Below are 72,089 nucleotides of genomic sequence, written 5' to 3'. Positions count from 1 at the left end.
TAGCTAGATCATTTGCTTTTTCATTGCCTACTATCCCTTGGTGAGCAGGCACCCAGAGTAGGAGGACTTTATTTTCTTTGCCTAATTTGTTGAGCTTCTCTAGGCATTCTTTGACCAACTTCCAATTAATGGTTACTGAGTTGATCGCGTTAAGTGCTGCTTGATTATCGGATAGGATGGCAATTTCCTGTTTTCGATAGTTCCTATCTAAGTTAAATTGTACGCATCTTTCGATAGCGCAAATTTCTGCCTGAAGGATACTGGGGTAGGTGCCCATTGGTTCGGAGTATTCAGTTTTTGGCCCAAATACTCCTATCCCTGTCCCTGCTTTGGTTTTGGAAGCATCAGTATACCACGTGATGGTATGGTCTTTTATATGCTGAGTAAGCGTTTCTTTCTTCCCAATCCTTTTTATTACTCGAGACTACAGTGAGGTGTTTCTCAAAGTTATAAATTCTTGGTATGTCATCCACTGGGAGTTGGAGAAGTGGAATTTTCTTTTTGAGGGTGTTCCAAGCCCCTGACCTGAAAATTCTCCCAGTACTGTTTCCGTCAGTGACCATTCTAATCATTGTCGCATATATAGGGTTAGTTTTAAATATATTTATTTTTTATATTAATTTTTTTTTGGAAAATTTGGAATTTTTTGGAAATTTTTTTAGCTTTTAGTTCAAATTCAAAACCATAATTTCTTGATAATATGGCAACATGGGTAATAGCTTAAATTTACAAGAAAGGAAACCCTGCAGAAAAGATACAGTGGTTCTGAAAATATAAGCAAAAAATAATTTTTTTGGAAAATTTCAAAATAAAATAACTTGGTTATTTTGGACTTGAAAAATGGCATAGAGAAAACGTGTTTCTTTTATCGAAAAGACATTTTTAAGATTCACCCTGTATATGTACCCGGTGCGTCTCAAAAGTGGCTCACCCATATAACTTTTTTATTTTTTTAGATAAAAAAACGATATTTTTTATGTTAGTATATGACATAAATTAAGATTGATTGACGTATTCAATTGTTTTTGGTCACTTCCTGTTTCACCGGAAATGACAACAACTTCTGATTTTGAAACGGCACCCTTGGTATATTTCTACTTTATTCGATAGAAAATGACACTCTCAATAGAATGACATATCATATGTCAACTTTTGACATTTTCGCATATGGTTTATTTGAAATTGTAATATGCGATTCATAACGACAATTTGACTCGAAATACCAAGTGTGTGATATCAAATTATTCGTAAAAAAATTCTACAAATATGCTAATGAGTCACGTACCCTTGTTCCATTTGAAAAAAAAATGCGATATGATTAAAAATAAAATTTGGGAATCTTTTAACCGGCCAGGACAAGATATTAGACGATCAAAACTTTTTTTCCAAGGCTCCTTGATTAACAATTGTGTTTTTAACACAGCCATTGCCTTTTTATTTTATTTCTTGACAAAAAGGCGAAGGCGATTTTATTATCTTAAATTCCATTCTAATATCTAAAATCAATACGGCATTTCCATAATATTATAATAACAATAAAAATAGCTATATTAATGTGATTTTTTACTGATACTCGATAAGTTAATTTTTAAATCTCGTTAAACAAGTCTAGCATAGAAGACATACCTGTAATCATGTACTATTTATAGAATGTATAATAAATTTGTCATAAATAATAATAAACGTGATGAAAAAAATATACTGAATAAAACATGAAATACATTTTTTGCAGGGGGAAAATTTTGGGATTACGTATATTTAAATAAAATATAAATAAAATGAATAACATTTTAGGTAATAATCAATAAATTCTTAATACATTTAATCTAGGCGTACACCTAACTATTAATAGATGTACCATACGAACGAAAAAAAAACGGCGTCATAGAAGGCTGGAGAATGAAGATCGATGATAATTTTAGCGAGGTCAAGCCCTAGACGTCATTTCCTTGATATTGCTCTCCTTTATTTTTTAATAGCGCTTTACTGCGAGTTGGCCTTAAGAATTACAATCTTCTTTTTTTTTATATTGAGTAAAAATTATTTTTAAATGGTGTAGTTAAAAATTCAAGGAATTTTTTTTTCCAAATAGATTTGTGTGTTATTATGTGTGTTATCTTAAAGCTTCATTCAGAACCTCGCAATTAGTGGAAATAATTAGTGGTTTCAATTACACTTTATACTTTTTAGTTTACGATCATGTTTAAAAAAACACAATTAAAATTAATAGAATATCCTAGCAACAGCTTGCGTTAGCCAGTTCAATCCATAGAGGAAGCCTAATGTTTAGCTTATAAAACAATCAACTTTTGATTTCTAACCACAATTTCTCTTGACGGAAGATAATCAAAGGCCAAAACGACATTTCTGGCAAATTTTGAAGTATAATTAGTGGAAAATTAAAACTTTGATAACTTTTTCTGCTAATTGAAAATGTCTACCACCAATTTTGACGTTCTGAATGCTTATATTGAAATTAAAGGAACAAATTTCTACGCTAATTGAAACCACTAATTTATTCCACTAATTGCAAGCTACTGATTGAAGCTTAAAACTACTGCAGTCTCTAGATAATTAAAACTGCTGGTCAATAGAAATCTATTTTATGGTACCCGTCCTTGTATGTTAGATAAAGTCTCTTACGTACGGATTTTGACTTATAGATTGTTGCGCGATTGTGGTAGAAGTTGGAACCTGTTCCAGTACGTTTAATACATGCCCGACGATCGTTTTAAGAAGTTATTAACAACCACCGACAGGTCCTGTTAGAAATAACGAACCCTGTGTTACAAATGGTACGTGCTTATCAACTAAACGACCAAACAATCGATTATGTTTATTAATTAAAACGTATTGATTTTAGTTTGTGAAATTTAAACCATCAGATATAATTTGTTATGATTATTACTGTAATATGTGATTTAAAAGGTGTTTGTGTGATAAAACGGTGTTAAGAGTTATTTTTTATACAAGACGATAAAATGGTATAAAACAATATTTTTTTCCATAGCGAATTACGTTTTAAAAAATAGAATTAATTCAGAAATTATTATTTCAAGGAATTTATTACGAGTAGAAAAAATATTGTGCTGGGTTGGCGTTGGTTTCTATGTAATTTGACAAGTAAATAAAGCTGTATCTTTAGTTGTCAGTTTTGAGTCAATATTTTTTAATTCTCTTTCGTGTCGATTGCTGATTGAATTGGGGCCAGAAATGGCTCAAAACGAAATAAATAAATTATCTACAGATATTTAGGCTGAGGCCACAAACGCCATATTCAAACTACTACCATTTAAATCCCGAATAACTTATGAAAAGGAATACAAAAAGTTTCAAAAATGGAAGCAATTAAAAAACGTGCGAGAAGAAATAAAGTTTTTAACCTATCCTCTCCAGTATTATTTAATCTACTCTTGCGGTTTGGGTTAAAGTACTATTTTATCTACTATTTTTGATAGATATAAGGCAATTTTAACAGTTGCTATGGAAAAAAATATATTATTAAACTGATATAAAGTGTCAAATTCAACGAGCGCAACCATAGTTTCTCGATATATAATTACATACAAGGTATTATTTTTAAATCTTTTCATATTATTTGGAATGTTTGAAATTGTTTAAAAAAATATTTGTGGCGTTTGAAAAAAATGGCAGGTTCTATTCGGTGTAAAAATGACTTGCCTATTATGTCAACGTCAAACGTACAGCCTCGCCACACAAAAAGTATCATTTTTCCTCCTAATAAAACATTATACTATTATTAGTTTGCACACCTTGTACAAAGGACGAATAGTTATTAAACCGTAAAATCTATAAATAACTGAAATCTGTTAGGTGTAACTAGCACCTTGAAATCGGTTGATATTGTACGATTGTCCATTCCGGCAATATATCTTGTTTAAAGCTCAATCAATGTCACGGGTACAAATAGGAGTAAGCAAATATAACTGGGGAGTTATGGCTATTAAATTATGCCTAGATGCGTTAAAACGGTCCATAGTTAAATAGATACAAGTTTAGAGTAATAGGAAACGGAATATTTAATTTTATTAAATAATATAGGTTGTGCACGACTACTCATTCTTACATTTTACTGATATTTAATTTTTGCACTTTTTCTATAAATAACATTTGCACTATTTTAGTCCTGTAAAACATCGTTATTAAACGAGACACAAAAATTAAAACTTACTTTTTCTTTACAAAAAATAAAATGTCTCAAATAAATTAAATAGACAAGATTTTTAAATATATGCTACTCTTGAGGGTATATATACCTATGTATTATCCGCAGCTGAAAGATAGAGAGTAGAAAAGACTTTTTAACACTCTCGAGTTTGTAACCAGATGGTGTTTAATTCATTATTTTTGCCAAAAAATGACTCAAACAAGTTAAACAGACGATATTTTTGACTCTGTGCTACTCATAATATCATCAACAGCACCAATGGAGGTAATTCTAGACCTAACACCACTGCACATTGTCATCTGTAAATATGCCAATGCGACAATGATTAGAATGGTCTTGCCTGAAACAGTACTGGGAGAATTGTTAGCTCAAGAGCTTTGAACACCCTCAAAAGAAACATTTCACTCCACATAATATACATGTACTGATTTCTTTCGAACAACGACAACAACTATGAAACTATGAACCCTTCCTGGACACAAACGGTACATTGTGAGACAGGAAATTGTAGAGAGAATCAAGCCCTATAACATAGAATACAACATTTTAATGAACAGTGCTTTCCATAAAATCAGTAAAATGAAAAATATACGAAATAATATACATGTACTGATTTCTTTCGAAAATCGACAACTATGAAACTATGATCCCTTCCCCGACACAAACGGTACATTGTGAGACAGGAAATTGTAGAGAGAAAGAATCCCTATAACATAGGATACAACATTTTAATGAACAGTGCTTTCCATAAAATCAGTAAAATGAAAAATATACGAAATAATATACATGTACTGATTTCTTTCGAAAATCGACAACTATGAAACTATGATCCCTTCCCCGACACAAACGGTACATTGTGAGACAGGAAATTGTAGAGAGAAACAAGCCCTATAACATAGGATACAACCTTTTAATGAACAGTGCTTTCCATAAAATCAATAAAATGAAAAATATACGAAATAATATACATGTTTCCTTAGCAACATTACCAGAATTGACTATTCTCCTATTATAATAAAGGTCCTTAGCGGCTCTTATAGTCTTATGATAAATTTTTCTGTATAGTTTTACGTAATTGTGGAAGAAGAGACTGTCTGAGAATTTTTTTAAGTGAGATAATGAACGCATGTTTTTAGAAGATATGCGTAGACCTTTATTAAAATGGTTTGTTTAAGATACTCATTGGCGCAACTACAGGGGGCCCGAGGGTTAGGTTAGGTTAACAAACGATGCAAAGTAATGATCGTTTGTTAATTATTCTTAATTTTTTAAAAAACAAAAGCCCTAGGCCCCCCCTGGACTCAATCCTAGGATCCCTCCTAGGGTAAATTGCTACTTACGCTAATATATACCGTATTATCAAAAAAAAACGGCGTCCAATTGGCTTAGAAATGACGATTGATGACATTCCCCATATAATTTTACATATAAAATGACAGCGATCTTCATTTCATTGCTATCGCTGACGCTGTTTTTTTTTTCGTTCAAAACAGCGTCAGACAAATAGCTTGGAAATAAAGATCACTGGCAATTTATATATAAATATGAACAGTGCTTTCCATAAAATCAATAAAATGAAAAATATACGAAATAATATACATGTACTGGAGGTGTTCTGTTCTCTTAGAAACGTCGTGACAATCCGAAGATCGTTTTTACTTAAATCTTACTAAAATCTTTGATTTTTCTCTGTCGTAAGTTCTGGGGAATTTTTTTGAATGTCTTGGACCGTTGGAGGATTCCCATTCCAGGTTACGGATTGAGCCTTCCAGGTACTTCAGTTCCGCTTTAAGCTGGACAGGGTGTTTAAGTATGAACGAATTCTACTTGATTCTTGATTAGATGAAATGATGTTATTTTTATTATATTCATAACTTTTAGGACAAATGACAATAGTATCATAAAAATAACTTCAATGGAAGCGATTCGTTATTTTTAACCTGTACCTTTAACCCAAAAACTTTCACAATTCAGTAATTTTTGAAGAAAATGGGCGTAATATCTTTTCCAGTTAGACTAAAGAAAAATTTCGGAAAAAAAATAATTGCCCTATTTCCCAAGCATTCCATTTTGTTTCATGTCGATATCACGTTCACTGCGATAAGAGATTTTTTAAGGCTTCGTTAAAAATATAGCATACATATACATAAAGGAGATGTAACGACACGAAGATACGGCAGCCTCATCTCAAAATAGACCATTTGTATTCTAATTAGATTTTGTGCAATACCAGTTACGTGGAGATAAAATACGTATGGAAAAAGGAAAACGTCAAAACGCAGATAGATTTAAACGCGCCAAACAATATATCGACGATAAAAATATCGTAAATTAACTAGTAGAATGCTTGCTAACTGCCTTATAATAATTCTGCATCTCTAAATGATAATAATGAGTTATGTAATGTAGTCATAAAATAAACATTTTCTAAGTTATAAAGAAAATAAATAGAGAGAATTATACAAGGTATATTAACATTATTGCGTAAAAATTTTAATGTACTTCCTGTAAGCGACACTCTTATATGTATGAGATAATATAAATAAAAAGAATGACAGAAAAAATAGATGTTATTTTATATGATTACTAGCGGAACTTGGAATGATTTAGACTCTATATTTTTGTTTATATTTGCATTCAAGTATTTTCAATATACCTACAGGGTAGGAGGGTAGGTATTATATTGAAAATATATTGGTCCCAACTGTTTTTCGGAAACTTCAGCAACATATTCTGTAGATAAAAATAAGTAAAAAAGTTCGTATAAATGTATGTCCTAAAATGCTTAGTTTCGAAGATATAGGGTGTAGAAGTTTCATTTTTATATCGATTTTTTCTAAATAATTTCTGAAGTAACGTAAATATTTGGATGAAAATCGGTGTCTGGGAGTTTTTTGACATGAGAAATTTTATTTTGATGTCAATATGACTCCTACTTGTAGAGGGCGCCTTCTGCATATTGTTTAACTGGTTTGAAGAGTAATAACTTTTCGTCCGTATCTGTATAAAACTACCGAGTAAAAAAATACACATTTACGACGTTTTATACGTAAAAAAGGTCTCTTGGTAAAAATCGTTACGAGTAATGGTTCTCGAGATATTTTGAATCGAAATTATCAATACCTGTCATCATTGACATTAATTAAACATGTTGACCAAATAGTTATTAGACTGTGCTACTAAAAAAACAAGACGTTTCCAAATTTATCATTTATTTTTTGTATATATATATATTAGTCGGTTTAGAACGTTTTTCTACGTTGTCCGATACCCAATTTCCAGCCTGTTCTATTCGTACAATCCTCTGTTGACAGGTTTCTTTCACTCATCGCTTTGTGTACGCTTTTTTGCCATTCCAGTTTTGGTCTTCCCTGTTTTCTTCTGCCCTTTGGCTGCCAATTGATTATTTTCTTGGGCCATCTAGTGTCCTTCATTCGCTCTACATGTCCGTACCAGATCAGCTGCTTTTTCTCTATATCCTGTGTTATCGTACCTTCTATACCCATTTGTTGTTTTATGGTTTTATTTCTTATTCGTTGTTGTCTTGAAATTCCCATTGATCTTCGAATGACATCCATTTCTACGGCCTCTATCCTCTTCTTGTATCTCTCAGTTATTCTCCATGTTTCTGCTCCATACAGGAGGTTGCTCTTTATCATGGTTTCATATATATTGAATTTTCTTCGCTTTGTTATTGATTTGCTCCATAAGATTCCATTTAGACATCCGATTATTTTTTTCGCGTTGATAATCCTTTTCTCTATTTCTCTGCCGTCAGTTCCAGTGTTATCAAATGTAATTTCCAGGTACTCATACTCTTGACACTGCTTAATTTCGTGACCGTTGTCCAAGTTCAAGTTTCCTTCTTGTGCGCCTATACATAGATATTTTGTTTTGGCTATGTTAACTGTCAAGCCCCATTCTCCGTATTCTTCAATAAGTTTTCTTAGCATATATTGCATATCGTCTTTGTCATTGGCAACTATTATTTGATCGTCTGCGAAATGAAGTGTGAACAAACATTCATTGTCAATCTCTATGCCCATACTACGGATCTTTCTTTAATGTAAAAATTACGAAAAAATGTCCCATATAGCACGTCCAAATGAAATTACGTTTCTACAAGGGAGACACATGAGAAACAACATATGTTAAAGTGACCCTAAGTGTTCATCTACTTCTAACATATACATATGAGATACACGCAGGTTTATATTGATAGAATTGTGTGATACAGTGTTTACTAGTGCATACGGTATTGCACTCAAGATTCTAAACAGTTTTTTGTAACGTAACAAATAATTATTAAAATGATGAAATCTGACGTCGGTATATGAGACATACAATGTATAAGTCATATGTATGTGTGATACTTCGTATCATAGTTGTGCCTATAGTACACACCTTGTAAAAATGTGACGTATACACATAATATAAATATCTATATAGTTTGTAATAGTGTACTGTTGTGTCTACATTTTAGCATGAAATGAAGGTGTGCGCATGCGCGGATAGCCTCAGCGTAGATACACCGACCAAGTGTATCTTATGTGTCCTCTCTCCTTTCTCCTTTCTAGGAGTGGTATGTGTTAGCAGCCATTATTGTTTTATCATTCGGAAGCTCTATATAAATGTTCTGTTTGTGTGTAGTTTAAGAGAGATTTTAAGGTAAGTACAAGTTTTTAATTAACTTGTTACACCTTCCTAAGAGTATTATTAATATTATAGCAGCGATTCTTCCCTTACTCGATACCCAATTTACCAAATTTTGACTCCAATGAATGAAAACTCCAAATATCCTCGTACAATGATAAAGAAGTTAGCTGAGTTAGCTCTGCAATATATTTTTTTTTAATTTGGAAATAATACAAATCTAAATGGACCATAGAAAGAAAGATTTAAATACTTCAAAGAACTTTTTAAACTGATATTCGGTAAGTTATTGATGGATCAATATACAGATATGTTCAATATTCAATAATCAGTTTCATATAAAATTTAAGGGTGAGATTGTTAATCTGGAAATAAAATACAACAAAGTCCAACAAAGTGCTCGATGAATGAGTATGCTAATAAACCAACTGCTGGGAGGAAAAAGAGGAGAAAAAAATTACTAAACGAGGTCCACCAAATCGTGGCGATATACCATCAGTGTTTACCATTTTAGTATGTTGTTATACTAGGTACTTATATTTTTAATACATTTTGATACAAATTCTGTTCTTTTACAGTGTTTTCTTACTTCTGGTTTCTGCAGTGTAAATAATTATTATTATTGTGTTATTTGTGCTATTGCGTTCCATGATATAAAGAAATATAAGAATTTTATTTTTTAACCACTTAATCCATTTTATGGAAGAAAAATGGTACATTTAATACAAAACAAAAATGGAACAATTTTAAGGCTACTTCTCTTGAACTTACGATCGAGATACTTTTGGAAAATACAAAGTTTTGCCTTCCTAATTTTCGTTCTAAAAAGATATAATTGGTATCATTGAATAAATATTTCTTAAAAAGAACGAAAAGTTAGACATCAAAACTTATATTATTATTATATTATTTCCTAAATTCGTTCATAAGAAGTAGTTTTATCTAGCACAAGATGTATATACGAAGCAAAATACATACGTATACACGTGGTAGTCACAACTGCAATGTGTAAACATAGTTTAAACGTAATACACAAGCACTGTGTATCCTACGGCACACTGTGTATCCCTTACTTTGTGTATACGTAAATGCTATACTGTGCATACGTGTTGAGCTACAATGTGTAAACGTAGCATATTTACATTGGGGGAATTGTGTCACCCTGTGTCTACATCTAATAATGTAAACACATCGTAAATGTGATTTGATGTGCTGTATGGGGTGTGTCTTCTTCAAAACCGAATATATCCAAAAAAAAGCTATTGAGATGAACCAAAAAGATGATAAAATTATTTTTAGATTCCTTGCTTTGTTAACATACTCCACAGGGCGTTTCAACCTTTCATTGTGTTTTCCCTCGTATAATTGACAGATGGGAACTTCTTAAAATATTTTTTTAGAATTTTAAAAACTCTTACAAATCTTGCACTTTTTAACAGCTTTTTAATAGAGCATATTGACTACATAGAATTTATGTTGAGTAACTTATATTAACAAAATATCCACATCTGCGTTGATAGTAAACCGCTAAACAATCAACGAATTCCAACGAATTCTAGCGAGACCTATGTATGAATGAAATCCGTACGCGTAGAGAACCACGAAAAGAATTTAAATAAAAGTTTAAAAGAACAGCCCGTTAAACAAATAAAAACTGTTGTAATCAAGCGTTCAGTCAACAGTTATAAAAGGCAAGAAGGCAAACACGGCAGATGCACTTGACGCAGGAGATAAAAATCACCGTAGAGAGAGGCTGAGAATAGACACAACCGTCAGTCTGGCAGGTTCTTTTATATTTTTTATATTTCATTGCATTAGGTGAATATGTAAGTTAGTAAATATATCTAAAATAAATATATCCCGCTTAACTCAACAATCTGTCTTGGATAGATATTTAGTTGTTTCTTTGTCAGTAGAACCAAAAATTATGGTACGAATGGTTGACGTTTTGGTGCACTCAGTGATGAGGTGTTCTGGTGTTTCCCCATTTTCCCCAAAGAATCGCATTCGTTGTTATTTTTTAGCTTGAATCTAATGAAGCGTTCATTGAGGAGCCAGTGTCCGGTTTCAGTAGCGTAATTTGAAATGTGAGCCCCCCCCCGCAAGATTTTTTTGGGGCCCTTATATTAAGATAAAAAAACACACTAAAAACATAATATAGCTTTATGTAAGTATATCCAGTCATTTAAAATATAAAAACAAAAAATAAACTTATTCCACATAAGAAAAATAATAATAAAGGAACATAAAAAATAAAAATGTTAGTCAAATTTAATAATGCACGATTAAATTAACTTGGTTAAAAAATATGTGTTTAAAATTAAAATATACTACATTAACAATGTAGCTTAAAAATTAAAAAGTCAAAATTTAAATATTAGTTAAATATTTTTCATTTTATTCCCTTTTAATTTTGGAAATTGTAGGGGACGCTGTTCATATACCGGGTGCGTCTCAAAAGTGGCTGACCCCCTATAACTTTTTTATTTTTTCAGATATTAAAACGAGATTTGGTATGTTAGTATATGACATAAATTAGGATTGATTGACGTATTAAGTTGTTTTCGGTCACTTCCTGTTTCACCGGAAATGACTACAACTTTTGATTTTTAAATGGCACCCTCGGTATTTTTTTACTTTATTCGATAGAAAATGACATTCTGAATAGAATGACATATCATATGTCAACTTTTGACATTCTCGCTTGCTTGCTATAAAAAATTGAATTTTAAAATTCAATCTAGAGTGCCATGGCTATGTTAAAAACACTAATTCTACATCAAGGAGCCTTGGAAAAATTGATATGTTCGTCTAATGTTTTTAGTGTTTTGTCCTGGCCAGTTAGAAAATGCGCAAATCGTATTTTTAATCATATCTCAATTTTTTCAAATGGATCGAGGGTGGCTCATTAGCATATATGGAAGAAGCATTTTTTACGAATAATTTGATACCACACACTTGGTATTTCGAGTCAAATTTTCGTTACAAACCGCAAGTTATAATTTCAAATAAACAATATGCAAAAATGTGAAAAGTTGACATATGATATGTTATTCTATTCAGAGTGACATTTTCTATCGAATAGAGTAAAAAAATACCGGGGTGTCATTTAAAAATCAAAAGTTGTAGTCATTTCCGGTGAAACCGGAAGTGACCAAAAACAATTGAATACGTCAATCAATCCTAATTTATGTCATATACTATCATACGAAATCTCGTTTTTTTAACTAAAAAAATAAAAAAGTTATAGGGGTGAGCCACTTTTGAGACTCACCCGGTATATAAATGTATTTAGTAAATAAAATTGGAGGACCCTGCGGGGCCCCCAAAATCACGGGCCTACGCTACGCTACTGTCCTGTTTCCGTTACACTCCGAAGATTGCTTTTACTTAAATCAAGAAAAATCTTTGATTCTTCTCGGTCGTAAGTCCTGAGAAAATTCTTCGATTGTCTTAGACCGTTGGAAGATTTCTATTCCAGGGTACAGATGGAGTCTTCCAGATTTTTATGCTCTGTTTTAAGTTGGTTTCCACTCGGAAAGCAGAACGGTTCGGGTCCAGTTAATGGAGTGTTCGCTTCTTTTCTGTCTCTTGGTGGGCTGGTACCCAGAGTAGGAAGATTTTATTTTCTTTGCCTCATTTGTTCAGTTTCTCTAATCATTCTTTGACCCACTTCGAATTGATGATTACTGAGTTGATCGTTTTTAATGGACTTTCGGATAAGATGGCTATTTATTTTTTCCGGTAGTTCCTATCTAAGATAAGTGTCTAATATAATAAGTTAATAATAATAAGTCTTTCGATAGCGTAGATTTTTGCCTGGAGGTACCCATTGGTGCGGGGTATTTAGTTTTCGGCCCAAATACTCCTATCTCGGTTCTTGCTGCGACGTAGTTATAAGCAGACCTCATCAGCTATTCGACCGGTCAAGAAAAAAAGGCGTTATTTATTTATTTATTTATCCCAAATACACAAATCGTATAATTACATGAGATATACACACAATATAACAATGTAATTAAAAAAAAAAGAAATATAAGAATACCATTAACTAAGATTGAAGAAAAAAAAAAAGTTGTTTCAGATATCTATATAGGGAACTGTAAATAAAAATATGTACAAAAGTTCGTACAAATGTATGCTCTAAAATACTTAATGTCGGAGATACAGGGTGTAGAAGTTTTATTTTTATTTCGATTTTTTCCAAATAATTTCTGAATTAATTAATCCTAATTTTTTTTCGAAAAATTGAAGGTAAAGCAATTTCTGTTGAACATTTGAGTCAACATTTGAAATTTATGATTTGAATCTAATAACTATTTAGTCAGCATGTTTAGAACCATTACTCGTAACGATTTTTACCGAGAAACCTTTTTTACGTAAAAAACCTCGTAAATGTATTTTTTCTTTACTCAGTAGTTTTATACAGGTACGGACGAAAAGTTATTAATCTTCAAACCAGTTAAAAATATGTAGAATGTAGATGGCGCCCTCTACAAGTAAGAGTCATATTGATATCAAAATCAAATTTTACATGTTAAAAAACTCCCATATAACAATTTTCATCAAAATATTGATGTTAATTCAGAAATTATTTCGAAAAATTCGAAATAAAAATGAAACTTCTACACCCAGTATCTCCGAAACTAAGCATTTTAGGACATACACTTATACGAACTGTTTTACTTATTTTTATCTGCAGATTATGCTGCTTAAGTTTCCGGAATACAGTTCGGACCACCCTGTATAACTGTTTTAAGAAATTCTTGAAAAAATCTAACAAACTTATTCTCATTAAATTTTCATACATCTAAAAGCGTGTTTTATTAAAATACTAATACTTTTTATGAGGTATCTTGTACTTCTCTGTTCGATAGCTATTCCATAGGTCAAGAAAAACGACGTGTTATCCGCAAATCTCGAGAACGAGCCAGTATAATCTGGCCAGTCGCGCGTACCGAAAAAACGCCAACTACCGGCCAGCATACAGTATCAAAAACACTTACTTTGCCGACTTTCCCATATAGGAAAAACCTTAAAATCGCCGAAATAAAGTATCGAGTGGCGCCAAGAGCTGTCCGTTATTTCGTCACGAGCGCCGACTCTTCCTCCGTGCTGCGTTTATGTGCATGTGATAAACGCCAAAGCTATCGTTTCGCCTACGCAAGAGGCGGTCTTCGCCTTCGAAAACATCGCCCGTCCGTAATTATTGTTATTAATCCTGGTTAGCGATCGTGCGAATGACGACGGCGGTACGAATCCGCTCCAAACCTATAGGTACTTTCGTCCAGTTTAATTAACTGTGAAAAAAGTAAAAAAGATCGATTCAGATTTATAGAATCATAAAACGCATCGTTTTCGTTATAGGTTATATAAATTGAGGTTTAGCAAAAAATGACAGTAAATCCAATTTACCTTTGAACTAAAATGACAGACGACCACTGTAACTATCAATTGTTATGCATCCCCTCGTTTGACAAAAAAAATTCTATGCCAAACTTTACAAAATATAAAATAATTTTTCTTGTTTTTTTTTAATGGAACACCCTGTATATTATTTTTTAATAGATGGAGAATTAAAAAATGAACATTTTTTTATTTAGAGTATTTCATAAATTTTAACGGTTTCGCAGATATTTGCGGTTTTATATTTCATATGGCATTTTCCACAGTAAATTTTTATGAAAGCCACCCAATGATTTTTTCTCATATTTTACCGTTGATAGAGCAATATGAAATAATACTGTCTGTATTTGCGAAACCATTAAAAATTTTGAAATTTTAAATACAAAAAATGTTGCTTTTTTAATTCTCCATCTATTGAAAAAATAATATACAGGGTGTTTCATTTATAAAAACGAAGAAAAATTATTTTATATTTTGGAAAGTTTAGCGTAAAATTTTGAACACCCTGTATGATTTAAGATCACAATATTTATAGCAAAGTAAGCATAGACCATCTAAAATAAATACCTATTATAGTTTTGATTTCAGGACAGTTTTTGTATTTTTAATATTATTTTTAAAAAAGGCTGAAAAATATATATTATTTATTTATTTATTAATATCTCTGAAACTATCCAAAATATATTTACTCATATCTTAGGATTATGGAAAGGGATCTAAAAGGAAGCCAAGAATGCAATAATATACACAGTGTTCCATTTAAAAAAAATCATCTCGATCCACTCACACATTTTTGAGCCACCCTATAGAAGTTAAATAATTTCCTAAATACATCCTCGTTTAGGTCTACACTTAAACAAAATTCTCAAGATTTTATTCTAGGAGATACAGATGCCCAAATTGCCCGACGCACTATTGAAGGATCCTTGTATATTTTATGTTAAATAAAAGTAGCTACAAATTTCCTTGAAATTTAATAACAGTTTTGTTATTTAAAGGCCAACATACTTAGTAAAAAAGGCGAAATATTGATTCTCGTATTTGTATGTGAAAAATGCAAATTTGTAGTGACCTTTGCGCAACAATCATTGACCTACAGATTTCAATAAAAATTGCCAAAAATTAATAAGTTCATCAAAATTTGATATTCTTAAAAACACCATTTGCCTTTTTCTTAATAGATTTTTGCAAAAAAACCTGTTATTTTAGATATATTTATTAAATTAATATTGTGATAGTATTTACTTAACATGTTCTTTTAATATATTTCAGTCTTTTATCCCCCTCTTGAACAAATTTTGGTAACCCCAACTCCCTGTTCGATCCAGATAAGACATTAGAAAAGACATATTTCTCCACTTATGTCAAATCCTAAGTTTTATAGATATTTCCACCCTGCAGCATTGCCGTCTATATCGTCAACTGTGTCTGAAGTTTTTATCATCCCCTTTATAGGGGAGGTAATATATGTCTCAATACGTTACACTTCATACTTCAGAGAAGTACTTCGGTATAAATCAGGAAAAGAACTACAGAAAGAGCAGACAAAAATATAAAAATGCATAGAGACACATATAGATACATAAAGAAAATACGTTTAAAGAGAAAAAAAAAATAAACCTATATTCCATACCAATTAAACTTTTAGTTACGTAATCGAGGACGCGATTTTTAAATTCATTGTTGCCAACCTTTAACGTATTCGGCGCCGGGCTGACTAACTGGAATTTAAATTTCCAGCTGGGGATTCAGGTGGTAGCTCTGCTGTAAAACATGTCAAGTTGCCACATTTATTTATTTATTTTCTGACATTGTCATTCGTTTTGTCAACTGTGTTGTGATATTTTAAGGTTATTTTTTTTACTAGCAGACCTTGCAGTCGAACATTGTTCTTTTTATAACCTCTTTTAATGTGAAGTGTACAAGATAGCATAATAGCCGTAAAAAACTCATCGCAACTTTATTAGAATGTTTTGAACGAAAAAGCGGTAGCAATGGCCGTTTATGTCCTTTTAGTGCTATTAAGAGTTTTGTTGATGTAAATAATAACTGTTTATATATTTATAATAAATTTATTTTTATTTCCTAAAATATTTTAATTAAAAGAAAATATGTAAAAGTGGGCAACGCTGTGCCGGTCAAGCTTAATCACGTGACTAAATGTTTATTTGATATGAACTATATATATATATATTTTATAATTATTTTGTATGATAGTTTATTATTTTAATATTTAAAGTTTTATTGAATTACTAGTGTGTACCAGCGACTTCGTTCGCGTCGAATTAATCATTTGTAATGGTGATGATAAAGCAAAGCAAGAATTTCCATTAACATACAAACTGGATAAAATTTTCTCATATTTATGTCAGCATGAGAAAAAACAATATGGCGATATTATTATATAACTTGGTAATATTTGAAGGGTAGTTTCATCTCGTTGGAATTTGACTTTCGAAAAATCCGTTTGCCAAAAATAAACTTTTTACGTCAAGCAGTTTAAGCAGAATCGTGGTTAAGAAATTACCCAACTTTTTGGAACACCCTGTATGATTTTTTAAAAAATTTTAAAATACGTAAAAAAACCCAATAAATTATGCTTGTCCAATCGTTTTCCCGAAAGACTAACCGTTTTTTAAATAACAAATATTGTAATATTTGAGTGACGTTTTCACCCTCTTGGAATTTGAGATTCGAGAAACCCCTCCTTATCGAACCTCTACACCCCACAGTCAATCCGTTTGCCAAAAATTAGCTTTAAACGTCAAGCAGTTTAAGCAGAATCGTGATTACTCAATGGTCATATTTTATGAAACACCCTGTATAAATTTATAAAAAATCTTAAAATATGTAAAACAACAAAATAAAATATACGTGTTTAAGAGTTTTTCCAAAAAATCCCTTCTTATCGAACCTCTACATCCTAAAGTCAATCTCTTTTCCAAAAATCAGCTTTCTACGTCAAACGCTTTAAGCAGGATCGTGATTAATCAATGACCAGATATTTCGAAACACCCTGTATACATTTTTAAAAAATCTTAAAATATGTAAAAAAACAAAATAAAATATACGTGTTTAAGCGTTTTTTCGGAAACTTGACCGTTTTTTAAATAAAAATATTGTAATATTTGAGGGGTGGTTTCACCCCCTTGGAACTGGAATTTCGAAAAATCCCTTCTTATCGAACCTCTACACCCTAGAATCAACCTGTATGCTAAAATTGAGCTTCTTACGTTGAGTGGTTTGAGCAGGATCGTGATTAATCAGTATGTCTTATACAGGATGTTTCAAAACAAATGCGAAAAACTTTAGGGGGTGATTCCTTGTTCAAAATAAAGGGTAGTTTGCTTTATAAATGTTGGGTCAAAAGTCAACCATTAGGGAGATATCGCGGTACAAAGATGGCGGAAAAATAATGTTTTTATTTTTTATCTTTAAAACGAAAAGAGATAAACTAATGAAATTTTATGGAAGCATTACTGTTATGAAAACACACTTTCAGGTAATTTTTTTACTTTTTTAAAATGAGTGGAAGGGGTTGAAATAAACTACCTCTATCATTCTTGTTAACGAAATTTAAAGAAAAATCTTATCAAACACATGCAAATGCCTTAATTTGGATAGTTTAGTTGGTTTAGAAACTTTTTTACCTCTTGTGTTTTTTTGATAAAAGTCACCGATTGGAAATTAAAAAATAAAATGTAAAGCATTACATGTCAGGACAAAAAACATTTTTAGATTAAGAATCTAGTGATAATAACATTAATAACGATAATAATAATCATCTAGATAATAACGTATTGCAGTAGAGTAATGTCAAATAAAATAATATTAGGAATATCCTAAAAAGTAACAGCGGCCGACTAGATTTTTTCCTAAAAAAATTACGATTTTTCTTTAAATTTCGTTAACAAGAATGATAGGGGTAGTTTATTTCAACCCCTTCCACTCATTTTAAAAAAGTAAAAAAATTACCAGAAAGTGTGTTTTCATAACAGTAATGCTTCCATAAAATTTTATTAGTCTATCTCTTTTCGTTTTCAAGATAAAAAATAAAAACATTATTTTTCCGCCATCTTTGTACCGCAATATCTCCCTAATGGTTGACTTTTGACCCAACGTTTATGAAGCAAACTACCCTTTATTTTGAACAAGGAATCACCCCCTGAAGTTTTTCGCATTTGTTTTGAAACACCCTGTATATTAGTATAGATTGCGTTTTATTAAAGTGTGAAAAATTCATTGTGATAATCAATGATTAATTATATTATGATTACTTATTGTTATCATTTTTATAAAACTTTGAATACAATATTCTGTTATAAATTGTTGTATACTCCAAATTCAGAAATTAAAAATAATAAAAATAAATGCAGAGTGCACTAGACAACCAAAAATAAATCTAGTATCTACACAGACTAAAAAAAAGTACAAAATCGACACACAAACAACTTATCCTAGAATAGAAAAATATGTATACTCGAGATAAATGAAATAAAGAAAAAATTGGGGCTTTGTTCTAAATAAATATTTTCGAAATAACGCGTCAATTTGAAATTAAAAAATCAACTAGTTGATTGACAACAATAATTGAAATTAAACCTTGTGGGGTTATTTTTTTAAGTTTTTTTGTTTTGTCATAATAAGTTATTTCAAACATCTTTCTATGCTCAGACGGTGTCAAGATATTAAAAAATTATTGATAAACTTGTATGCACTGATTGATTGTATACCTATACCATTGTTGTAGATTTATTATTGTAATATAGTTTCGTAATTATTTTGCTAAGTTTATGAATTGAACCTTATATCCAAAAAATCTATACTAATATATAAAATCCTTAAGTGATTGACATACTGATTAATCACGATCCTGCTCAAACCACACAACGTAAGGAGCTCAATTTTGGCGTACAGGTTGATTCTAATGTGTAGAGGTTCGATAAGAAGGGATTTTTCGAAATTCCAGTTCCAAGAGGGTGAAACCACACCGCAAATATTACAATATTTTTTATTTAAAAAACGGTCAAGTTTCCGAAAAAACGATTAAACACGTATATTTTATTTTGTTTTTTACATATTTCAAGATTTTTTAAAAATGTATACAGGGTGTTTCGAAAAATCTGGTCATTGATTAATCACGATCCTGCTTAAAGCGCTTGACGTAAAAAGCTGATTTTTGGAAAACAGATTGACTTTAGGGTGTAGAGGTTCGATAAGAAGGGATTTTTCGAAACTCGAATTCTAAGGGGGTGAAACTATCCCTCAGATATTAAAATATTTTTTATTTAAAAACCGGTGAGTTTTTCGGAAAAACTCTTAAACACGTTTATTTTATATTGTTGTTTTACATATTTTAAGATTTTTTTTATAAATTTATACAGGGTGTTTCATAAAATATGACCATTGAGTAATCACGATTCTGCTTAAACTGCTTGACGTTTAAAGCTGATTTTTGGCAAACGGATTGACTGTGGGGTGTATTGGTTCGATAAGGAGGGGTTTCTCGAATCTTAAATTCCAAGAGGATGAAAACGCCCATCAAATATTACAATATTTGTTATTTAAAAAACGGTTAGTCTTTCGGGAAAACGCTTGGACAAGCATAATTTATTTGGTTTTTTTACATATTTTGAATGTTTTAAAAAAATCATACAAGGTGTTCCAAAAAGTTGGGTAATTTCTGAACCACGATTCTACTTAAATTGCTTGACGTAAAAAGCTTATTTTTGGCAAACGGATTTTTCGAAAGTCAAATTCCAACGAGATGAAACTACCCCTCAAATATTACCAAGTTATATAATAATATCGCCATATTGTTTTTTCTCATGCTGACATAAATGTGAGAAAATTTTATCCAGTTTGTATGTTAATGGAAATTCTTGCTTTGCTTTATCATCACCATTACAAATGATTAATTCGACGCGAACGAAGTCGCTGGTACACGACGCTAGTTAAAAATATTTGTGGTGTGTTGTTGCATAATCGACTAACTTCCAAGCATCGAATGGACGAAGGAAGGAAGCGAAGGGACGAAGGAACGAAGTGAAGTGACGAAGTAACGCGAGGAAGTAACTCGAGGAAGGGACGAAGGAGCGAAGTGTGAGTATGGGGCTTCAGACGCTAAATTGATTTACGTGGTAGATAGAAACTTAGAAAACTACTTCTATTGGTTAGTATGAAATAAATCAACTAATCGAGAAGCACTTCTCACGCTTCGCTTGCGTAGTTCAAAGCTATTGAACGAAAAGGACCGACTTATGCGGATTTTGTAAAGCTCCATCTCAAAAATTTGGTTTCTATTCCTGACTAGCGATATAGTGTAATATGCTTACTATATCGAATACTACTTTTATGGCGTTTTTTTTATGTACACCCGGTATGTGTTTGCAGCGGACCATCAATGGGACAACGTTAAGAGGAAGAGCAAACAGAATGTATTAAGGGAGATGCATATGCAAGGCAACCTCAGAGTTATGTTAATTAATTTTAATGACTGTTTCAGCCAGATGCGCCAAGGCAATGGACAATGGACGACGATGGAAGAGGGATTTATACGAACGGTACCAGCAGTACCAGCGAGTACAAATTTTTGATTAAACATCTAGACGATAAAAATACACACGGAGGAGAATATCTGTATGGAATATCAGTTAGCAAAAGGTATTTATGTAATCAGCTAAAAAATGTAGCTGCTTAATATTTAAGAGGGACATCCCTGATGAAGATCATTTTCAATATGAGTAATCAATAAGTTATACAGTATGTCCCCGGATAATCTTAATATCACATTGTCTTAATATATTCTTCATAAAAACTTTTGTTTGATCTAAAACGGTTAATCCCGTTTATACTTTTCGAAATTTTCATACCGTTTTAGAGAAAATTAAAAAAAGCATGAAAATATGGTTGATTTTTCCTTGATTCCTTGGATGAAGTCCAAAAGCAGACAGACAGACAGACAGACAGACAGACAGACAGACAGACAGACAGACAGACAGACAGACAGACAGACAGACAGACAGACAGACAGACAGACAGACAGACAGACAGACAGACAGACAGACAGACAGACAGACAGACAGACAGACAGACAGACAGACAGACAGACAGACAGACAGACAGACAGACAGACAGACAGACAGACAGACAGACAGACAGACAGACAGACAGACAGACAGACAGACAGACAGACAGACAGACAGACAGACAGACAGACAGACAGACAGACAGACAGACAGACAGACAGACAGACAGACAGACAGACAGACAGACAGACAGACAGACAGACAGACAGACAGACAGACAGACAGACAGACAGACAGACAGACAGACAGACAGACAGACAGACAGACAGACAGACAGACAGACAGACAGACAGACAGACAGACAGACAGACAGACAGACAGACAGACAGACAGACAGACAGACAGACAGACAGACAGACAGACAGACAGACAGACAGACAGACAGACAGACAGACAGACAGACAGACAGACAGACAGACAGACAGACAGACAGACAGACAGACAGACAGACAGACAGACAGACAGACAGACAGACAGACAGACAGACAGACAGACAGACAGACAGACAGACAGACAGACAGACAGACAGACAGACAGACAGACAGACAGACAGACAGACAGACAGACAGACAGACAGACAGACAGACAGACAGACAGACAGACAGACAGACAGACAGACAGACAGACAGACAGACAGACAGACAGACAGACAGACAGACAGACAGACAGACAGACAGACAGACAGACAGACAGACAGACAGACAGACAGACAGACAGACAGACAGACAGACAGACAGACAGACAGACAGACAGACAGGTCATTTATGACCCAAATAACTCATTTTGAGTGAGATTAAAAATAATTTTTGCAATCTTAATAGCCTACCAAAGTTCAATCTAGTGTCAAAACTTGACAGTGGTTTAGATATTGTTTTTGAATTTAACATTAAGTTTTTTGGGTAATAAATACCACAACAAATAAACCTAATTATTTATAAAAACATGCCAAAGGCTGAAATGCAACTTATGGTTTTTATTGCCTGTTTAAACTTTATAATTTATAACCAATTATGATGATATCCAAATTTTATTACCTAAAAGTGTCTTTTTTCAGTTATCTACTTGATTACATCGAAATATCTGTAATATCTTCATTAAAAACCGTAAACTCGGTATAAATTTCATCAACAAAATTATCCAAAATGTTTTCCTAAAATTTAATGGCCTACATAATAAAAACGAATTGTCAAGAAATTTAATATTGGATTTGTGGCGATTAGCCCATATAAAATAATTCAGTTTTAATAGGAAAGTTTCAGGAGTATTATGTAACCTAAAGAAATTATTCTCATATAACCAATTAAATAGAATTCTCTTGGAAATTTAGAAAGGAAATTAAAAGATGAATGTCCTTATTCCTACCTCACGCATCGGTGAAAGAAGAACAAATTTTAGTACACTCAATCTGGCACTTTTAATTATCACCAAATTACTCCCGTTCTCATATTTTGCCAGTCGTAAGTGGTCCACTGGACAAGCTTAAATTTGAAAATTTGTATCCCCCCACCGCACCCCACCGTTTTTGAGAAACCCAAAGGAATTTTTGATTCGTTTTTCTGACTGAACCGTAGGTCCCACAGAAAATTTTATGGAACAGAAAATGAAGAGAATTAAATTCTCTACAGTTTCATTTCTAAAAAACAAACATCTAAAACCTACGGGGGTAAAGTTAGAGGGCGCCAATGTCACTCAACTGCAGTTTTTTGCATTTTTCCGGGTGAAACCATTTTTTTACTGTAGCAAAGTTTTTAAAAATATAAAGAGCATAAAAAAACTATCAAGTTGATGAGTAACTTTTTTTTACATTTTACTGTTTCCGAGATATAACGTTGCCAATGTTGCGGGCTGCTGCGCTTTTGGCGCTATTCTAACGGTCGCTCTCCAAAGTTTTTGATAATTTCGGAGCGGTTCGGCTTTTTCCGGAATTATGTCGCCATATATTATTTATTCAAATTTTTTATTATTTTATTTTAATTTTTTAAATAAAATACATTGTGTTGCAGATAAGAAACTTTATTTTATATAAGGACACGTACGAAATAGCTATGAAACATAGGAAAGCAACGTTATGCCACGATCCACAATGGTTTTTGCAGTTCACAGTTCACACAGCTTTTTAAGGCTGTATTCCGTTGCAAAACCAGGCGAACCAAAAATCGGAAAACTACGGTAAAGAGCGGTTCCTGAAAAACATCGGTTTGATACGGAACGGTTTGATAAAATACTGGAAACGTCAAATGTTGACGTTTTCTAAATTCCAATACCTCTTTTATAAAATTAATCTTTTATGCATTTTTAATGTACCTATTCTCTGCTTTTACGTTTACTTCTTCTTTTCAATGGAGTTTAATATTGAAAAGTACTTTATTAATAAACTGTTAAACTCGTTAGACAGCTCAAGTGAAGATTGTAGGTCCAATATTAAAACAGATCAATAATAAATAAACAAATCTAATCAATATTTATATTTTTATAGCTTACAAAACATTCACGATTACTTGTTGTCTTGTTTTTCATGTTTTCTTTAAACGTTTCTGACTTTAAGAAACAATGGCTGCATGATAAGTTTAAATGGTCCTAAAAAGTCATTTTATTTAGTTAATGAAATTTATTTACCTTTACTGTTTACCTCCATTGCTTTTGGATGTAGATACAAAATATTATTACAAATTTTAGAAATTAAATGAGAATTTCACTCGAACTTCCAATATTTGCCTGATTTCACATAAATGACATTGATTGACAAAGAAAACCAGAAAAACCAGCCTTCTCGCGCTGGTTAGTTTGGTGACAGTTATAACCGAATGTTGTTTCATCTGTGATCAAACGTCATTTCATTATTATATCTATATAGATCAAACTTTCTAAAGGACGAAATTACTTTTTTCCAGAGACGACAAACCTAGAGAAGAGATGGAAGAAGAGGAACATCTCGGCGCAGTCGGTGCAGTTGATATACGACTCCGACGAAATTTTATTGTCTCCGCAAGAGAGCGTATATTTACCGAAGGCCTTAAAACAAACATAATCTTGGAAGTAGTAAACAACAAGCGAAGGAGGCGTAATGGTTTATTAAACAAACAGGCGACCGTCGACGCCCGTGAGCTCGCCGGGTTTTAAGGTGGTTTTTAACCGCCGACCACCGTAAGCTTTTACAAGTCACACACAATTCGGATGTGGCATTGAACAGGATCGAAAAGAAATGTCAGTTTTATGACCGATTACTTTTCTCTTCGAAGAGAGGAGCAACCTTCGAAGATCAAACATATCAGTTAGCCCACTCGTCGCCCGTATCAAAATTCCTCCCGCCGCTCCCCGCCTGTCTTGTAGACTTGGGTCAGTCTACATCCGTTGCTCGACGTGTACACAGCGTTCCAAGTTTATTTTAGTTTTGTTTTCGGTCCGACGCATAGGGTGAACCAAAAACAGTGTTTTAGTTGTTTTGTTCGAATTGTGAATAAAATGTCTACTACAAATATTTGTGCAGTGGATGGTTGTGAAAGTAGAATGACAGACAATATATCGTTCTTTAGGTGCCCAAAAGATGAAGGAAGGTATATGTTTATATAGTATAGGATGCTAGGTATATGATAATTAAAGTATTAGACATATTAAGTATATTATAATTATGGAAACCCAATTATGAATAAAATGTTTTAAAAATATACCTACATATAAATTAAGAAAAGATTTTACTCGAAATATGCACAAAATATTTATTTTTAACAATTAGTTTATTGTTTTAGTAGATATTTTAGAGTAGTAGTAGATACTTTACTATTATGTTTTGGATTTTCCAGTATTTATCGGTTGGCAAAGTGCATATTAAATTATTTTTTAAGATATTTGCATTTTTTTAAATAGCATGTTTTGCTTTTTAGATTTTTGTATTTAACTTTAACTACCTACCTGGAAAGTCCAAGTTTTATCGTCAGGTAATAAAAATACGTGCATACAACTTGTTCTGCTATTGACAAGTTTTTTTAGAGTTTTTACTAAATTTTATGTAACAGTAAATATAACAATTGACGAGCACATGGGAAAAACGACGAGTATCCAGAAACGATAAATGTTCAGGAAAGCGTTTTTTAATTCAAATTACGCATGGACTTTTATATTGTTTTTCCCATTTTTAAATGCTTGTTTCTATGCGGCCGTTGTCGATATTCCCGTTTATTTAGGTACCAAAAGGTGTAGCTCCCTCCCGTTTTTGGTACTTTCATTGTTTTTTCCGTGTGCTCTTCAATTAGTAGTAAATATTGTAATAAATTATATTTGCATATTTCTTAACTTATAGCATGTTTTGCTTTTTAGCTGTTTGCATTTAACTTGAATTATCTACCTTTTTATCAAAAGGTAATAAAAAGTACTTGGATACAACTTGTCTTGCCACTGTCAATTTTTTTCAATTTTTACTAAATTTTATCAAACATTAAAATTTATTACACAATTAACTACTAACAGTCATAATTACTGTTCATGATAATCATAAAATTTAGAAAAAAATTACAAAAAAATTGACAATGGCAACACAAGTTGTATGCAAAGGCACTTTTATTACCTTTCCATAAAATTTGGGCTTTCCAGGTAGGTAATTAAAGTAAAATGCAAACATCTATAAAGCAAAACATGCTATAATTTAAGAAATATGCAAATATATTATTATATATATTAAAAAAATTAACTTATTATATTTATTTAGAATACATTTTTCATATGGTGTTTCCATAATAATTATTAATAATAATTCCCCTATTGACAATTCCATATTCCAAAGAATTAGGATAGAATAATATATCTAATATTTTAATATTAGATAATGTATTCACCATAATATGTATAAGTAAAGTCTGATAAGGAAAATAACTTGTAGGTGTGGAGCCTGGAAATGTGCCTTAGGATTTATAGGATCCCAGATCCCACAGATACGAAAATTATACACCAGAACAATACCATAACCGTATTAGAATTTGCGGTTTATGAGATATGTTATTAAATAATAAGAAGAAAGTAAATAAATATTGATCAATTATTATCGACGCCTAAAACTGTTAATCAATAAAACTAGTACTGTATTTTTATTCTACTTGCTATATTAAAATTCTTTAGTATTTTTAGTTGATCCCTCGTATACGGCCAGCGTTCTGACCTTGTTCTGACTGATAAAATAGCACTTCCGCTGCACCCAGTAAACGTACAATTTTTTTGTCACCTCGAAGGGTCACGGGCCGCCTTTGAAGTCAAAATAACAATAGAATTCCTTAGAGTGAGTCAGCTGTATATGTATATATTCTTTAAACTGTGATCAAACTTTCATAGGAAACTGGAATAAATTGACACACTGAAAAAATTTACAGTCCTTTACAAATAGTGATGAACTAGACTGGTCTTGGTCTTGCTCATCAATATAAAAAAATACCGGATGGTGCATAGTTGTTGGCAACATTGGAAATCGCATATAATTTTTGTGTCGATGCCAACACCGGTATCGGTATCAACACCGGAATACCGGATAGTCCATATTTCGCCACCGGTGTCGGCCCAACACCGGTGTTGAAACGGTGTTCCGGTGTTTGGAACAGGCCTAGGTTAAAGTACTATTTTTGATAGATATAAGGCAATTTTAACAGTTGCTATGAAAAAAATCACTATTATGCCTAAGCGTTAAAATGACATTTTTTGATATTGTCAAGCACATCGCAAAATTTAATTCCTTTGGGACGTTTGAAAAAAATAGTATAATGTTTTCTTAGGAGTAAAAATCATCCTTTTTGTAGTGAGGCTGTACGTTTGACCCTTTAACATACAGGCGAGGCACAAAAAGTCATTTTTACTCCCAATTGCTGTCCTCCATTCGCGAATTTCAAGTTCCAGAGCTTTACGCCCTGGGTTACTCGAGAACGGTTCTGAAAGGAGCTGTACGCGATAGCCTGGTGCCTCCATATGGCGGGGAACAGTTCTGAAATGGTTCTGAATTTTATGACTCAATAGAATGGAGTGAGAGTATCGCGTTCTTGAACAGTTCAGAGCTGCACAACTGCGTGAATGGAGGACAGTAAATAGAATATGCTGTTTATTTTTCAAACGCCCACCAAATAGTGTTTTAAACAGTTTCAAACCTTCCAAATACTATAAAAAGTTTAGTAATATAAACTGCCCGTCAAATTAAATTTTTTTACTCATTTTCAACGAGTTGTAACTTTGAAAAAAATGGGCCAATTTTGTTGATTTTTTTAGCATATTAAAGATCGTTTTTCGTAGATTGATCTGATTTTTCTAAATTTTGTATGAGATTTAGTCTTCTATGATATACAGGGTGTGAAAAAAAGGATTGTAATTTTTGTGTTGCTGCCATTTTGCCAAAAAACAAAATTTAACTAAAATGTTCTGGGTATAGCTAAGACTAATATCTCGGGGCGTATTTGGAATGCTAACAAAACTTTAAAATTGTACAATGTGAAATTAAAAAAAACTACTAAGTTGCAACTAAACGACAGATTTTTATATACAAAAAGAGTTTTTACAAAAATATCAAATACGTGTCGAGCTTTTATATTAACCTTATGGGCTGTTAAGTTCAGAATATTAAAAAAATAATTTTACTTTTTCGCTGGTCGTATTTTTAAGAGATCCTGTATTAAACTGCGTTAGTTAAATCATTTTTTTTTAATTTCACATTGTAAAAGTAACGAATATCCTACAATTTTAAAGTTAATTTCAGTTTTGTTAGCATATATCTTAAGAAAGGTAGAAAAAATACAAGTTAGAGTAAAAATGGATTATCTTTTATTCCCGATGAGTTATCGTAAAAATTCCAAATACGTCCCGACATATTAGTCTTAGCTATACCCAGAACTTATAATTCTAGTTAAATTTTGTTTTTTAGCAAAATGGCAGCAACACAAAAATTACAAAAATTACATTCCTTTTTTTCACACCACGTATATCATAGAAAACTAAATATCATACAAAATTTAGAAAAATCAGATCAATCTACGAAAAACGATCCTTAATATGCTAAAAAAATCAACAAAATTGGTCCATTTTTTTCAAAGTTACAACTCGTTGAAAATGAGTAAAAAAAATCGCTGTGGTATTTAATTTGACTGGCAGTTTATTTAGTTTAGTAATATTATTCAGTTTAATAATATATTTTCGTACCTTTGTGCTTCACTTTTATATCTAGGCGTTAAAATTACTTTTTTATATTATCAATCACGGCAAAAATTAATACTTTTGTCACGTTTGAAAAAAAACTATTTACGACTTCGCATTAAAATCAACCAATAATTAAAAGTTCAAAATTTGCATTTTTGGGATTTGCTGTTTTCAAGGCAGATGCACCACCCGGTAAATTGAAAATAAAAAACTTTCTCAGACAAATCTTCTAATAACTTGTTTCTTTAAAATTTTAATTATATAAAATCACTAAAATTATTTATTTAAAGATTTTCTATGTAAAAGTGCTTCTAGTAAATTTATTTTGAAGTGTTATTTAAAAAATTGTTTTTTCTAATATAGAAAATCATTAATTTCTACATCGCTATTTGCCTCGATCAATATTGATTTATTCTAATAAATACATTGTAACTTTTGTTTGGTGTAGGCGTCCGTCTGGCAGATCCTCGTCGTCGCAAGCTGACGATTTTCAATTTGCAAAAATAAATATTCATAAATTGATATATGCAAATCCGCAGGACTACTGAAAAGTGTTGAAACATATTGTTTATATTGATTCTGTATACTTTGTTTCAATTTAATCGATTAGTCAAATTCTATAATGTAGGTATACATAAACAAATAGACGTGAATTTTGGATTTCTAGTAATTTTATTGCTAGAAATCTTCTATTTTCCTTTAGGTTTTTATTTCAGTTTTGGTTTGGTTTGGCGAATGGACGATAGTTCTTGAAATATTTGACACCAATTAAACTTTTAGTTACGTTTTCTCATATTATCAACTAATTATGTTTTTTAACGTAAAAAATTCAACATTTTTTTTCAAAAAATTCCAAATTTTAAATTTTTTTTTCTACCCTTCAAAATATATACACTTATTCTTTGAATAAGAAGACTAAGGAAGGAGCATAATGCTATCCATGTATTCATGCATGGTGGGCGGAAAAGCCACCATAAAAGCTCTCTAGGGTGGGGATCCTTGACAGTTCTGTTTGACGATTCATTTGACACATTTGAATTTGATTTGAAATTTTGTGGATTTGTCAGTCTTTACGGAGCTTATTTTATGTTATTTATTATTTATTCTACTACTGATAGTTGTATAAAGGTAGTAAATCTAGATGGAAATTGTGGCAGAACATAAATTAACAGTGACACTATCGCGATTTATCGAAAAAGACTCTAAAATAGTTGGTTGTGTAGCGTGCGGTAGATCTCGGCAAAAATTCAGTGAAATAATGGAACAACTTTTCGCTAGTAAGTGACTATATAATATACATACGTGTAGTAAACCGATCATTTATGAAATTCACTTAAATTAACTAAATTATATATTTTTCTTGCATTTTAGCTTTTATTTATTACTTGTCAAAGATTAGATGTCAAAGAATACGATACGTTAATTTGACTTACCTGCTTCAGTAGCGTATCGGATGTTTGTGTTAATAAATACTTATTATAACTTATCTATTTTTATTAGAATTATATATTTTTATAACAATTTTAATAACTACCAACATTTATTCACAACGTAAAATAAAACAACAAATTATTGAGTCTACCCCACGTCTACCCTACATCATAGTTTTACATTTTTTAAATAAAATTAGAACGACACTGATAAACCGGAATTTAAGTCGGCCATATTTGAGGCCCATCGCGGTGTACCTAAGATTTTTGATATGCTCCTTCCTTAGTCTTCTTATTCAAAGCACTTATTTAATACTAGGAGGAAAAATAAAACAAATTTATTTTTTGGTTATTGATTCTTTTATTGTAAACGCACATCAGTATATGGAATGTAAACAATAAGGACACCTTTCTATTACAGATCTTACATCGAATTACATGTACGCGAGGCCATCATATAGAATTACAGAAATAAACAATACTTACACATTATTACTCTCTTGTTATTATTATTTTTACATTGAAAGCGCCTCATATATCATATTAATTTTATTAGTTTTCTGAAATTGCTGCGCAATAATTTAAAATTACATTTTTTCGACGTTTGTCAATTTCAACTGCGCAGTATACAAAACGGGACCATTGCGCAGCACTTTCAGGATTAGTGAGTGTTTTGCAGTAAGTTTTAAATCTACTGAACTGTTTGGTATTCTTAATGCATTTGTACAGGGCGTCTTCAAGAAACGTCTTGGAGTTTAAAGAATATTGGAGTGGGGTAACATTTATTGAGTACGCCATGTATAATAATAATAATTATCCATTAAAACATGGAATCAACAGGGACAGACTAAAAATATTAAAGCTTTTTTCGTCTACATTTTTTTTAAATGGATCTGTCAATCATTGCAATTTTGTAAATATTATTTTATTTATTAGTCATTTTTACTATTATAAAAACCTGGTTATAAATATGATTGACAAATTCATTCGATTTAAATATGCTAAAGTAGGATTACATAGTTTTTGTAATACTTTGCTAGGGTCAAAAATAATACTGGTCAAATAAGAAAAAAATATAAATATGGCAACATTGATTTTTTAGGCTCTCCCCGTTTTATAAGGGGGCCATCCCCAAAAACAAGAAAAACCACAATTTCAAAAATTGTCGCAAAAAAAGTTGTCGTTTTTAGGGAATGGCCCCAACGAATATTTACAAAAATAAATAATAAATATACAAAACCGTTTAGAATGTGTACCTCACAGAGGTAAAAGCAAAACTATACAGTCACATTCTCAACCAACTAATTTCCTGAAACAAAAATTATACAAGGAAAAAAATAGCTTTAACACAAATATATAGAAAAATAAATTAGGTTACGTGATATAAAAGATATTTAATATTAAATTTGTACAATACATAAAAATATACAGTTATGTTGTTCGGCAAAGTTTTGCTTATAAGTTGATAGACGTATAATACCATGAAGACTCCCATAGACGCTTAGTTTTTTTGCACAGACCGGCTGCTGAGTCCATAGTTCAGTCTATTATTAACTTAAAACAAAATTTCAAACTTAAACAATTTTTATGGCGATTTATCGAATTATAAAAAAACTTGCCATGTTTTGAAAAACAAAAGTCATCTCGAGAAGCGATTTTTACTGTAAAAAATATGCTGAGACTATTAGTAGGTGTGTTACTCAGGTCACAGTAGACAAAACTGTGCTCTGTGCTATAAAAATGCGTTTGTGTGTCGCAGGCAGTAGTACAAATTAAACTGCGCAACCTGACCTGCACAGACAGCCTGTGCTAAAAGACTGAGCGTCTGTGGGGACTCTTAAAAATTATAGGCATATAATCCTGTCAAAAATACTCAAGATAAATAAATAAAAAATTTATTCTAACCTGAATAATTTGTGATGGAGTTTTATTAAAAAAAAATAGTTTAAAGTCTGTCCAACTTTTAAACAAGAACTTTGATCCAAAATTTTCATTTTACTATAAATACTGATGCTGTATTAGTATAAATAATCATTTTGATTATTACAATATATATTTTCTAAATGAACGGGTTAATTTAACGTGACAAAATCTACATTTTTTTTATCGAAATGGTCAGATGGATGTATGTGTATCTTGTCATTTTGAATATTTTATTATCTAATAACTTTGTTTTTGAATAAATAGACGAAATAATACAGGTTGACACTGCGGACGTTATAGAAAAATTTAGCGGACTATTAAACGTAATAAGCGTATAAAAATGCTTTTATATACTGTGGTGGGTTAATTTTTTGCATTATTTTTAGTAAATAGATTCAATTTAAATATCTAAATATACCGTTTCTTTTGCTTAGGTATTATTTTAGCATTTCTTCTGAAACGGATCTGCTAGAGAAGTATCATATCATACGATCGAAAAAAAAAACGGCGTCAAAGACAGCTGAGTAATGAAAATCGATGATAATTTTAGGGCGGTCAAACCCTAGGCTATTATATTGAGTAAAAATGATTATTGAATGGTGTAGTTTTTTGAAACTACACTGAAATTTTGTTTTGATTTTCGCCAAAACTATCAGCGATTTTTATTCCCCAGCCGTCTTTGACACCGTTTCTTTTTCGATTATACGGTATAAATCATATCAGTCATATTATATCAAACCAGCTGCACAGTTAAAACTAAAATATTCGATTTTTTTAAAAGATAAAAAGAGGTATAGAAGTGGTTTATAAAACTTTATGAAATACTGGGTGAGTTTCAAATAAGTGCAAATATTTTCAGTGTTTGTAAATCTTTATGAAAGAAACCGTTTTTCAAATTAGTTCAAAACAGTAATTTTATTTTGAAAATTAAAAAAAAAATATTTTTTACTTAAATTTTGAGAACCAGTGGATTTTTTCTGTGGTTCTTCGTCACAGTATCAAGATATGTTTTTTTAAATGAAAATTTAAAAAAAGTCACACCTATTTTCCAAATATACCAACCCTAAAAATATGTGCATTTATTTAGGACTTACCCTGTATATATTAAAGATAAAGAGCTTTAATATATCAAACAAAATCTAGATGAATTATAATTTTTTTAATGGGTTTTCTATACACCTTTAACCTTTATGATTAATAATAGCCAATCTATATAACTTTTCAACAATCTTTTTCATTTTTTCTTTTAAATTTTATGTGGCAGATCCGTTTTAGCGAAAAACTAAAACCACTTTTAATACTTTCCGACTAAAAAAGGAAAAGAACCCTTGCCCTTCATTGTTTATACTAATTTTGTTAAAACTTTACGAAATATACCTAGATAATTGAAAATTTTTATTTAATTTTTAATGATTTTATGGAGGAAATAAAAAAAAATATTAATATTTCGTTGTTTTCATGGTTTTGAAAGTTTCTCATAGTGTGAAAGCTCCAAAAATATAACATATTAATTAAATTGTAAACATGACAATGACAAAAATGTCATTGAAGTTACATACGAAAATAATTTAGTATTGACTAAGAACGCGGTATGTCGCTAGTGGTAGGAAAAATAATTTTTAGAGGTTACGAGTTTATTTGGTTGCATGTAAAATACATATTATATAATGTCTTTTAAATGTATTTGACATAATTGTCAAGTTGTCAATGAGAAATAGTAAAAAAATTGGATCTGCATCAAAAAAATACCGGTTTGTTTTTTGATTGAAAACAGAATTGACATCTATGAATATACAAACTCCTTCAACATCAAAAGGTAAAGTTTTTAAATTGTTTTATTACACTCTCATGAATATTTTTCATATTAGAAGTGTTTACTGTAAAATTATTACGTTTATAAAATAAGTCAATGTAATTTTGCAGTTATTAGTCAAAGAAACATTCTACATACAAGGTGTCCCAGAAATAAGTGCAAGCATGTTAACTGTTAGTACAGTTCAACCCCAGAAACACGTTTATGAGTTTTTTTTCACGAAATTTTTTTTTTGAAAATTCGAAATTTTTTGAAAAGTTTTTCGAAAATTTTTTTAGTTTTTAGTTAAAAAACATAATTTCTTGATAATATGGCAACATAGGTAGTAGATTAAATTTACAAGAAAGGAAATCCAGAAAAGATCCAGTGATTCTCAAAATTTGAGCAAAAAATAATTTTTTTTGGAAATTTTCAAAGTAAAATAACTCCGTTATTTTGGACTTATTTGAAAAACGATAAAGAGAAAATATGTTTCTTTTATCGAGATCTACCACCCCTTAAAATACTTGCACTTATTTCTGGGACACCCTGTATAAAGAAATATCTCATTCTAAATGTTTGTGAATAGCGAAGTGGATAGGCATCAACATCAGTAAGGCAGTTGTATCCATTGCCTGAAAACTTATATCGTGAAATTTTTTTTGATAAAATAATTTAGTGCATACTAAAAACACGGTATGTCGCTAGTGGTAGGAAAAATAAATTTTAGAGGTTACTAATTTATTTGGTTGCCTGTGATATGCATATACAGGGTGTTTCCTAATTAATGTAGAAAATAAAAAATCGTTAAAAAACGGATTAAGGCGGGCTCACAATAAGTATATTTATTTTTTTCTCGGTCAAGAAAAAAATAAATTTTCTTTAAAAAAGCAGTGGTGTACCATTTATGTTAAGCAAAAAAATCGATTTTTTTAAATTTTTAACACCCAGTAGATCAGAAAGGAAGTACTTTAGACCCAATGGTTATATAAAAATTGTTTTAAGAACACATGAGGAATCACACCACAATTTTTTTAGACTAATTAGAAAATACCCTGTATATTGTCAACTTGACAATGATTGCTGATAAATCAAATAAAGCCCGATTTTCGCGGGAAATTTTTTTATTTTTATTGAATTTGGGCCTGCGTCTGCAAATACCGGTTTGTTTTTTAATTTTCTATCTATCTAAATTTTAAATATCATAGTCAGAAATAGTTTTATTGTGTTGTATCCTGCAAAGAAACTAACAAAGACGATAAGGTACGTATCTTAGATAAAAGAAAAATATATGGTATGTATTTGTTTGATTTTTTTATCGTTCGCTTTAAAATCTATAAATCTCGGTCTATTCATTAGACAGCCAGTCGACTTACGATCATTTACATGAAACTCTGTAAAATAAATAAAAAAATAAACTGTAAAATATATATATTCTTATGTTTTATTAAAGTTACTCTGATATACTAATATATCAGTGTAACTTTAAAAATAAATCCTTTGAATTCAAATATAAACATAAAAAACATTTACAGCAGAAAAGGCGAAGGTGCTGGGTTAAACGTAGTCTCTACTAAAAACACGGAGGGGCGCTTTAACCCAAAATTTTACCACGGCATATAAATCACACGGCAGGCTAACTCTCTTTGGCGGGAACGCTACGCGCATACCGTCGCGCACTCCGCCATTAGGGTTTCCATCAACAGAAAGTAACCAGTGTCGTAGTTTCTTTCATCGACTGCGCACACTTTCGGCTGATTCGAGTCAGTAGCGTACGGATTAATTTATTTTGTTTATTTCTTGAGTTATATTTTATAGTTGTTGTTTTATTTTTGTTTATTGTGTTATATATTTGGTTTTTCTAGTTTATTTTCGTTTCTTGTGTTATATAATTTATTTTTGTATTTCTGAACATTTTTAAATCTTTAATTTTTACGTGTTTTTAAAATGCCTGGGCGAAGTTGTGCAGCAAAAAACTGCCCGAGTAGAGGACTAAACTGCAATAAAAGTTTCTTTCTGTTTCCTAGAGATCCGATTAGGTATGTATATACATATGTGATTAATTATTTTAACATATTTTAGTTAAAAAAACGGTAGTATACATATTAGGACATTCAGCTAAATAGGAAGATCTAATTAAAAATCTTAACAAACTTTAATATTAGTAAGATTTAATGTTAAATATTTAGTAAAATAAAATTTAATGTTGTCTCTAGAATCTAGACATTAAAAATTAAATTTAAAAATCATTATATTATTCATTTAAACATAATTATAAAAATAAATAAAATGAGTATATCGAAAATAAGTTAACAATACATTTTTAGGGCAAGAACATGGGCAATTGCAGCTAACGGAGAAGACTTGATTGAAGATATAAATAAGGCCCACAAGTACAGGTTGTGTTCTGTTCACTTTGAATTTAAAATGTTTACCAATTCACTTTGTAACCGTATAAAATACAATGCGGTACCTACTTTGTTTCCTGCCATGAAAAAAATAGAAGTTTCTCAAAAAAAATTGTGGATTTATTAATTTGTGAAATTTGAATATTAATAAAATTTGCTACGCCCATTGATGGGCATAATTTGTACGTAGCCTCTTTATATTGTTCAATAAATATTTTATTGGTATTTTTTTAATTCTTGTTTGTAACTCCTGGCATGTTTTTGTTAGTTGCATGTTTTTTAATTTTAATTGTCTATTTTCTACAGTGAAATGTTTAATTGATTTTTTCATTTTTACTTTTCGAGAAGTATGCGCGGTTAACGATTCATTTGTTTGGACAAAAGTATTGTAAATAGAATTCAGTTTCAGTCAATTACAGTATTTTTTTAATACGACCCTGCCGTATTTTCTGAGAAATTTTCTCAAGGTTCAAATTTTATAGAAATTTTAAACAATGGAATCTGAGTAGAGTTGGCGTGCCGATTGTTTTATGTGCCGTGATTTTACTATTAAGTGTTTCATATCTATCTTAATAGTAGATTATTTTCTTTTATCTATGGTTGTATCCATAGAGAAAACCTAATATTTAGCATATCAACTTTTGACTTCTAACCACGGATAATAAATAATCAATGGCTGAAATGACATTTCTCGCAAATTTTGAAGTATAATTAGTGGAAAAGTTAAAAGTTTGATAACTTTTTCTACTAATTGAAAATGTCTACCACTAATTTTGACGTTTTGAAAGCCTTACATTGAAATTAAAGGAACAAACTTCTACGCTAATTGAAACCACTAATTTATTCCACTAATTGCGAGGTTCTGAATGAAGCTTTATGTTTTATTAAAGTTAGCTTGATATACTAATAAATCAATTTTAAAATATGAATATAAAAAAACATTTAGAGCAGAATTGGCGCTTTGATCCAAAATTTTGCCATTAAGTTTCATATCTATCTTAATAGATGGATATTTTCTTTTATCTATGATTGTAACGCATCAAAATCATTATCGAAGGGCTGAAAAAGTATTCTTTTCCTTTTTTCCATCACACCGTCTATAATACATAAGTCATTCGATTCAGTAATTTACGTCATTACATTTGGATAAATTCCTGTCGTCACACATTCGCGAGAACTCCTTCATTCTTCTGAGGCGCGACTTGCAGAACACGTCGAAAGCCTGCGGACAACACTTCTCCCTGGTTGCCGGATATTTCAAAAATTCGTACACCACGTGCTTGGAGTAGTTCTTGTAGCAGCGCTGTTTCTTCCGCTCTTTGAGATCGAGCAGGAGCATCTTTTTCTTGTTTTGGAATTGATGCAGCGTGATGTAGGCCTGCATGCGGTCGCTCACGCCGTCCTGGAACCGGCACTTGGGCCAGAACTTTTTCCGTTCTATGTGTTTGTACGTCTGGAACAAACAGAGAAGTAAGGTAAATACTTATGACCACTCAACTTTCGTTTAGCTGAAATCTGTTATATAAAAAATGACTTTATATATGCGTTCTAGAAGGCATTAAGAGCCAAAATATACAAAAATTTTCCTGCGGAAATGCGTCATTTTCAAAACTAGTCTTCGGGTGTGTGTTTTAGACATTTCTCTAAACCTAAAAACACAAAAAAGTGTCTGCGGAAATTTTTATTTTTATTTTACATAAAAAATGCTTTGACTTTAGAATAGCCGAAATCAGTTACATGAAAAATGAACTTATATTTGTTTTATGCGAGCCTTCACGAGCAAAGAAATACAAAAAAAATCCTGGGGAAATGTGTCAATGTCATTTTGTGCACTTTGTTTTTCATACATTTTTCAGTTTAGAAGCTTACGGGACTCGGGAGCGAATAGGGGTGCTGGGTGGGGTAAAACATATTTCGGAGGAATAACAATTCTTGTAGAATAGATAATTACTATACTTATTACTAGCACTTATCCTTGTTTTTTATTAAAGCTTTACGTAAATAGGGCTGATTCAAAGCAAAAAATCATTGGATCATGCAGTTTTCTTTTATATTTTAATAATTAACTGTGATTTTGCAAAAATATTATTAGATTGGTTAGGATTTGGGTTGTTTTGGTTAGCTTTTCTTTGTGGAGGGTGTTAAGCTGTGGTTTTGATATTTTAATAATTAATTGTGATTTTGTAAAAATATTATTAGATTGGTTAGCATTTTAGACACTTTTAAATTATTTTTTTTGGTTCAAAAGTAAAGTAATAAAAGCAGTAAAACGCAAAATGTATTTTTTTATAGCAGATTTCAGTTACTCTAAAGTGCGAAATTTGGAAATTACGCATTTCCGCAGGAAAATTTGTTGACATTTCCCTGGTATCTGTTCAGGTTTAATTTAAGAATAGATGGAGTTTTCTTTTAAATTACTTAAAATCGTCTTGTCTAAAATTGTTTAAATATGGCATGTGTATTCAGCAAGAGCGATCAACATTTTGACAGTTCAAAATTTGCATGGGATTTTCTATGTTGCCTATGTTAAAAGATTCAGTTGCTTGAAAAGATCTTAAAATACCTAACTGACTTAAAGAAATTCATTTTATCTGTGTAGGTACTTACCATTGCAATGACGTGATTGTTCCTCCAGCAAATAAATCTTCTTGCGCTGTTGTCGTAGATGTAGAATCCTCCACCAGATGCAGTTATTATGTATAATTCGTGTGGAGCTGAAAAAAACAAGAACTTTGTAAGATCAATATAATTGTCAAAAGGACGAACTTACCTTTGCAAGATAATGTTACATTAGATTTTTGTACTTTCAGATAGCCGCTAGTGTGTTTTTCGACTATGTGCTGTATCGACACTGGTCCAAAACAAGCCTGGCAGTTGTGAACAAATATCTGAAACAAGAGAACGAACAAATTACAACAACAACACATACCCCTATGACTTTATTATTTTTTCAGATAAAAAAACGAGATATGGTATGTTAGTACCTATATGACATAAATTAGAATTGATTGACGTATTCAATTGATTTTGGTCACTTCCTGTTTTACCGGAAATTACTACAACTTTTGATTTTTAAATGGCACGTTCGGTATATTTTTACTTAATTCGATAGAAAATGACAATCTATATATAATAGAGTGACATAACATATGTCAACTTTTGACGTTTTCTCATAATATGGTTTATTCCAAATTGTGACATACGGTTCATAACGACAATTTGACTCGAAATACCAAGTGTGTGGTACCAAATTATTCGTAAAAAAATTCTTTTTCCAAATATGCTAATGAGCCACCCTCGTTCCATTTAAAAAATTGAGATATAATTAAAAATACGATTTGGGCATCTCTTAACCGGCCAGGACAAGACACGAAAAACATTAGACGATCAAATCTATTTTTTCAAGGCTCCTTGATTAAAAATTAGTGTTTTTAACACAGCCATGGCACTCTAGATTGAAATTTAAAATACGATTTTTTAAAGCAAAAATGTCAAAAGTTGACATATGATATGTCATTCTATTCAGAGTGACATTTTCTATCGAATAAAGTAAAAAATACCGAGGTTGCCATTTAAAAATCAAAAGCTGTAGTCAGTTCCGGTGAAACAAGAAAGTGACCAAAAACAATTGAATACGTCAATCAATCCTAATTTATGTCATATACTAACCAGTGGCGTCACAACACACTCACGGGTCTGTGTGCAAACATTTTACCGGGCCCCCTATTACATCTACATATTTCAATACTTATATACTAATCTGAATAATATGCACTCATGTTTTAGGTTAAAAATAACATTATCAAATTAATTTTTATATAGTATTATTTATTACTGCAACGCAGAATATGTAACCCAAAACATACATATAAAATATCAAATAAATAAAAAAAAATAAATAAAAACAAAACGAAAAACAACAACAAAACTAACTAAATTAAAATAAACCATGTAAATAGGTTACGGGTACGCATGGTCAGATGCTACATTTTTTCAGTTCTCCTGTACGGGTGTGAGAGTTGGACTCTTGACATATCGTTAGAAAAAAAACTAGATGCCTTCGAAATGTATATTTACCGCCGTATATTAAGAATATCATGGGTCCAAAGAGTTTCAAATGAAAAGGTTCTTAATCGAATGAGAAAACAGAAAGAACTCATGCTTACCATCAAAGAAAGAAAAACACGCTACATAGGCCACATAATGAGGGGTAAAAAGTATGCACTTCTCAGATTAATAATTGAAGGCAAAGTCCCGGGCAAAAGATCTATCGGCAGACGCCAGAATTCCTGGCTAAAGGACATTCGTAGATGGTTTGGTTGCTCATCAATCGACATATTTCGTATGGCTGTATCTAGAATGACGTTAGCTATTTGGATCGCCAACCTTCGAAAGGAGACGGCGTCGTAAGAAGAAGATGTAAATAGGAACATGAACATTTTAAAATTCTTTTTTCCTTACTTTAGCATGGGCGAAAGTTGACACAATATTACCAATGTCTATTGTACGGGCTACTTCATTTTCTACTGAAATAATTGCCAAAGCTGATAACCGTTTTTCGCCCATAATATTTCTTAAATAATTTTTGACAAGCTTTAATTTGGAAAAAGATCTTTTAGCCGAGGCCACAGAAACAGGTATGGTGAGAAAAATATGACACGCTGTTAAAATCTCGCTGAAACTAGAAGACGATGAAAGGTGTTTAATTCAAATAAATTCAGTGAGTTCAAAAATGCAATTGATTTCATATAAATTATTTCGGTAACATTTCCTGAAGGAGAGTAATTGAGAAGAAATCGTATAGGCAATATCGTCCTCTTGCTGCCAAAAGTCACTGACTAACATTTTTCCGAACAACCAAATTCAATCACTAACTATGTTTTGAATCGGAGTATCGATTGCAAAATTCATTTTTTTTAATACCGAATAGTTACTAACTATAACATCTTTATGCAATGCAATTCATCTTTAGACTCATTTTTCTCGGAAGTAATAAAAAGTAAGTTAGTGACTTTTGGCAGCAATGGAACGATATCATCGGGGTATTTAAGGTATAGAACCTGGCCCATTTCATATATATCCTCATCAGAAACAGAAGGATTCTGCTTGACTCGCGATAGCATGTGACAGATATGGAAATGTGGCCCGGGCCGCCTGAGGGCCACTGATACTAACATACCAAATCTCATTTTTTTGAGCTTGCAATACTCTGTTAGTAAGCCCTCTACAGTCTGAACAATTTGACTACCTTTGCTTATTAGGTAAGCTGTGAATTTTAGCGGGTATTCTACTATGAATTGGTGATTTGTTCACTTGAGATCTTACTTTGTCTTAGGTTTATTTAAACAAATTAATCTTAATAAATGACCTCGTGTCCTGTAAGAAATCCACTTGTTCAATACCTAAATTGGTCGATATTTTCTAACGACTTCATTAATCTTTCAAGGAGAATGTTAAAGACAAATCAATAGGTAAATTCCTAAGTTTTTTCTCCGGTAAGTCAAGGTGAAGAGTCATCATCATTCATAAACTTGTGGAATTCGAATAAAAAATAAAGTCAATATTTTTACTGACACTTAAGTTAATTATATTAAATTGCGTAGAAGTACGGAATGATTGTTTTACGAAATTTATAGATAATATATGCAAATTGCCGCTAATACATAATGATTTTGCTGTAAAAATGAACTAGGTAATCAATCGAGTTAATCAAATAAAACATTATTAAGAGTCCATTTCACTAATTCGGAAAAGTAGCAAAATAAGCGTTCGGTATTTAACGTTTTATGTAAAACTGGCTACGTATTTTCGCACAAATGAAGAAGGAAATTAAAGAAAAAGGATTATACTATATCCGTATTGTAGCACATTTTTAGACAACTTCTTTATTTTTAAGATTTTGATGGTCAAACATCAACGAAATATTCCCTATGTTTGAACTAAATTTTCTCGAAAATAAAGACATAATTTAAAATTCCGTTACAATACGGAAATAGATTGAAGTTTTGTGATTACAGTGATATATAATTTATATGGTTTTGTAACAAATTGCTCGCTATTTTATGGCAAATGCTGAAGCTCTGCAAGCCTTAATCAAAGCACGTGTGTTTGGTATTTTGGGTGTGGTTTAACACGACAGGATCGGGCTAAGCCTTAGGCAGATATCTGAAATATAATATATATTTCCTTCGGCCTCACACCCGCTTTACCCGATCCCTGAGAGCGACCCGAACAATACAGAGTAATTAGCACAGATTAGGTATCCTATAAGTATACAGATAAAAATCTTGTCTCTAATTCGTGGTACGAAAATTGTTTTTTATGACGATGAACAACGAGTAAATTTCCTTGTGCGCAAAAGTAAACTCCCGATTAAACAGCGTAATAACTGGGCCGGACAGGCGGTGTGCACAATTTTAGAGGCCATAAGTGGGCGTGCTTGTGCGCAAGCTAGTAACCTAATTAGTGCGCGACTTCAAAAATTGGAACCACGAAAAACAATGCTTTTGACGATATGTTTATAATCTGTATAATCTGTGGTAATAGACTCTCTCTTAAAGTAAATACTTAATAAACCTTTGTAGGTATTTTAACTTCTCAAATTGCAGTAAAACTGCCATTAAATATTACAAAATAATTATATCGTTAGACGTTCTGATTATGCGCATAAAGAAGTAGAATTCACGACGTGTTTTTCGGTATCGCAGCATTAATGCTCTCTGAGGCCGGTGAGGATTTATACACGAAACGGAGCCATAAATTTATGCACAGTCAAGTAATGCATTTAGTTACTATGTATATTAAGTAATATGAATATGTATGCCAGTGAAATCTAAGCTGCCGGTATTATACCTTTAGTATTCCTTTACATACATATATGCTCTTTTTCATTTCTGTTTCTATCGGTACACGTGTATAAGTCGTAATAGAGATGATTTGAATTAGGTATTTTATCAATATATATAATATAGTATTTATTTAGGAGCTAACATCATTAGTCAGTGCGACCCGAAAAGAGAAATATTTTCAAGAATTGAGCGAGCGAGAAAAATCTTCGTGAGAATGAAATCATTTTTTACAAGACGAGACCTCAGTGCGGACTCAGAACCCGAATGGCCAGATGCTACGTCTTCTCTGTGTTACTCTATGGATGGGAGAGCTGGACACTGGATTCACAGACCGAAAAGAGAATAGAAGCCTTCGAAATGTATGTGTACAGACGGATGCTGCGAATCTCATGGGTACAAAGGATCACCAACGATGAAGTACTCCAGCGCATGCAGAAACAAAAAGAGATACTGAACACCAGCAAGGAAAGAAAAATGCAATACCTGGGTTATGTGATGAGAGGTGGTAGATACGAAATACTGTGCCTCATAATAGAGGGCAAAGTGCAAGGGAAAGATCAGTAGGAAGACGCCAGAACTCATGGCTAAAAGATTTAAGAAGATGGTTTGAACGCTCGTCTGCGGAAATCTTCCGGGCTGCAGTTTCCAGAGTTTTTTTTCCACAGTTTCCATATACATATTCTCCACAGGTCTTGTGGTGTCTCTTTGTTATTACAAAAATATATAGTTTCTTAGTCCTTTGTAGTATCTTGATATTCTTCATGAATTATTGTTTGGTTGGTATCAACTGAGCAAAGGCTCTTCTACAATCCGAGTTGCATTTTAGACTTTTGGACGATTGACACGAGGACAAATGTATTAGGCCTAACCAATAACAAAGATGGAAACAATACAATAAAAATGTAATTGTCGTATAATGTAAGAATTGGTACATAATCCAATAAAATTGTCATTTGAAAAAAAATACGGGCAAGCTGATTTTTTCAGAGTTTGTCAGCGACTGTCTTCTGAGTGTAAAATAAACAAAATCGGAAATTTTCCCCTAGGGGTTTTTGAGCAATAATAGGGGTGTTTTTTTTTAAACTGTAATAATTAGACGCAAATTGTACATAAGAACATTCTCTATAGTTAAGCCTAATTAATTTTTTTTATAAGTTTATTATTTCCGGACTTAGCGGCCGTTTCATGAGCGCTTTGGGGTAGTTTTCAAAAAGTTTGTTTTACAGCAAATTGACCCGTATGAAAGTTGTTCATAATAAATGGACAAGCAACTTTTAACTCATTATTTTTTTTTGTAGCTTCATTATTTTTGGAGATGCGTCCAGTTCATGAACAAATTGGGGTAGGGTCATAATTTTTGTTTAGTTCTACAAATTTACCAACTTAAAGGTGTTCATATTAAAATTACATGCAAACTTTCCTATGATATGATATGTATTTATTTCCCCAAAACGAAACATGGAATTCATCAAGTGAATGAATATTATGGTTTTTTTTTATTTGTAAAGCTACCATCACTTGTTCATGATCTGGGCGCTATCTCCAAAAATAGTTACAAAAAAATCCCATAAGGCAAAGGTATATGTACTCTTATTTTGAACGAGTTTCCTAGGGTGAATTTGCTGAAAAAAGAGTAACATTGAAAACTACCCTAATTTGTTCATGAACTGGACGCTATCTCCAAAAATAATCAAGCTACAAAAAAATTCATGAGGAAAAGTTGCTTGTCCATTTATTATGAACAACTTTCATACGGGTCAATTTGCTGTAAAACAATATTTTTGAAAACCACCCCAAAGGGCTCATGAAACGGCCGCTAAGTCCGGAAATAATAAACTTATAAAACAAGTTAATTAGGCGAACTTATAGAGAATGTTCTTATGTACAATTTGCGTCTAATTATTTTGTTGTAGTACAGTTTTGAAAAAAAAACCCTATTGCTCAAAACCCGCAAGGGGAATATTTCCGATTTTGTTAATTTTACACTCAGAAGACAGTCGCTGACAAACTCTGAAAAAATCAGCTTGCCCGTAACTTTTTTTCACTCTCTATACGTGGCGATACAATTTTACTGGATTAACATGTTTATTCATTCTCTATTTAAGTTAAAAATTCTAAAAGGAAAGAAAAAAAACTTACCATAATAATCAAAACTAGATACCAATTCGCCTTTGTCTTGTGTAGTTTTGATTTCCTGCAACAAAAAACAGCATGTAAATTACTTTATTTAAAACATTCAATATTTACGTGTTACATGCGGTTGAAGCGCGAGTATCATGTCGATGGTGTCCAATTTCAATTTTACAACGAGTAATTTCCACACCACTATCATATTTCATTGAATAAACAACATTATTATTTATTTATTATAATGCATATAACAAAATAATAGACCCGGACAAGTATTCTTTAATTCAAGTATTTAGAATTGAAGATTTTGAAATTATTCGCCGCTAAGATTCGAAGCATGTTTTGATAAAAATATTTTGGTGCAAAATAGCGTAGGCGTGTATTTTTTATGTATCAATAATTATTATTCATAAACATCGCTTTTATCTAGTAACATTACATAAACGCCACTACATAAAATGATAAGGACTCGGGTTCCTTGTAAAATTTTACTGAAGCGTAGCGGTATAAGCGGTATTTTCATTTAAATTTTATAGTTTTATAGTTCTTCTGTAAGCGATAGTGGATTTTTATTGGATATTCAAAGATTTTGCATATTCGAGTATTGGTTATCCTTTGTTTTTATTCCCGCGGATTCCACATTCTTTCTCTGATAACACTTTCAATTTTACTTAAAAGATAAATAAAATCTATAAACTCAATTTGACTTAATGTTAATTATTTTCTCATTTTAAACGATCTCAAGAGGTAACATTAATAACTAACAACTAATTTCTTGAAAAAAAATCTGTTGGATTCCCATTAGTAAATATGTTAAAACATTTTATCTACAACCGTTTAGTTATAACGTTTTTACATCACTATTTTTTTAGTATTTCAGTTACGTTATAAGATTCATAACACAACTAGTTGCTAGAATAATGAAAAACAACTACGAACATCTAAATATATTCACTTTTCCAGCAATAATGATTCCGTGGCACGTACTGCGGCAAGTTCTACATCTGAAGGGAGACTTTCGGAATCGCTCATCGTAATTTTTAAAATGATTTTTCTGGGCAAAAAGTGCTCGCGTTTACTTGACAGGGCAAACTGACTTTTCAGCATAAATGTGACAAATCTCATAGTTAAATGTGTTAAAGGTGGGCGACTAATACAAATACAAATACAAATACTTTATTGCCGACAAAATGATCTTCCCGATCACAAAGCAACGTCACAGAACAGAGTATATTATCCCATTACAGAGTATATTATCTTAGAACATTAAAACATAGTAATAAATACACAAATATAACAATAATAAAAATTCAACAATATTCAGACAAAGGACATAATTAAAATTCAAAGTTAAAGCTATAAAACCGCGTGTGTGTAAAAATTCCAAAAGTGGTAATCGCTACCTACAGCCCTAATATTTGCTGGGAGCATTTCAAAGGCCTTGACCGCCCTGTAGCCTGGGCCCCTCCGAAAAGAAGACGAGCTATGCAGAGGTAATCTGGTAATCCGTTCCATATCTGGACCATAGTGACTCGAGTTCGTAGCAAAAAGGGCGGAATGCTTTTTAACGAACATCACCAGGGACAGAAAATATAAAGAGGGCACAGTCAGGACATGAATTTTTGCAAAATATGGCCTACAAGATGTCCTCGGATGCAAGCCGAACATACACCTGATCATTCTCTTTTGGGCCCTGAAGATCGGCTCGGCTAGAGCCGAAGATCCCCAAAACATAACGCTATACATAATTAAGGATTGTGAAGTGGCGATGTAAAGAGTTCGAATGGTGTCCAGAGACAATTGGTCCCTTAATCTTCGTATTATCGCGCAGTTACTGTTTAATTAAGTCAAAATATCTATGTGTTTTGTCCAGTGAAGCGTAGGATCAATGTAGACACCGAGAAACTTTACATAATCGGCCAGTGGTATAGACTTGTTATCACAGCTGACATACAAGAACTCGTTATCTCTGGTTTTACCAAAAGTAAGAAGTCCGGTCTTGGAAGTGTTCAATTGTAGGCTATTTTTCCTACACCACTCCCGCATCGTCCCCACTGTCTGCGAACAAGCCCCAGAGAGCCCCCGCAAAACTTGGTCTGTCAACACCAGAGAGGTGTCGTCTGCATACTGGCAAACCAGCCCCGAAACAAACTCCCCATGAAGATCATTCACATACAGTAGGAACAAAAGCGGTCCCAATATAGAGCCCTGTGGAACTCCCTGGCTTACTGTGACGGACTGAGAGAAGTATTTTGACTTTTCATGAGTGACACAAATTAGTTGTTGACGATCAGATAAATACGATTCGAGCAACCGCGCGGCAACTCCCCTTATTCCATATATATTCAACTTATTTAACAGGACGCCATGATTCAAGGTGTCGAAAGCCTTGGATAAATCAAAGAATATACCTGCTCCTTCTCACCTCTGTCGACCCTTTCAATAATAAAATTCAGCACATTATATATTGCCAGGTGGCATGACTTTTTAGCCTAAACCCATATTGAGTATATCGGATAATATACTATTTCGATCCAAAAAAGATGCAAGTCTATCACAAAGAGCCCTCTCAAACACTTTTGAAAAAAATGACAGAAGTGACACTGGACGGTAATTGTTCATGAGACAAGCATTACCCCCTTTAAGGATCGGGATAAGTTTAGCAACCTTCAAGGCTGAAGGAAAAACCCCAGATGAGAAGGATACGTTTATGAGTGCTGCAAGAGGTGTACATATGAAGGAGGCAATGCGTTTTAACAGAAATACCGGAATATCATCCAGATCTGCGGAATGCTTGTTTGGAAGATTCATTAGAATGTTAAAAATTTCCTGTGAATTAACAGGATTGAGAAAAATTGTGGGTGTAATAACGAAAATAAAAACAGCATTTTCTTATTTTTCGGTTGTAGATAAAACGTTGTACATGACGCGTGCGTTTAAACATGATTACAATACTCGTGTGATTAGAACATTCACACTCGTTGTTGTAATCATGTTCATAAACACACTTGTACTGTAAATAACTATTATACATTTACACATATTCTGTAGCATTTTGTCGGATGCTGAAGATACTTTGGACGGAGCACATATCAAATGACTCCGTATTACATCACATGAACCGAGAAAGAGGGCTTCTAAGTAGTGTAATAAAGAAAAGGAAATTTGGACATAAAGGAATTACATATTCTCAGAACCGATACAAGTACAAGAAGTATTTTATTATACGATTATTGGTGGTTCGAACTGGATATTCCGGAAATTTCGGCAGCATATTCTGCAGATAAAAATCAGTAAAAAACGTTCGTATAAATGTATATCCGAAAATTAGCTAACGAAAAGTTATTACTCTTAAAAACAGTTAAAACACATTTATGCGGCGCCGCATTTATACGGACTTTTTTATTATTTATTATATTATTTTTATCTGCAGAATATGTTTCCGGAATACAGTTCGGACCACCCTGTATAATATAAAACAATCCAAATCAAATCGAAACGGTAAAAATCCGCCCCGAATATGCAGGACAGTTAATAAAATTCGCTATGAAGCTTCGGGGGGTCCAATTTATGTAGTCGTATACAAACCAGATTGATGTCCAACATAACTATGTGGAAACGACCCATAACATTAAACTGTTGTGGAAAAGCGCTGTTTAATGACAGAACACCCCCACTAGACCTATTAATATTTTAATGTAAGGCATTATTTATGATTTTTAAAACGTCTTCGACGGCTAGGCTGTTGTACGCGTCTGTAAATCTCGATATCTTAAATGGAAACTCAAGTAAAACGTGTTAGTTAATTAAATAAATTATTGACTAGTGCGACCGACGTGAAGAGAGAATTATTCGATAATGACGTTGTTTAACTCTGAGGAATACACTCCTCAAAATATTTCGAAATTTTTTGGTCCACCAAAATGTCGATTTTGAAAATAGCTACTGTCATTAGCAAATTGCCATGGCGACCCCAGCCATCTTGATGGCCATTTTATTGAAGAATTGCTTTTTATTCAAAATCTCAGCCATATAGGTATAGGAAACCATATAGGTTTAAAAAAACACATACTGTTGTATTTGAAATAACGAAGTTTTTATGTAAAATAAATATTTAAAATAGACCAGCAATTTTTGATACCCCTGTATACATTTAAAGAAGCAATTATATTTTTTTAGTAAAGTTTATTTCTCTGGTTTCAAAGCCAGCGCAAGAATTAATTAAATACTGTACAGGGTGTTGACGAACTTTTTTATTATAGCATGCATATTTAAATATCTTTAAATATCTCAAAAACGAAAGCATTTAAACATATTAAACCCTTATAATAAATGCCTTATTTTATGCCAAGGAAAAAAAAATGAAATATAATACCGGGTGTTCCATAAGAAAAAATATAACTTTGCTATGGATCTTAGTTCTGGCACATCCTGTACATTTGAAAATAATTTTAAATTATGCACATTGCCTCTCTACATATACCCGTAAAAAATTATGTTTCTACATCTTTCCGTTTTCGTATAATCAACCGAGGCGAATGAGCTGCGCCACCGTGTATTGTGTAACATTTGTTGCCTTTGAAGCTACACACCGCTCTAATAATTCTGGCTATAAGCTATAAGTCCAGTCATTATTAATTACATTTACAAAATATAAAATTATATATCAAATGGACAGAGAGAATACCAACTTCCCGATAGTGTTAAAAGCTCCAAATTTGTCAACGAAAAAGTTAGGTTAAATTACAGTTGTCAAAACATCCGTTATCGTACGAAAAGTTAAATTTATCTACGTTGACGGACAGAAGATAGGTAGGAAATTTCGGATGAAAAGTGGCGCGAAAACACTATGACCAATCGGGGCGCCGTCGGATGATAGTATCAACGGATGACAGATACGGTTTAGCTCACCTGTGTTGCCTCTTCTTCATCCTGGCACCGATCTTTGCCATTTCTCCAACCGATCACTGCAAACGCGTTGAATCACTGTTAGAGCCGCACGATTATTGATGGCAAAAATCATGATCTTTTCGGTATCATCATCAGATCGGCTCACTTCTGCACGAACATTACTAGACGCCATCGTTGAAAGCAGATACGGTACCGAGACTTGAGAAAAAATTATGTTTCAGTCGCGCCGAGCACCAGTCTGTCTTCAACGATACTTTTAAGTGTCTTTTATATGTCGGCCTGATCTTAATTCGATCACCATGTTGCCAGAGTGGCAAGGGTCTGTCATTAGCAAAACGATTTCCAATTTAAAAACTCGCAATTCCTTAAAGACTATTAAAAAAAGTCCAAGGAAAACAACGAAAAAAATTGAAATGATAATTTAAAAAATCGCCTTAAACTAATCCGCATAAATCGGCAAATAAAATTTTGAGTGAACTACCTGGTGTCAATATAAGTTCTAAAACCATCCAAAGAAGGCTAAAGGAAGCAGGATTATTTAGCAGAAGAGCAGCCAAAAAAACACTCATCAGTAAGAAGAACCAGAAGGCCCGACTTATCTTTGCAAAACAATATTAGCACTGGTCGACGAATGACTGGAAAAAGGTGCTGTTTTCATAAGAAAGGAAATTCAATATATTTGGGTCCGATGGCATATCGTGGATACATCGCCCAGAAGGGAAAAGATTTGATCCAAATTATACCAAGGCCACTGTAAAGCATGTTGGTGGAACTTGCATGGTGTGGGGATGCTTCTCGGGCTTTGGAAGAGCAGCCAAAAAAATACTTATCAGTAAGAAGAATCAGAAGGCCCGACTTACCTTTGCAAAAAATATTTGCTCTGATGGTTGACGAATGACTGGAAAAAGGTCCTGTTTTCAGATGAAAGCAAATTCAATATATTTGGCATATCGATGGCATATCGTGGATACCTCGCCCAGAAGGGAAAAGATTTGATCCAAATTATACCAAGACCACGGTAAAGCATGTGGGGATGCTTCTCGGGCTATGGCATGAGCCGACTGCATGGAATAGAAGGAACAATGGATCGATTTATGTATTTGGACATCTTAAAGAAAGTGATGATTCCGTTTGCTGATGATAATTTACCTTTAACCTGGATATTTCAAGATAATGATCCAAAGCATAAATCGAAAGCCTTACAAGAATGGTTTTTGTCTGAACGAATTAGGGTTATGGACTTTCCTGCCCAAAGTCCAGACCTTAACCCCACTGAAAATCTGTAGGATAAACTAGATCGCCGGGTAAGACGAAGTCGCATTAGCAATAAGAAAGATTTGATAAGAATTTTGAAAAAGGCCTGGAATTCCATTGAACCAGATACCATTAGAAAACTATTGGACTCCATGCCAAAGTGATGTCGTGAAGTTATAGCTAATCACGGTTACTCTACCCATTATTAATTTTATTAGGTTAGGAACAACTATGTACTTGTAATTTCTATATTAATTTTTAGTTTCTCTATTTTTGTCGTTATAGTTTTTTATTTAACTGAATAAAATCTTATGTTTTCGTGAGACATGTGATCATTTCATTTAAATAAGAACTATTTAAGTATCTTTAATTTTGACAATGCATAAAATGTCGCAGTCCCTGCGTTAACAAAAAAGACACAATTTTAAAAAAGTTTCTATACTTTTGTCCGATAGTATGTATTTTTTCTTTCTGTAAAATTTGTAAAGTATGTTATCATTTGATCTTAACACTACAAAATATAGTCTAAAGTTCGAAATAATTTAGCAAATATTTTAGCTACATTTTTCAAGATATGACAACACCGAGCGACGTACTCATCTCAATTACAATTTGCGATATGTGTTCATGGCTCTGCCATAGCGCCGCTTGGTGTGGCGCCTGCCGCTGTCACCTAATAACATAGCATTACGCTCTTTTTTTTTCGATGGTCGTCTGAAAAAAAAGTCACCCGAATAAAATCGTATAGTTAAGTGTTCGGGCTGTAATATAATGTATGTTTTTTATGGCGTCTCGTGGGAGTTTTGTCCTCAGACCAATAAAAAAATCGAGTCTGTATTTTTTCGGAAAATTATGACGAGATGTTGTAAGAATAAAGAAAATATATTTATAGAAAATATATTTTCAGAAACCTAGGGGGACACAATAGATCTCTGAGGGCGCGGTGATTACCCCCCCGCTTGCACATTTAGTGATAATACAACATTATGGCCATAACAACCATTTGCAAACTATTTTTTTCTACGACTGGCCCAGAAAATGCAGTTTGACACACGGAAAACTCGATCTGAAATTGGCGTTTTGCAAACTGTTGTGTACTAAGGATTTAGCGCACGACAGGTGTCATTTTTCATACGACATGTGCCAATTTTAACATTTTTAACTCCCAGTGTTTAGCCGAAACGCCAAACGCAACAAAACAAATTATTTCACAAAACTGGCAAAAACTGAGTGAGCCTGTTGCTAATTTGTAGTCGTAGAAAAAATAGCGTAAAAAACTCGTTCGAAAACTTCTTTGTACACTCGTTCGACTTGTGGCATCACAACAAACTGTCGAACTCGTGTGCAAAACGTCGTTTTCGAAACTCGTTTAATATACTATTTAGGCTAGAATTCTAATTTAGACATATTTAGATGTTGCAAATAAATGACATTTATCTATGGAAGCTAATTCTTTAATTCAACCCTCCACAATTACTCCTATAGTGATATTGGCCGTTGAGATTGGAGTCAGAGCTCCAAAATGCCTTGTATTTATAGTGTTTAATTCACTTTTTTTTTCTTTAGTTTTCAAACATTTCTTTTTACCTTTTAATCTATTCATTATCTTTACAAAATACACTTGTTTTTGTTACTCTGTGCAACTTTATTTGCCTAATTAAAACGATTTTAATTTTAGTATCTTCTGCATATGGGTGAAATAATATGCAAAAGAATGTCGTCTCCGGAAATGCCACTGGCACTGACTGTATGTGAACCGACAAAAATAAACGTGTGGGTGAGGCCTTTAAATATAAAAAAAACCTGCGCAAACTAATTGCTGTGATTTTATTCAGTTAACCTGGTCATTTTAACTTTCATTATTGAATTCTTTGAAAGTTTTTATTTGCGTTAAAGAAATTAAATTAATTTTAGAATTAATTTGTTTTTTTGATTTATATATGTTCATTGTTCATAGGACCTTTTTGTTTTATTTTTGTAGAATTACCCACAATAGTTAGATACACTATTTTCTTGACACCCTGTAGAATAGAAATGAAACGGAAAATAGTATATTCAAATCTATGGAGATATTGAAATATACAGGGTGGTCCGAACTGTATTCCGGTTTTTTATACCAATTTTCATCCAAATATTGACGCTGCTTCAAAAATTATTTGGAAATAATCGAAATAAAAATGAAACTTCTACATCCTGTATTTCAGAAACTAAGCATTTTCGGACATACATTTGTACGAACTTTTTTACTTATTTTTATCTGTAGAATATGCTGCCGAAGTTTTTGAATACAGTTTGGACCACCCTGTATACATAGATCTCTGTTTTCTTCAGTATTTTTATTCAGTAGGTGTTTAAAAAGTTATTAAATAGAATCTCAAGAATTGTACCTTTATTTGCTGTAAGTTTTGTTGAACTTGGTGCAAGTTACAAAAAAAAAATTCAAAGCGGAAAAAAGAAACCAGCGTGCAAGTCAGAAAATCAAAATATGAGGTAAAAGAACTTTAAGTGTAGTACTTTTTTTTCTGTGGGTCTTTTACGAGTTTGGCGTGCCTACGAGAGGCGTCATTACGCGTGATTTTTTTCCAAAAAACCTAATGCCACACAGGTAGGCGTCCGTTTACGCCATGCCGCATGCATAAACAACGTTTCTTATACTTGAAGATCCTGCAACTCTCAGGCTCGTGTACCAAAATTCGATACCTGTATAAATTTTATCGCCTCGGCAACGAGAGCCGTTTGAATTTATATTCTCCGGGCGTCTTTTGTTTCAAATTTATGCGTCCATTTGTACGAAAACAAGAAAAAATCATGTGTGCGCTGAATTAATTCTCGTCAGGACGATTGTTATTATGCGAAGAAACATGAGTTTTACATAGTCTTTAATATCTATTGCGTGGTATTTTTTTGAGTTTTTATTATTATTACACGACAGATGCCATTCTGCAGACTTGTAGGTTCTTAAAGTGGAAGTGAAGAACCTGGAAAACTCCATCCGTGACCTGGAATGGGAATCCCCCAACGGTCTAAGACACTCGAAGAAATTTCTCAGGACTTATGACCGAGAAAAATCAAAGACTTTCCTTGGTTTAAGTAAGAACCTTCGAATTGTCAGGTTTTTTTTAACAGGACACTGTCTCCTCAATGAATATTTCAGTAGATTGAAGCTAAGAAACAACGGCGAATGCAGATTTTGTGAGAAAAATGATATTGGAGATGGAAAACTAACCTCTGTAAAACTGTCTGAGATACTGGTTTTTGTCAAACTCCTGAGACTGTTTGACACAGACAGGTCAAACTGACAGAAGAAAGTATCAGGATGAGTCTAAAGATTAACACCGTCAAGACAAAAACTATGAATTTCAACAGACATCCGCAAGACAATAAAAACACCGACATAATGATAAACGGCGTCCATCTCGAAATCACGCAGAGATATACTTACTTGGGAAGGGAATTAAACAGCTAGCTAGACCACTCTAAGGAAATCAGAAAAAGGATTGAAATAGCCAGAGGGCTGGTTTCCTCAACATGCGGAAGTTCTTATGCCATCCGAAAATAGCTATACCTACGAGGTTAAGAATATTAAAATGTTATATATGGCTCCTGCTTCAATATGGATGAGAAACATGGACGCCAAAACAAGAAGACATCAAACGCCTTAATGCTTTTGAAACGTGGATGTATCGTCGGATGCTGAGGATAAGTTGGACCTCCAGAATAACAAACTGTGAAGTTTTAAACAGAATGAAAACTTGTGCACACCTAACAGGTACAATTAAAATCAAAAAGACTTCCTACCTTGGACAATGATGCGGAATATGAAGAAATACAGCTCATAATAGAAGGAAAAATCGATGGAAACCGTAGCATAGGGAGAAAAAATAAATCATGGCTACGTATCATAAGAGATTGGACCCACACCGATGGAAACACTCTTATTCACCAAGCTCCGGACAGAGAGTCATATGTCATATTAATCATATAAAATAGAAAACAAATTTCTTGCAGTATAGGTATATAATAAAATTATATAAGGATTCTTGCCACTTAACTGCTGATATAGAAATTTAATTCTACGCTGTGTTTGTCATAATGTGGATCAACCTGCTCTCACTACCGGTTTCCGAGCCCTACTCCATCATCAGGTGAGCTTGGGCAGATCCACAAAATGACAACCACAGCGCAGAGATAGTTAATTGCGATTTGTCGGAAAGTGTCGGTTAGATATTAGGGAGATAGCGGCCTGCGTGCATACCTATACTGCAAGAAGCTTGTTTTCTATTTTATAATTTGGCTTACCTGAAAAAAAGCCTTTTACCATTCTTTTACTATTGATAGTGGGCCTCGGTGGTACGAAAGTACTACCACTGCACGCAGGCCGCTATCTCCCGTTCGGGACTTAATATCTAACCGACACTTTCCGAAAAGTCGGAATTAACTATCTCTGCGCTGCTGTTGTCATTTTGTGGATCTGCCCAAGTTCACCTGATGATGGAGTAGGGCTCCGAAACCGGTAGTGAGAGCAGGTTGATCCACATTATGACAAACACAGCGTAGAATTAAATTTCTATATCAGCAGTTAAGTGGCAAGAATACTTATATAATTTTATTAATCATATATACATATACTGCCATTACTCGCTGACGAATATTTGACACGCATCAGAAGGGCACATCACACGCAAGGCGTTTTCTTTCATGAACTTTTCATATTAATCGCCAACCTCAACAGAGAAGGCATCTAGGAGGAGGAGGAGGTAATAGTTTGTAGATAAATTTGTTGGCATTCTTTTTTTATTATTTTGGTGGCTTATATATTATGGCTGGGTGGGTTTATACCGGGGTAAATCAAAACTTCGTTTTTTGCAAGAAATTCAAAACACACTGTGGTAAAAATGGGACGGGTATTTTGGTCAAAAAGACTTTCCTGTAATTTTAGGAGCTTATGAGCTATAGATCAAGAAATAATAACTACCAATTCGATACGACGAAGATCTCGATTATAAAATTATTGTTTTTTCAATAAAAGGATCAATGAAATAAATACTTTACTTAAAAATGTGTAGCTCATAAAATAATAGAGATAATGGGATAATTAAAAAAAAATGAAATGTTAGGAATACATCTCAGATTACAGTGTGTTTATATCCAAAATGTCCGTTTAATTTTTTCCACAGGGTGTTTTGATTTTATTGCAAAAAACAACGTTTTGATTTACCCCGGTATAAACCCACCCAACCGAAGAATATAAGCCATTAAAATCATAAAAAACAATGCCAATAAATTTATCTTCACACTGATACTATAATCGTAAAAATCGGATTACAAAATAAAATGAAACATCAAACTTAGTAAAATTTGTGGGGTGGCGGAATTTTTAGCCGATGCCGGGGAGTATATATTCGATATCGTTCATCACTAGAGTAATATCTTGTGAAACAGTACAAGCAGTACAAACGTTGTAACATACAAGGAAATAATTAATTACATAAATCTTACAGTAGTTTGCTTGGAAAATCGATTAAATGGACACGCACACGTAGATACAATTAAAATTTGAATTGTTAATAGTTCTGCTATTAATATCAAGGCGTATCGAAAAAATTGTCGTTTAATTTTTTTATTTCACATGATTAAGACCAATACCTAAAAGCAGTATTATTTTTATTATTAAAAAATAAGTAGATATACAGGGTGAGTCTTAAACAAGTGCAAATATTTTCAGGGCTGGTAGATCTCGATAAAAGAAACATATTTTCTCTTTACCATTTTCCAGATAAGTCCAAAATATCTGAGTTATATAAGTTTGAAAATTTAAAAAAAAATATTTTTTTTGAAAATATTTTGAGAGCCACCGGATTTTTTCTGTATTTCCATCCTTTTTAGTGCCGTAACCATGGAGTAAAGCCGTAACTATGGTAATATCAGAGATTAAGAAATTATACCGTGGGAAAATTTGCGGTGAACAGGCACACAGTGGGGTATTTGACACAGATAGTTGATCGAAATTTTTTTATGTAGACCTTATACAAATTATTGCTATTTTCAATTAAAGAGGAAATAATATGAACAAAATAAAGGATAATTCGTCGATTCTAAAAAAAAGAAAAAAAAATCACTGTTCCAGTGTTTCCACGGTCAATGCCACTAATGCCAGTAGTAATATCGCAACTAATACTACTAATGCTACGACTGATCCGCGAGCAATACCGATACCACTAAAGTCGCTACTAATGCCAAATTGTGCTATACTGCTAATGGCACTAATCACTGGATCGCTTTGTACACAACAATGCCATCGCGGTTTACACCTCGCATTAGTATATCACTGATTGGCAAATTAGAGGAAACCAAGAATGTTTTTCTCATTTTATCAGCAAAGTCGCAAAAAGTCGCAGTATTTTATTTTACTGTATAAAAGCCCAATGTTTACTAAGTAAAACGTATATAGACAATATGCTGAATTCTTCGAAATGCGCAACTAAATCTCTAAGTATAATGAAAATGTCACAAATTTAATCAAATTTTCTGAACGCCTAACTTTTAGTTGCAAAAAAAATCGTTAGTATAGAGAATATCAAAATAAATAATACGTTTTTGTAGAATACATACCTGCAGCTTGCTGAGCCATTTTCAATCAAAACAATAATATAAACGTAAAAAGAGCACAAGAACAACAACAATTTATAATTTTAAACATAAAATTTAGCCATTTACCTCTTATCTGCGAGAAGTAACAACTTTGATGTTTCGTTGAAACGAATGAATGCAACTAAACACACCCATAGCAAGGCCATTCATGGCAGACATGATTTAACTTATCATTTATCTTTTTTTGGGAAATCTTAAACACATTTGCTTTTTCGAATTTCGATCACCTTTTTCATGCTAATACCTCACCGTGAGGCAGTTTTAAAAAGTTTTCGAAAAATATACAGGGAAATTTAAAAGAAAATGCACGATTTTCAATAATTTTTTTTGCGAAAAAACCTCATAGACGTGTTCCCGGGGTCGTAATATACCACCCCTAAAAATATTTGCACTTATTTAAGCCCCACCCTGTATAGTGTCTTTGAAGTAAATTGAATGACTCAACCTCACCAGATTTTCTTTAGCCCTAGACTTTTACAACCACCACGAAAAAAAACGTGTCTATGGCTATTTTACCGATCTTTTTTTTATCTCTACCTTCACCGGCCAGAATTACGTGCTAAAACCTAATGATTATTGGTAGCAAAAGTCCGAGGCGGTTGAAAGGTACCAATTTGGACAGTACCACCGACTGAATACGGCCTCGCCTTACCTGGAATTGAGACATAAAGTCGAAACCTTTGGGTGGCCCAATTCGAATAGTTATTTTAATAAATCAAAGCGGCCCGAAAAACGTTAGAAAACTTGATGGGTTCGGATTGGGCAATCTAATTTCATCGTCTGTTGTTTTTGGAACGGTTCTGAACCTCGTCTGGGACGCTTATTAAACAGATACGAAAAGAATCCGATAACAATTTAATTAGATTCTACCAATTTCGCTATTTTAATTAGAATTAATTAGACTTTAAAGGCTCGTTCAAAATCGATGGCACTGTAAGAAGATATTTGTTTTAAAGCTAAAAAAAGTTGAAATTTCTATTATACCCCGAACAAATACGATATTTTGGGTGGTCAAAAATATAGTTTCCAGTCAGCTGGCCTCACTTCACAATATTCCATTCATAATATTGTCTCTTTCATCTCGGCTGACTGGCTAATCTCCTCAGAAAGGCTCTGTCGCTTGCTCTAAAAGGATAATGGCGGATTATTATGAATGTCGATTTGATAAAAAGGGCGCTTGAGGAGGTGCCAAGCTGAAATAATTCGTTACAAACGGCTGGCTGGACCTCTCGGCCAGCATTAAAAGGATTTGTTGGCCTTTTAGAGGCGTTAGAGAACGGATATACGTCTTCTCTATATACCCTTTCAATAATTCCATTTATATAATAGTGGAGCGAGGATTCTTTTTGTCCAGTTTGTTGGTCTTAAATGGAAAATAAAATAACTTTTAATACGAATTAATAAAGCTTAATTCCCAAGTAGCATTTTCACGACTTGCGACCACATGTTTACTAAACACAACGTTGGATTAGTTACAAAAAATAGTTAGCTCCCTACCTTAGGTATTAAAATAAATTTAAACGTTTTTATAACGTTGTGCCGACGTTGGACTAGTACTACAGCAAAGTAGAAGCTTCTGCGACGTCGAATAAACGTTGTCTTGTAACCTTTTTGCTTAAGTGATCTTTAGGTGATTCGGACAACGTAGTTACAACGTTGGACAATATAGAGTTTTCCGACGTCAGTTTTAGGACCTATTCCAACGTTATGCAAACGTCGTCTGTTTTACTAATTCCAACGTTGTTTAGATTTCCTTATTCTTACGTTGGTAGAACGTCGAGTCACTACCTTTTTGCAACTGTATTGAACCATAACCTTAAATCTTAAATTTTCACTTCATTGTTCTGTTCAGTCAGACAGTTCAGTGCTGTTTTTGTTTTTATAAAAAAAACTTAATTAAAATGGGACATAAGAAAGGTACATATAAAACTAAATTTAAATATACATCGACATATCTTACCGATAGTTTATCCACTCCCTCGTTTATTTAGATTATAGAGGGCGGCACAAGCTAGATTCTAGGATGACTAAATTAGGCAATCTTGCGACTAGTATACTATTGCTAGTGATGTCAAAATTGCTGCCGCGAAACGAACGATTTTATGGACAAATTAGACCGGTTAATTCTGTTTAAAAACTGTAGACTATTCAGGACTAATCGGCCAAATTTGTCCATAGAAACTGCAGTTCTTGCTGACATGGAAGGAAGTGAAATAGGAATTGAATGATATTCACGTATGCAAACGAGTGGAAGTGAGACTGTGAACTACAGTGACGTAATTGAACATGAACAGTGAAATTTGGCCAAAGTACGTATTACGTATTATTTAAGGGATTAAGCAATCCTGTCCATTTACCGTTCTTGGCTCTTGTCTATTGGTCCTTGACTCATGACTAGGGAATGCAATCCCGCAAATGCTGGATCCCGCAAATGCGGGAAAGTTGCGGGATTTACCATGCGGGATCTGCGGGATCGACACATTACTACTTGGTAACCGAATCGATCTCGATCAAGATCAAACCGCTTCGTTCCGGGCCTATGCGTCGACGCTCGGAACCCGGGGGATTCCCCTTGGCCATTAAAAATAAGTGAAATAAACAGGTTAGTTCTTAGATTTCTTTCTGGCGTATGTGCATAAGTGAAGAAAAGCGTTTAACTAGTATTTGTGGACAATTTCGTCAAATAAACTGCCGGACATAATTATCGGGGCAAGCAAAATTTTAGGGTAAATTTAAAGTTGAATATCTCTTGAACTAAAAAAGATTTTGGGATGCGGTTTGGTTCGGGTTTTATTGCGCGGGATTGATTGCTTTAATCCCGGGGGTTTGCGGGATTGAGATTTTGGTGCGGGATTGCATTCCCTACTCATGACCCAGTTCATAGTCTGACATTTTTCTGAATATCTGGACACTGATGATGAAAGATGATATTATTTGTCAGTTCAAAATAAAATTTAAAGTACACTTGCGGCCTCTTTTGATGTACTAACTTAGATAACTTAAAAGCAAAAACATCAGCATTTGTCAGCTAATTTACTGTTCTGGTATTATTCTTTATACGAAATATGTAAATTTTCAAAATGTGTAGCTCAGGTGATTGTGGTGTAGCCGTGCAATCATTGAAGCAAATGTGTAGCAAAGTATACAATTGTGTAGCTTGTGTCATGATGCAATAAGGGTTTGGTTTGGTTTGTTAGGTTAGGCGAGAGGAGATTTCACCTACCACCTGATTAGGAGCTTCCCTTAGAATTCAAGGAATTTATTACGAGTAGAAAAAATATTGTGCTGGGTTGGCGTTGGTTTCTATGTAATTTAACAAATAAATAATAAAGCTGCCTCTTTAGTTGTCAGTTTTGAGTCAATATTTTTTAATTCTCTTTCGCGTCGATTGCTGATTGAATTGGAGCCAGAAATGGCTCAAAACGAAATAAGTACATTACCAACAGATATTCAGGCTGAGGTGACAAACGCCATATCCAAATTACTTTCATTTAAATCCCGAATAACTTATGAAAAGGAATACAAAAATTTTCAAAAATGGAAGCAATTAAAAAACGTGCGAGAAGAAATAAAGTTTTTAACCTATCCTCGCTGTTAAAGTATCATTTAATCTACCTTTGCGGTTAAAGTACTATTTTATCTACTATTTTTGCTAGATATAAGGCCATTTTAACAGTTTCTATGGAAAAAACGAAGAAATATTATTTACTTTGTCGGTGCGTATCGATACAACGCAAATATAACTACTAATTATATGTTAATCCATTTATATTTTAATCATTCCAGCCGGACGGCTTTGGCGAAATATGGTAATTGCATTGTGGGCTATTAGGAAAATTATAGTCAATTTTAGAGAGCGTATCTAAGCGGATAGATAGCTCCGAATATACATATACAGAGTATTAAAATCGTTAATCAAGATTTTCAGGGATTTACCTCGATTAAATGATACGCTCTTTCGGCATGTTATTAGTGATAAATATTGGTTTAACATTAAACGTTGACGTTTTAACTCTGCGGAAATAATTAGTAGTGACAAAATAAACTGTAAAAATCCGCTGGTAATTTATATTAAACAAAAGGAGTTTCGATTGTCTAGACAAGATAATGTAGGTGTGTGTATCGAAAATTATAAGTATACTTAATCTAAACCGGTAATAGTACAAAGTGTGAAATTTGTCGAGACACACTTATAGAATCGTGTGGTCTAAGATATCTTTACATCTCTTTGTTTTTGAAGATACCGATATCTCCAGTTAATTGACACCAAATCCAGATATTAAGTATCATTAATTCAAGAGGAATTACTATATTTTAATCGTAAACTATACAGGGTGGTCCGAACTGTATTCCGAAAACTTCGGCAGTATATTCTGCAGTAAAAAAGTTCGTATAAATGTATGTCCTAAAATGCTTAGTTTCGGAGATACAGGGTGTATATGTTTCATTTTTATTTCGATTTTTCCCAAATTGTTTCTGAAGTAACGTCAATATTTGGAGGAAAATTGGCGTCTGGGATTTTTTTAACATAAGGAATTTGATTTTGATGTCAATATGACCCCTAATAGTAGAGGGCGCCATCTACATGTGTTTTAACTTTTTGAAGGGTAATAACTTTTCGTCCGTACCTGTATAAAACTGCCGAGTGAAAAAACATACATTTCCGTGAGTTTTTACGTAAAAAATATCTCTTGGTAAAAATCGTTACGAGCAACCGTTCTCAAGATTTTGACTGAAATAATAAATTTGGGAAATTTTTAAATTAATCATACATTTTTCGCAAAAAATGATGATATAACAGTTTCTGTTAAACTTTTGACATAAGAACATTTCCAATTTATGATTTCAGTCTAATAACTATTTAGTCAACATGTTTAATTTATGTCAATGATGACAGGTATTGATCATTTCGATTCCAAATATTTCGAGAACCATTAATCGTAGCGATTTTTACCTAGATAACTTTTTTACGTAAAAAACATCGTAAATTTATATTTTTGAAGTCAGTAGTTTTATACAGGTACGAACGAAAAGTTATTATTCTTCAAACCCAGTTACAAAATATGCAGGTGGCGCCCTCTACAAGTAGGAGTCATATTGACATCAAAAATCAAATTTCTCATGTCAAAAAGCTCCCAGATACCAATTTTCATCTAAATATTGACGTTACTTCATAAATTATATGGAAAAAATCGAAATCAAAATGAAACTTCTACACCCTGTATCTCCAAAACTAAGCATTTTAGGACATACATTTATACGTACTCTTTTACTTATTTTTATTTGCAGTTCGAACCACCCTGTATAGGGGAATATTTCATAATTAATTTTATTTGTAATTTAGTAAAGATTTTTTTATATAATTCTTGTGATAAATTAATAGATAGTTTTAAAGATCTATTGTGTCCCCCTTTCTTGAGTGATAAATCATCATACAGTCGCAGGGGTTTGACGAAAGCCAGTCTCTGAGACGGTTTTACAGAGGTTAGGGAAAATACAATATCTTATGACCAATCTCTCAGAAGTTTCTAAACTTAAAAAGATGCATTTTCAAATACACTAGGTATATTATTATGTGAGGATAAATTTTGATTATAACCTTTATTATTATTAAATACTTTCATTATAACCATTGCATTCTAGTTTTATCTCAAAGTAGTTAGTAAACCATCAATGTTTATATTTAACGCTTATAATAATAATTTCATCAGGTTCACTAACCTACTATTAAGTTTGCGAAGTCTACACAGGCGTTTTTTGCAGACAAACGATCATCAGATCGTATCGAGAATGAATCAAGCATCGTCATCAAAAATCTACTTTGTAACAAAATTACGCTGATTATTAAAGCACTCGGTAAAGTACTTAGAATAACAAGTACTGTTGTAGTTGGTAACATTGTGTATACAGGGTGTTCCTTTATAACATGCTAATATTTAAGGGGGTGCAGAAAAGAAAAAGAAAATAAGAAATTAAAATTGTTTAGAAATTAACGGATTTTTTGAAAATAATGTTTCTATTAAGAGAAGTCAATGGTGTACCATTTTTTTTCAAAATTATTCAATGTAAAGCTCCTATGGACGTCACTGGCGGAAATAAATAAAATTGTTTGTTCAAATAAAATACGTATTTTGATGCATAGAAGACGTATATCAAGTTTCACAAAGATATCTATAAAAACGTCGGAGTCATTACGAAAAAAAAGTTTCTTTTTTGAAAATTTTACCACCCTATATCTTAAAAGTTAGGATGTTTAGAACCTGCATTCATATGAAGGTTTTTTCTTAAAATAGGTCTAAGAACCATCCTCTTAAATATTAGCATACCATGAAGGAGTATCCTGTCCATGATCAAATCTTATTGAAGAGCCAATTGTACCTATAACTGTTCTGTTGTCTTCATTGGAGGATATTATTGTTGGTACTCATCGGAGCATAACGTCAACGCCCACGGATTATTATTGGTTAAAGTACCAGCACGCTCATCGGGATAGGCAGATGTATTTGTACCGTCAATTGACCACTGAATTGAATTATACATTTATAGGAGCGATCAACAATATTTTGATTTTATTCGTTTGGTTGGAAATAAATTTAAGAATTTCGAGTATTTTTTATCGGCTGTTATCACTAGCGTCTAAAAATAAACCAAAAATTAAATAATAAGTGATTTTTCGCGACATACTTTTCTTAGTTGTGTATGTAGTATAGGTATGTCATAAATCAGTTTCCAGGAAAAACATATGTGAGGACAATATTGAAGTGTGAAGTTAGCAACGTTTTTGTCAATTAAATGTCAGAAATACCCAGACATAACTATATTCGATTTAGGTCTAGGCTCTGCTGTAAAAAATGTCAAGTTGCCACATTTATTTCTTTATTTCCCGACATAATCATTCGTTTTGACACTTTAGTTTTGTATTACGAGTTTTTAGTTTAAATGAATGGGCTCTTTTACTATATTTTGGAATTAGCATAATTGAATAAAGCAATTAATTCTAGAATTTTCTTCTATCTCACTTTTGAGAAATTTGAAGTCGTTCTTAAGAAAATAAATAAAACCAAAAAAGCCCAGAATAAAAATCCGCACTTTATTTTTAATACGTCACACCTGGCATGTTGAAAAGCGGCAACACGGCCGCGGCCGGGCCACCATGCTGGCCCACCACCACCTCCACACAAAGCCATTCAACCTTTTCCAATATGGCGGAGATAGAAGTGCTTTATTTGGCGCGTATTTTAAAACCTGTTTTATTTCCAAATAGACATTTTTCACACAAATGTCGGGTTAGATTACATAATATTTCACTAATTTTTTAATATACAGGGAGCCTAAAGTTCTCCACATAAGTATGGAATTTTTTGTATTATTACTTTTATGAAAACATCAGTTAGTTACTTTTTATAAAAAGGTCTGCTTTCTCAGAAAATAGGTAGTGTTAAAATATTCAAACTTGAAGTAGCATATATAGGGTGTTCAAAATCATCGGAAAAAGAAATAACCAGAAATATATGACAGAAAAAGCAATATAAACTAAATATTCAATTGCAAACACTTACCTACCATAGTTTAGAATTTAATGAACGTTTGATAAATATATACAATTATGGACAGTATAGGAAGTTGTTACTTGTCTTAGTAAAAGCCTTGGTAAATGCTCTTCAAATTATAAACTACACTGGCTTGGGTCAAAAAATATGGAATATTCTTCTATGTTTTGTAGCATTACACAAATGGGAATAAATTTAAACTATAATAGGTGAGGATAAATAAAAAATATAATGGTATTTCAAGATTTTATATAGAAAAAAAAAAAACCTTTTTGGGGGTTCGTAAGTAAAACTTACGCTTAGCTTAGTTTTCTTTACTCTTTCTCTTTACATAGGGCATTGTCTTTGTGGTAAAGACGTCATTTCTTTTTTTTTGTATAGTTCTTCAATAAAATATTGGATATTCTGAACAAGATGGATTTAATAATAAATTCTGACGTATGTGAGGAGCAATTGTGACCTAAAAAAAGACTTACATCCAGGCAATTTATATTTTCAAATGTCAATGTTGTCAATATGTTTCTGTGATCTTTTTGATGTAAAAAGCTTGATTCTTCTTCCAATATTTTACTTATAGTGAGGTAAGTGTAACCACAGTAGCCATAACTACATCCTCACTAGGATAACAGAGGCTTTGGCCTTTGGCCTTTTTGAGGCATATTTAATGCACTTCTTACCCGAGAACTACTAGTAGGAGTGAAATTATCTCTTTTAATAGCTGCCAACCATTTTTTACGAAGCTCGTCATTTTTGAGGAATATAAAAGCAGAAACCTTGGGACCCCCTCTATAATTCCCGTGACGATTTGGAACAGAGTATGTAAAAGGCATGCTACAATAAAATGTTAATACCCACCCTTTAATACCTATCTTTTGATTATTGTAAGTAACCATTATAAAGTACTATGCAGACTGGCGGCGAAGGCTTTTTACTCATTTAGGTGTAATATCTTGATAAATACTTCTAGTTCTTACCTTCAAATAATTAATAATAGAGGAGTACGACAAGCACAAAAGTTTGAAGTTCCCTATGTGGAATGTCTGGTTTGGATTTTTATTACACTGTTATTTTATCACAATTTTCTGATCACACCATGCACTGAACACTAAGAACTAAACAAACGTGTTGCAGAAGCACAACAAACTAGAGATAATTAATTATTTCTAGTATGCAATCCGAACGAGAAACCACTACCGGCTTCTCAGGTTAAAGGTAAACAATTTAATAATGCGCTGCCTTCGCCGCCATATTTGCCTTGCCCATATCATGTTGATTGGCCTTGAGTTGAGGTGGTGCTGGTCAAATCAAATCGCAATGTTGCCAGTGGTTGGCTGGCGCACGAGCACGGTTCTGCAATGTGATTGGGCGTATTTTTCATACGTCATTCATTGGCACTTTAAAATTATTTCAAATTAAAGCAATTTTGAGGGCCTATAAAAAATTATTCAATGTTATGGAACTATTTTTTTTTGGATAAATATACTGAAAATAGTCTTCTATTTCAGATTTTGTCCTTGAATTTTGAATGGGTATTTTATTTTTTGTGAAAGAGCCCATTGTGATGTGATACTTTAAGCTTAAACATTTTTACTAGCAGACCTTGCAGTCGAACATTGTTCTTTTTAGAACCTCTTTTAGTGCGAAGTGTACAAGATAACTTAATAGCCGTAAAAAACTCATCGCTACTTTATTACAATATTTTGAACGGGAAAGCGATAGTAATGGGCCTTTATGTCCCTTAAGTGCTGTTAAGAAGGTGAGTTTTGTTGATGTAAATAACAACTGTTTATATATTTATAATTTATTTATTTTTGTTTCCTAAAATATTTTGATTAAAAGAAAATATGTAAAAGTGGGTAACGCTGTAGCAGTCAAGCTTAATCACGCGACTAAGAGTTTAATTGGCATACCGTTCATTACCTATACAATATACGTATAATAGCTAATAAATACATTATTAAATGTCGTATAAAATGTTTTTTTCCTATAAATTAAGCATGCAAGTAGGAATTTGTTTGGTTTAAAACAAAACTGATTTTAAGGTTAAAGACTTTAGTAGTAAAATATACCAAGGTAGATGGCAAATAGGTCTAAACAGAACCTGAAAAACTTCGCATTTGTCACGTTTCAAACAAGGTATAACGGTACCAGTTGATATTTGATATTAATTTCAATTCTTGGCATTGTTTTCCATGCACATGTCGAAGCTAGAAAACCTTTATTTTACTTAAATATAAAAAAAATGGAATTCCATATTGTTCAAATTCTGTTTCCTGTTGTTCAAGAAGAAGACAAGATTTTTTTTCTAAATTTTTATTCGGTATAATAAATTTAGACGCCACTAATCCTTTGTTGCAATTTCAAGTAGCTGCTAAAACTAAAAATAAATATATACAAAAACTATTACGATTTTTTATGATGCGTTTAGTGGACAGAACATGACTTTTGTAAAATTAGCTTTAAAATACCAAGCTGCTAATAATAAGTCTCCACAACAAATATTTGGCTTAATTGTTTGATCGCGAGTATATCGTAAGAAGCTGGGAATTTTTACTCCACTTGGTCACGCTCTATTTTGAAATGCGAATATGCTTTGTTTACCTTTGAGAATCAAAATAATAGACGAAACATATTTTTGTGTACTGTCAATATTTGAGTCTGTCATTTTATTGCACACGCAAATAGCATTTTCTGTCAGTTATTGGATGTCGAAATAGTCCATAACTAATTGGACTTCGGTAGTTTGATTTCGGAAAAGGCCAACATCGACTCTGAAATTCAGTACAGAATTGGCAGCGCCTCAAGAGCATTCTGGAAATTAAAAGACACGGTTTTCTACAATCATGACTTGAGCACCAAAACGAAACTTGCAGTGTACTGAACAATAATAATCCTCACCATGTTATATGGAAGCGAAACCTGGCTGCCGTACCATCGGTACATGGACGCATTGAACAAGTTCCAACAGAAACACCTTAGACAACTTTTGAGAATCAAATGGTACCACAATGTCTCAAACCCGGGTGGGGCCGGTCACGTATGCAGGATGCAAGAAAACCACCTACCGAAATCTCTTCTTTACTGTGAGTTTGTAGATGGTAGGAGGAAATCAGGCGGACAACTCAACAGGTACAATGATATTTTCCATGAAAACTTAAGGGGGAAAAGCATGCAGAGCCAGTGGAAAAAGCAGCGCACGATAGAATGCTGTAGCGTTTTTTTAAACAACTACCACTGCGAACGGCAGCTTTTCATCGGAGAGCAGTCGTGGATAAGGTATTTCACTGGAAAGAAAACTAATTAATAACAATAAACAAAAAAATAGATATTGGGCGCCAGGCATGTACAGAAAAAGAAAACACAGTTGTATATTACTTAAAACTAATGACTATATTTATTCATGATGAATTCTGATTGTAAATAGCATTGTACAATTTTAATAATTATTATAGTGGTTATTTGTTGAGTAAAACTATGTACGTAAATAATATTAAATATGTTCTATGAAAAGACTATGAAAAAATACAATGCGTGTAACGTTATAGAAAATATAAGAAAAGTAGCATTACTTTATTTAAATTGTTAAATTTTATGCGGTGTTAAATCTGATGTGTTGCAACCTGTAGATTCTAGAATCTATGTCTCGTTATTCATCTGTTAATATAGCGCAATAATAATATCTATAGAAATTAATACTATTACAAGGCGTAATATAATGAAACCTAAAATCTAAATCACATTGTAACTACTGCATCGACATAAATGTTCTTAATAATCTAACCACTAAATATAGTCTGTACGATATTATTTAAAATGTACGTTACTGTTTAAAACTGAAAATATTTTAGATGTTACATGTAAAACTAGAACTTAAATATACACTTAGCTGTTCTTTTATGTAACCTTGCTTCAAACAGTAGCAGCGTGAGGTGGTCTAGCATCTCTGTACTGTCTGTCGGCGATCCTGTTGGTCAAAACAACAAAAGGGGCCAGATTGAGGACACCATGAATCCTTACAGCCGTAGCTACTGACTAGGCTTAGAAATGGGAGTGAAGCAGCATGGGACTCAAGCTACATCCACGCTGTGGCACTTAGATGTAAGAAAAATCGTTCTTACTGGGGACACTCGGCCACAGGACATCTGTACATAAGAGAAAATCTGTACATAAGGCACTACCCGTACCTTGGACACAGTCCGTACCTTGGAAATAGTCCGTACCTTGGAAATAGTCCGTACCTTGGACACAGTCCGTACCTTGGAAATAGTCCTTACCTTGGACACAGTCCGTACTTGGACCCTAAAAATATGAAACTCTTGTTTAAAACCAAACAAGGTCTAATAAACAAAATAAACCTACCTCGAAATACTTCCGAGGGCTCAATAAATAATAAACAACATGTCCTTTCTTCCATGTGACATTCTGGAGGACAAAAGAAAAGGGACGCCAACGTGTCAGCAAAACACAAATACAAGTTGGGACATCCGTAACTCTACCCTAAAAATATTCAATAATAATATCGAATCTAAAAGGATAAAATCTCATCTTTACCTGTTGCTTTGAAATAGCAGCTGATTCAGATTATACAGCAAGATTTAAATAATCACCATTTCTAAAAGCGGGGATAAAACAGAGCGTCAAAACAAAGTGAGGTTAAGCACGGAGAGTTGACAGAAGCGATGTTGACAGCGCGCGCCTTCACAGAATAGTAACAGGGTTGTGTCGAACGATCACAGGGTTGGCGACCAGGGAACGTAAAAATTACGAGTCAAATAATCTATCCGGCCTGAACGAGAGGGAATCCGGTGATGATAGGCCCCCAGACATCATAAATTATATATAAAAAAGACATGTAACGAACTAAAAACGTTACAATGCAATGGAGAAGAATTGTAAACTCAGTTAACAACGACAACCAAAAAGTAAAGAGACAACAAAGTAATGAGATTTTTGGATGTCCGGAGTGCGGAAGAGAGATAACATCACGTATCGGGCTTTTTGTTCACATGAAAGCAAACGCCTTGCGTAACCATCATCTGATACCTGTCAAATACTCGTCAGCGAGTAATGGCAGTAAGTTAAGTAAATAACTAGTTGGACAAAACAAGTACATATTTAATTTTTTTTACTTTATATCGCTTGATTTCTGAAAACTTTTGATCCCACTACATAAACATATTTTGAAATATAACTATATAAAGGTAAATATGTTTTGTTTAACCAAACTAAATACAAACTAAAACTGAAAAGCACTTCCGCCTGATTGATTAGATAAGTCTAATCCTTTTTTATCTTTAATTTTTACTTGTCTTTTACAAGTATATTTGTTATTGTTTCTCAGTCCTAGACTACAATATAACATTTTAACTCCATTCATTTATTACATAAAAATATTATTATTTATTTATTTTCATTATCTTTAACTAGACGGCTATATTATTGAGTCCCTGTTGCAATGTTGCAACGTTATTATTTTACACTCGTATTTAGAAGGATTAGGTCTAATGACGTGTAACCTTCAAGTATTATCAATATTATTAATTATAGGATGACAAAATTGACTTTTCTTATAATGTATTAAATTTAGGTTACAATGTGTGAATTTAATGTGATATAATAAATAATGGGAGAAGAGTTAATCACGGCGACCTTACAGATCTATTGTGCCCCCCTTTCTTGAGTTATAACTCATCCATACACCCTCAGGGCTTTGGCAAAGGCCAGTATCTGAGACAGCTTACAGAGGTTAGTTCTCCATCTCCGATATCAGTCGTACCAAAGTTTATGGCCCGAATGGTTGTCGTCTCGGTGCATTCAGTGATGAGATGTTCTGGTGTTTGCTCACTTTTCCCACAGAGTATGCATTCGCCGTTGTTTTTCAGCTTCAATTTAATGAGGAGATAGTGTCCTGTACAAACTCCGTGACAATCCGAAGATTGTCCTTCTTAAATCAAGGAAAATAATTTTTGATTTTTCTAGGTCGAAAGTTCTGAGACAGTCCTTCGAGTGGCTTAGACCGTTGAAGAATTCCCATTCTACTGGGAAAGCGGAACCAGTTAGTGGAGTGTTCGCTCCTTTTCCCGATAGTTCCTTTGCTTGTTCATTGCCTTCTATCCCTGTGGGCTTACAAGCAGAGTAGGAGGACTTGGATGCTGGGGGAGGTGATCATTAGTTCGGACTATTTAGTTTTCGACCCAAATACTTCTATCCTTGAACCACAATAGACCTGAAAAGGTCGCCATGGAAAAGGAATATAGTCACCTCAAGGAAGTCTAATCTTTTTGACATTATGTGGTGATTTTAACACTTATCTTCATTCTTTGGCGGTTTTTTTTCGACCTTGTTTTTGGAGACGACCACGTTAAGTTATTATTGCAGGTTGTGAGGAGGATGCCGACTATATGTTCAGGAAACTTGAGGAAGAATACGATAAATGGGGACTCAATATCAACGTCACAAAAACCGAATACCTGAAAGTAGGAGAAGAACAAACTGAAGATCCTGAACTACACATACATGAAATTAAAAGGTGTAGCGAATATAAATATTTAGGAAGTATTATATCTGAAGAAGGGGGGAACTCCAAGAAAGATATACATTGCAGAGTTCAACAAGGTAAGAAGTAATCGGTCTTTTGAACTCTCTCCTGTCAAATAAAACATCCATCCAAACAAAGCTAAGGATTTACAAAGCAATCG

General features: G+C 32.8%; 1 protein-coding gene across 1 annotated transcript; it reads right to left on the bottom strand.

Annotated features, from left to right (window-relative positions):
- Positions 1-36,884: 36,884 nt before the first annotated feature.
- Positions 36,885-49,977, bottom strand: LOC115876214. Its single transcript, XM_030891913.1, has 5 exons — positions 49,937-49,977; positions 45,035-45,089; positions 38,818-38,935; positions 38,655-38,761; positions 36,885-37,500 (listed from the first exon to the last, which is right to left on the bottom strand). The coding sequence occupies exons 1-5, from the start codon at positions 49,975-49,977 to the stop codon at positions 37,168-37,170; spliced, it is 654 nt and encodes a 217-aa protein (XP_030747773.1). The 3' UTR covers positions 36,885-37,167.
- Positions 49,978-72,089: the final 22,112 nt, after the last annotated feature.

The sequence above is a fragment of the Sitophilus oryzae genome, unplaced genomic scaffold, assembly GCF_002938485.1.
Source record: "Sitophilus oryzae breed Bouriz unplaced genomic scaffold, Soryzae_2.0 scaffold_1420_pilon_pilon, whole genome shotgun sequence".
In the NCBI taxonomy this organism is placed as follows: domain Eukaryota; kingdom Metazoa; phylum Arthropoda; class Insecta; order Coleoptera; family Curculionidae; genus Sitophilus; species Sitophilus oryzae.
Note: the sequence above shows the minus strand (reverse complement) of the source record. Positions and strands in the feature narration are given on the sequence as shown.

Excerpts from the sequence above, each read along its gene's own strand:
- LOC115876214 (XM_030891913.1), bottom strand. The coding sequence starts at position 49,977 with ATGGCAAAGATCGGTGCCAGGATGAAGAAGAGGCAACACAG. Across the intron at positions 45,090-49,936 it reads ATGAAGAAGAGGCAACACAG|GAAATCAAAACTACACAAGA; the intron begins GTGAGCTAAACC and ends TTTTTGTTGCAG. Across the intron at positions 38,762-38,817 it reads TGTAACATTATCTTGCAAAG|CTCCACACGAATTATACATA; the intron begins GTAAGTTCGTCC and ends TGTTTTTTTCAG.